Below are 72,089 nucleotides of genomic sequence, written 5' to 3' on the forward strand. Positions count from 1 at the left end.
ACTCTTGCATCATATCATCACCAACAACAGTAGCTAATAATCATCATAGTCATTACCACCAATACTATTTAATCATCATAGACATAGTGTAGCTATCTAATCACCACCAACACTAGCTAATAATAATCATCATAGTCATTACCACAAACACTAGCTATTTAATCATCATAGTCATTGTGTAGCCACTACAACAAAACATACTTTAAATATCACAATCATGTAACAGATAGAAAAATGTGTCATAAGGGAAATTACTGTAACACAACATTTTGTGTCGAACGACCGATAGTAACACATACTATACTAGGCCTCAAAATGTGTTACAACGATATTGTAATAGTAACATATAAATATATGTTGGTCGAGTGTGTTACATAGATTTTGACGCCGTAACATATAAATATTGTTACCGAAATGTGTTACGTAGTTCGACAGTAGTAACACATAATCATGGTCGATACATAGTATTACAGGCTCTATTATAGTGGGGACTAGAAAAACTAAAATCAACAACATACATAGAGCACAAATACCTTACACATAGGGCCCATGTGTCAACATGATAATACGTTCTTGTTTTGGTAAATAGTGTTTTCATTCTTTGGTAATATGTTATGAAAACTCAATACAGTTTGGTTGGTAAATACCAAACTATTTTCGGTATGGTTGTAGTGAATATCATATCAACCATATTTTTACATGAATTTTAGGATAACTCAACGGCCATAAATGTGAAATGCATACTTTGAAATGGTCTTATGAAATTAAGTATTTGACGTCAATACTCACAAAGGAGTGGAAGACCTACAACAAACATGAGCTTAAATTGGAAGATAGACCGCCGACCGGAGAAAAGGGAACCAACGCCTCGTTCGGGTTTGAAGGTGCATTGGTCTTTTAGCGAAAAACTAGTGCATTATGAAAACAAAATCGTGTGAAACTAGGAATCAGAGCATTAACCATAAGTTGTCGGATGCCGATGACCCAATAGCACCTGGGGTTGCAATCTGTGATCAGGCGTCTAGCTATATCTGCTGATCACCCAATCTGAGCGGCAAGATGGCTAGCTAATCACTCCTTATAGCTAGCTAATCACTCATGATGCTCTCTCTCAGGTAAAATAGCATAGAACATATGTAGCACTCCTGATTCATCATATTGTAGCATGCAAATGAACCTGTCTCCTAATTGTGGGCTACGCTTCTGATTGCTACCCCCTAGTACTTCTCTGCGATCCTTCACAATTTTGCTCCAGTCTTTGACTATTAAGACTTGCTCACTTTTAGAAATCCTGAATGCACTCATGTGCAATGTAGGATGTCTTGGTCGTAAGCTAACCATTTTCATGTGACCTTTAGCCTCGATCCAATGAGGCACAACTATCATCGGGAGTCCATGTAGAAGAACATCATAATAACATACTTATCAATGAAGTTTAGCTTAAAAAAATAATGTATGCAAAAGATGCATTGAGGACAAATAGTAAAAATGTTACCATCTTTCCTAAATAGATGTGACCGTAGTTCAATACCCACGCTAGTGGTCCCACGTTTTGAGTACTAAGATTTTGAAGTCCAGGAAAATAATTTGTCTTGATAGTATCAAGATCCTCAAGCCATGAAACATAATAACTTATCTCCTCATAGTTTAGTTTAGCCCCGGGATAGTAGTAGGTCATGTGTACCAAGCGTCGGACATGTTTGCTTGAATTGAAATAAGTTGTCAATAGAAATTAGTTGTCAAATATTTTGAATAAACAATATCCAAGACATAAATATGGTTGAGAAACTCACATATTGGTCGAACTGGATGCGTCTGCACATCGACCCAGATGTCGATATTACCTTCAATATCATATTCCGGATGAATATTAAAGGTGATAAGCATATCAGGCTCAAATGCATAAGCCTTGCATAGTTATCTCCAATTTTTGCATTCAAAATAGGTGTATGTGTCTGCATTGTATAATTTTGCGGCAAAAGTATAACCATGCTCGGTCCTCAAGTGAACTCTCTTAACCTCCATAGTTTCCATATGACTAAAACCAATCTTATCTAAGACATAAATTCTTGTATGGCAGGGGATACACTGGTAGAATAGTAAAAAAAGAAATTATGAGTTGAAGAAAAAGAAGCAGAAGTCATGCTTAATTATGAAAAATACTTGTCGTTGTGACTTACTGTATCCACTTCGAAGGTCTCATCCAGCTTGATGCTGAAGCGCCTACCACCAACTAAGAAATTTTTGTCGCACAGGCCGCGCTCGTCTTCGCAGTATTCGCACATACCGAAAATCTTTTTGTCTTAAGACATTTCCTATGTTCATAGTTGAAACGTTAATTAAAAATCGATCGAAGGCAACTACCAGGAAACTGAACACACAGATCACTATTACTCAATATGCAACAGGTTGACTTTAGGTCTGTCGAGTCTTCCTTCTTAAACTCTCATCTCACGTATATGGTGGGCACTCCCTCTCTGATATTGCGACCGTCGGTGATGGTCGCTACTCTTACTTTCCCTACTGCATTACAAATATTTAGCACACGGAAAAGGAAGAGAAGCGACCCCCACGACAATAGTCGGCATTCTTCTTCTCTCATATATGGTGGACACTCCATCACTGATTTTTCGACCATCGATGATGGTCGCTACTCCTTCTTCCCCTGGTGCATAACAAAGGTCTAGCACAAAGAGAAGAAGGATAAGTGATCCCCAAGACAACAGTCGGCATTCTTCTTCTCTCATATATGGTGGAGACTCTCCCTCACCGATATTTTGACTGTCATGTATGGAGCTCTGACAGACTTAAAGTCAACTCGAAATGTCGTTTAATTCTCTTTCTAGCAAATCCGGGGCACTCGATATTTCCTACATATTCTAGCACAAGTCATGCTTAAATTCATGGAAAAATTTGGCATGACCTTTGCTAAAATTGGACATATCGAGCACCTGAAATTTGCTGGAACGGAAATGAATCTACACTCCGGCAAAACATAGGCCACTCGGATTTTCCCTGCGATACAAAGATGTCCCTTCTCTCATATGTCTGAATCAATTATCATAAGCATTCACACCCAAACATTTCAATATATCTTATAACCTAAACATTTCATTTGGTTAAGAAGCATAACTAAATACCCTAGTTCTACTCTATTCAACACCGAGGAGTAGAGAAGGAGGAGGTGGACTTTTAGCTCACTGACTCGGGTGTAGAGGAAGTAGAGGTAGCTCGGATGACGACCACTTCAAGGAGACATGACTCTCCAAAGCCTGCATATTCCATCGAGTAAAATTTTAATTAGATCATCAAATCTCATATAGCATTCTTTGATGACAAAGTGATAATGACATAAATTCAACTAGTTCTATTAATTCAACTAGTTCAACTAAGCACTTACTAAAAATAAACTAGTTCTTTTAATTTTCTTACTAAAAATAAACTAGTTCTATAGTAAAATTTTAATTAGATCATCAAATGCCTATTCACTACTTTTCTAAATTTTAGTAATATTCTGTGTACAAAAAAAATTCTATTACTAAAAAAATATTTATATTACTAAAATTACAAACTATTTCTATACCTAATTATATTATTAAAATTCTCTATTACTAAAAACTTTCTATTACTAAAACTATTTCTATACATAATTACAAACTTGTAGAGGAAGGGAGGAGGGAGGAAGGGAGGAGAGAGGGAGGAGGCTGAGATGGCGGCAGATGGAGGGGAGGAAAGGAGGGAGGAGGGTGGCATATGGAGGTGGGGCAGTGACTGGAGGGGGTGGAGGAGGAAGGAGGAGGGAGAGAGGAGGGGGGAGAAGAGAGGAGGAGGGAGGGAGGAGGTGGTGGTGGGAGGAGGGAGGAGGGCTGCCGGAGGAAGGAAAGAGGGAGGAGGAGGTGGTGGGAGGAGGGCCGTCGAAGGGAGGAGAGAGAGAGAGAGAGGATACCTTGGGGGTGACGACAATGTGGCGGCGGGGGAGGGCCGAACATCGGCGGTGGCGGAACGCATGGGAGAGTGAGACTAAGTGGAGATGGGAGGGTGAGGGGCGGCCGGTTGGAGAAGATAGGATGGGCTTAGCAGCATCGCGCTTTGGGATTAAGTGCTACCGCTAAACGCCATAGCAGTAGCGCCTTTTACCAGAGAAGCGCTACTGCTATCCGAGTAGTAGCAGCGCCTTGTGGGAAAACACGCTACTGCTAAGGCTAAGCATACAAAAAAAATTTCAAAAATACATTGGTCATCAGTGATCTTTTTGTGTAGAATCTAAATTGTCAATAGGAATCTTCCCCGCTTTAAGAACCAGCGAAGATTCCTATTGCGACCACAAATTCTACACACAAAGTTCAATGAAGACCAAGTGGCTGTGATGGTTTGAGAAGTAACGTATTTAAGGTGATAAACACCCTGTTTGCGGAGCGAGGTGGGACTAAATTAGTTGCAAACGAGTGGAATAAACTTAGCAGCAGCGAGGGTGGGCGAAAAGCGCTGCTGCTGAGTTCAATAGCAGTAGAGTTGCTAGAGAACCAGTGCTACTACTAAACCTACTCCCGCGGCAACGTCGTGGAATTTGTAGTAGTAGTGCTGTTTTTTCTAACACGCTACTGCTACGTGGGTAGTAGCAGCGCGGTTTTTTACGCGCGCTACTGCTAAGTAGCAGCAACACCTTATTTTAAACCGTGCTGCTGGTAAGATTCTGTGTATAAGGTTTTCCCTAGTAGTGGACCCCCCTATCATAGTCACTCACTAGGTGATGGTTCAGAACGCCGTCGCGGAAAGGGGTTAAAACCCGCGTATAGCACCTCGCTGTACCAGTGATCGTTCCCAAACCTTCTTGTGCAAAATCTAGAGGTGAATTCGGTTCCTCTATCCGATATAACAGACCACGCAAACTTACTATCCGAGATATGTAAAGATCCGCTAGTTGACTTCCTTGGTTCGATCCACTAGGGTGGGTCTAACCTCGTAGCCAGTACTAACTATCTCTAAGCCAACCTCTTCAAGCTCTGCATATAGGGCTGGCTATGCTGCTTTGATTAAGGCATTCATGCTACATGGCTTTTGACTAAGTGCATCTGCTATGGAATTTGATTTTTTGGGGTGGAAATTAATGCCAAGATCATAATCCTTGATTAATGATGTCTGCTAGAACTATGTTTGTATTTCCCCAAAGAGGAAGGGATGATGCAACACAACAACGGTAGGTATTTCCCTCAGTGATGAGACCAAGGTTATCGAACCAGTAGGAGAACCACGCAACACTACGTGAACGACACCTGCACACAAATAACAAATTCTAGCAACCCGATGTGTTAAAGGGGTTGTCAATCCCTTTCGGGTAACGGCGCCAGAAATTGGCAAACGGACGTGATAAAAATATGATAGATGAGATAAATAGATCTAGAATAAAATAAATTGCAGTAAGGTATTTTTGTATTTTTTGTTTAATACATCTGAAAATAAAAGCAAAGGAAAATAGATCGCAACGGCAAATATGATAAAGAAGAGACCTGGGGGCCATAGGTTTCACTAGTGGCTTCTCTCGAGAAAAATAGCAAACGGTGGGTAAGCGAATTACTGTTGGGCAATTGATAGAACTTCAAATAATCACGACGATATCTAGGCAATGATCATTATATAGGCATCATGTCCAAGATTAGTAGACCGACTCCTGCCTGCATCTTCTACTATTACTCCACACATCAACCGCTATCCAGCATGCATCTAGTGTATTAAGTTCATGGAGAAACATAATGCAATAAGAACGATGACATGATGTAGACAAGATCTATTTATGTAGAAATAGACTCCATCTTGTTATCCTTAATGGCAACGATACATACATGTCGGTTCCCCTTTTGTCACTAGGATGAACCACCATAAGAATGAACCCATCACAAAGCACCTCTTCCCATTGCAAGATAAATAGATAAAGTTGGCCAAACAAAACCCAAATATCGGAGAAGAAATACGAGGCTATAAGCAAGCATGCATATAAGAGATCAAAAGACTCAAATAACTTTCATGGATAAAAAGAGATAGATCTGATCATAAACTCAAAGTTCATCGGATCCCAACAAACACACCGCAAAAAGAGTTACATCATATGGATCTTCAAGAGAACATTGTATTGAGAATTAAATGAGAGAGAGAAATCCATCTAACTACTAACTAAGGGCCCGAAGGTCTACAATGAACTACTCATGCATCATCGGAGAGGCACCAATGGACATGATGAACCCCTCCGAGATGGTGTCTAGATTGGATCTGGTGTTTCTGGAACTTGCGGCGGCTGGAATTGATTTTCGTCGACTCCCCTAGGGTTTCTGGAATATTGGGGTATTTATAGAGCAAAGAGGCGGTTCGGGAGGCCACTAAGGTGGGCACAACCCACCTGGGCGCACCTGGGGGCCCAGGCGTGCCCTGGTGGGTTGTTCCCCCCTCGGGGCACCCCCCAGGTGCTTCTCTGGCCCATTGGGTGTCTTCTGGTCCATCAAAAATCCACAAAAAGCTTCGTTGCGTTTGGACTCTGTTTGGTATTGATTTCTTGCGATGTAAAAACATGCAAAAAACAACAACTGGCACTTGGCACTATGTCAATGGGTTAGTATGAAAAATGATATAAAATGAATATAAAATGATTATAAAACATCCAAGAATGATAGTATAACAACATGGAACAATAAAAAATTATATATACATTGGAGGCGTATCAATTAACTTAAGCCATCGGCTTTCCCTCATGTTTATTTTCTTCTAAGTCAAGATGTACTTTAGGCTCTTATGGTCCGTGTAGATTTCACAACAATGACCAATTAGGAAGTGTCACCATGTCTTAAGGGCATGTACTATGGCTGCTAGTTCCATATCATGAGTAGGGTAGTTCTGCATATGAGGTCACATCTACCTTGCCAAGGAAGTCATGGCCCTTCCTTCCTGCATCAATACCAAACCTAGTCCTTGCTTAGATGCATCGCGATAGACTATGAACTCCTTGTGAATATCCGGGGTGGCTAACACTGGGGTGATGATTAACCTCTCTTCAACTCTGGGAAACTTTTCTTCACTCTTGGATGTGCAATCAAACTTTTCATCCTTCTACAGAAGTTAGATCATCGGCTTTGCGATGCTAGAGAATCCTTCGATGAACTTGTGATAATATCTAGCGAGTTCGAGAAGCTTCTGACTTCAGTGATGTTGGTTGGTGATTCCCATCTCGTTATGGCTTCTATCTTCTTGGGATCGACTGCTAATAGTTAGGGCATGTCCCAAAAATGCAACTTCCTTTAGACAAAATTCATACTTGTTGAACTTGGTTTAAAGGTGACGCGCTCGAAGTTTTCCCAAAACCATCATCAGATGATGCTCAGGCTCTTCTTCTGTCTTGGAGTAGATAAGTATATCATTGATGAAGATCATAACAAACTTATCTAGAGATTCCATGAAAACCTTGTTCATTAGATACATGAAGTAGGTTGGGTGTCGGTGTCAAAACCAGCGGATCTCGGGTAGGGGGTCCCGAATTGTGCGTCTAAGGTCGATGGTAACAGGAGATGGGGGACACAATGTTTTACCCAGGTTTGGGCCCTCTCTATGGAGGTAATACCCTACGTCCTGCTTGATTGATCTTGATGAATATGAGTATTACAAGAGTTGATCTGCCACGAGATCGTATTGGCTAAACCCTAAAGGCAGCTTGTATGGCTAAGATAATGTATATCCTCCTCTCCAGACTAAGTCCTCCGGTTTATATAGACACCGAGAGGATCTAGGGTTACACAGGGTCGGTTACAAAGAAAGGAATCTACATATTTGATCGCCAAGCTTGCCTTCCACGCCAAGGTGAGTCCTATCCGAACACAGGTGCAGTCTTCAGTCTTCGTATATCCACATCCCATCAGTCCGACCCATGGCTAACAGGCCGGACGCCCGAGGACCCCTTAGTCCAGGACTCCCTCAGTAGCCCCTAAACCTGGCTTCAATGACAAGGTATCCGACGCATAGATCTGTCTTCGGCATTGCAAGGCGGGTTCCTCCTTCCGAACTCCAAGAGAGTCTTCGGACGTATTGAATGTGTTCGGATGTGTAACACACGCACCACACACAACCGCAGAGGGAATATAATATTCCACGAGTCCCATCTGCTGACAACTTTCTTACAACATGACATCACATCTGCCCGGTCACTATATCAAACTGATTTGTTTGCCGTCCCGCGCTTCGATATGTGGTTTCCATTGGCACGTCTTGTCAAAGCAGAGATTGTGTCCCCTTATTGCGGGATCCTCATCAATACGGGCGTGGGTAACCCAACCGTGCCGTTTACACAGCCCTTGGGAGTAGGCGAATTTCAAGGTGAGTGGGGAGGCCTTCAATATTCACTGCCTTTATAAGGAGATAATAATTCCCCCTTCTTCTCCCAGGCCTTCTCTCTTCCTCTGCCTTCCAACTCTTGAGCTCCAGCTCCCAAGTTCTCATCTGTGTCCCACTCGAGCAAACACTCAACCATGTCCGGATCCGGCGGTCAAGGCAAGTGGATGACCTCCTCCGTCAAGGAGTAGGATATTGCTGAGCTTCGGGCGGCTGGGCACTTGGCGAAGGGAATCGCCCACCGCCTTCTAGCCCAGGGTCAAATCGTCCCCACACCGAAGCCCGGCGAGAGGGTAGTATTCCTCCCTCATTTCCTCCACGGGCTAGGGTTTCCACTCAACCCTTTTGTCCGCGGGCTGATGTTCTACTACGGGATAGACTTCCACGATCTATCCCCGAACTCCTTCCTCAATATCTCGGCGTTCATCATCATGTGTGAAGCCTTCCTCCGCATCCAAACCCACTTCGGGCTGTGGCTCAAAATATTCAATGTGAAGCCGAAGGTGGTGGATGGCCAGCACGCGGAGTGCGGAGGCGCCATGGTGAGCAAGCTGGCCAATGTCTCCTAGCCAAAAGGCACTTTCATGGAGTCTGTCAAGGAATGGCAGAAATAATGGTTCTATATCACAGAGCCCCGTGATGCCACCTGGACCACAATTGCCGAATTCAACTCCGGAGCTCCCATGCGACTCACCTACTGGGTTGAGAAGAGCCCGAACTGGTGCTCGTCAGACGAGCTGATAGCGCTGCAAACACGCATTCAAAGCACGGTGGAAAAAGATGTCAAACTTGTCGATGTAATTCAGGTGATGCTAGTTCGCTGAATTCTCTCCTACCAAAGCCGAAGTCACTATATGTGGGAGTTTAATCCGAAGAAGCACCAAACCATGGAGAGGCTCTTCGAAACAACCCACGAAGATGCCTAGAAGTTGCTCTTCAAGGGCAACGAGACACCGCCGGCCACAACCTCGGACCGCGGGTACATCATCAGTCGCCCCGCCAGCAAGGTAAATCTTTACCACATACTTTACTTGCTTGTTTCAAGGATGATATCTAAGCCTTTATTATCATGGCTTCTTCAGTAATGGATGGAAAAGGCGAAGCGGGTCCAATGTCCGGCTCCGCTGCCTAAAGAACTAGTCATCCCGCGTTTAGCGAAGATGCTCGTGTCGGTGCCCTAAAGGTGCCGGAGAAGAAGGCCACATGGAAGGCCAAGGGGGTCCAGAGTGGCCCCCGCCACAAGGGCACTCCTCTGCCACCGAAGAAGACGACGATGAGGAGAAGGAGGAGAACAACCCTCCCCCTGATGAGGGGTGGAAGAAAAGGGCGGCTTCCACGAATCTGGAGGCGGAGACGTCCAAGAAAGGGAAGGGCTCTCTTGCGGATAACTCCGCATGGGACGTCGACAGCAGTCCAAAGAGACGCCCCCGCACTAAGCCTCGGGCTGCATCGTAAGTGCTAGAACTCATACATGCCCATAAATCTGGCCTCTCCTATTTGTTGTATTGATGCGATTGGTTGTACTTATTGCAGTCCGGCCCACAACAGCTCCCAGCGATCCTCTTCAGGAGGTTCGTTGGATTCCAAGGCGATGGCCAGCGAGTCGCCGCCGGCCGCTCATTCTCCCAAGGCCAAGGACGACGCAGAGGTGCTGTCCCGAAGGACCTTCCTAGGCCGGGGAGAGGCTCAGGAGGTGCCAGAAGGCAATGCCTCCATCACGGGACACCAGGGGGAGCCAATCCTCATAGGGACTGGTGGTGAGGAGGGTCGTGTTCAGTTCGGCCCTCAGCCAGACTCGATTCCGGAGACTGATGCGGCTCCGGAATCCGGCACGCAACTTCCTTCGAAAGAAGGGGGTATGCCTATTCCGGCGGTGACCCCTGCCCAACCAGGGGCACCAGATAATCTGCTGGAAGCATTGCGAGGCGCTTCCATTGTGGATGAGCATCGTGTCCTTATGGGCACGGTAATTGAAAGGGTTTAGTCTGCCAAGAGCGGACTAACCGAAGTCTGCAATAGCCTGTTAACAGGTTTTGAGGTAAGCGACGCAAAAAGGAGAAAATCCCAATATAGACAGTAGCCCATGAGACGTTGTCCGGTGTTCGGAAAGAAAAAGCCGGACAGAGGATCAATCTCCTATTGCAGGAAACTAACTAAATTTGTCTAAAATCAATATGCAGGCGTCGCTGTTGGCCGCAGCCTCGCATACTGCCGAAGTCTCCGGACTGAAGCGGAAACTGGCGGAGGCCGAGCAGGAGCTGGGCCAGTTGAAGAGGCAGCTCCAAGAAAAACAAGGTAAGTAAGAACCTGTTATGTATTCGAAAAAAGGTAAAATGATATGCATTGATCGAAATGCCATGATTTGTACAGAAGCGATTACCGAGGTCGAGGCCCTGAGAAAGGCCCTGGCCGAAGGCGAGGGGAAGGTTGTCAAGGAGCAGTTTGCCCGTAAGAAGCTCAAGGCCCGAGTCAACGAGGTCCAACAGGAGCTCGAGGACATGGTGAAGAAGTGTGAGACCTTGGAGCGCAATGCGTTGATTCAAGAAACCGAACTCGCCAAGGCTCATCAGAGTGCGGAGACAGCCTGGATTGAGGCCCAGGGCACCCTCCAGGAGATCCAGGAGGCCAGGAAGATCGCGGCGGTTAAGGTATTCAGTATGTAAAGCAAAAATGTGAAGAGAAAATATCTTTTACTAACCCAGATTCGGAGTTCTCCAGGGGCTTTTGCTGATCTGCCACGCAGTGTCACCGACGCCGCGGAGTTCTTCCGAGCCGAAGAAGGGAGCTCCACGGAGAAGCTGTTCTGGTCGTAACATCTCGTGCCAGAACATCCGGTGCCCTTCGGCGATCATCTAAAACAGCTGGTCGAACTTCAAAGGGTGGCCGAACTGGCCATGAAAGATATGATAATACGGATGTGGCCAGCCGAAGCTATACCCAGCAGCTACTTCGGCCTCGTGAAGAAGCTGGTGGATGCCTATCCTCGGCTGGACATCATCAAGAGGTCTGTCTGCATCGAGGGCGCGCGTCTGGCCTTCTCCTATTGCACGGTCTGGTGGGCGAAGCTGGACGCTGTCAAGTTAGCGACCGAGGGGCCGCCGGAGGGCAAGGAGCACCGCACACCCGAGCGATACTTCGACGATGTCTTGGAGGGGTCCCACATTATTGCGGATCATTGTGCAAAAGACACTATCTTTGAATGAATGTATTCGAGTTCCCTCTACCTTGTATGATAAAACAAAGTGATTTTGCAATATAATGCTTGTTATGTTTTTAAATTTTACTTCCTGTGCGGCCGTGTTGTATGAAATCTGAGGGTTAACCAGTCGTCGGCTTCTGGCCCCATGTAGGTAGTACGAGGGTGTTCGGGATGGAATCTAAACAATTTTGATCCAATTAGATGGTCCTTGAAGGAGTTGTTTAGCGCAACGAACCACGCAACCAGACTATGCGGCTGTAACGCCCTCACTTAGCCATAGGAGTTCGACAATAAAAACATAGGTGCAACCCCTAGTATCCGAAATAGAGTGCTATAAGCGTCTGCTCGGGAAGTACCAATCCTTTGCGTAATGCGGAAGAAATCTCCAACGATTTGCAACCTTCGAACAGCTGACCGGCTCTCGCCGCATCATGACAGTCAATTTTCGGCTTTCTCTACTGAGGTGCTCCTTTGGATAAACCAAGGCACAATCGCAGTAGTTCTCCCTTTACTACCTTAGACAATATAGCGGAACGTAAGGTAGCAAGCACAGGGGCCGGGCAACCCAACTATTGACCAAAGACATGATTCAGAGCCAATGCATATAATGCTAAATTCAGGGTGCCGAACTATGCTATGAAAAGTGTTCGGACTTTTGTTGCCGTAGTGCAGGGTGCTATGAAGCCCCTGGCAAACATCAAACGTACCAAAGTGTACGGGTGCTACCTGATAGGGTTACCCATAGAAGGTAAAGAAAGAAAAGAGAAAAAAAGGAGAAGAAGGGAAAATAGACAAGGTGCAAAGATAATAAGCGAGGGACCTAAGGCTCCAACCGCAAACTGTTTTCATTATAATTTAATTAGTATGTCAAGGCGCATTGATACAAGTAGTGCGATGAGCGGCATGCTATTTGACATGCCAAAAACCAAGGGAAAGCCGCATGTGGGTCCTGAAAAACAGGTAGAGTGGTTGTTAGCGAAACCACCTTGAAAATTCCTCATACATCTGCGTTTCTCGCCGTCTTGGTATGTTTATCCTTCGAGAGGACCAAGGACCAGGCGACCAGATGGGGCCTGTGGGATTGAGACCTGAAAAGGAAACAAGTAAAAGTGAAAGTATGTGTGTATCCGGTGTCAGTTGAGCCGTACTGTGGATCGCAAGCTAGCTATGCCTCCGTCGATGCCCATGGAATTTTAAGTGCGTATTTATGTACGCATGGCACGAATGCCACCATTTGATCGGGACTGAGACGCATGTCGGATTGCTAGTCGAGCTCCTGACGAGCCAAGCCGTCCTGTTGCAGAGTAGTTCGGACCCTCTTAACGGTGTCCGTGGGCTCGGCAGCCGAATTAAGGTTCTACTTGAGAAGGCCGCTCTGTACTTCTGGTGCTAAGGCAGCTGTGTGCTCTTCTATACGGAGGGAGCGTTCCGTATTTCCATTGACCATTATGACGCCGCGTGGACTGGGCATCTTGAGCTTGAGATAAGCATAGTGTGGTACTGCGTTGAATCAAGCAAATGCAGTTCGTCCGAGCAGTGCATGATAGCCGCTGCGGAAGGGGATGATATCGAAGATTAACTCCTCGCTTCGAAAGTTGTCCGGAGATACGAAGACAACCTCTAGCGTGATTGAGCCCGTACAGCTGGCTTCTACACCTGGTATGACTCCTTTGAAGGTAGTCCTGGTGGGCTTGATCCGTGATGGGTTAATGCCCATTTTTCATGTTGTATCCTGATAGAGCAGATTGAGGCTGCTACCTCCGTCCATAAGGACGTGAGTCAGGTGGAACCCATCAACTATTGGGTCCAGGACTAGTGCGGCCAAACCACCGTGACGGATACTGGTCGAATGCTCCCGGCGATCAAAAGTGATCGGGCATGACGACCATGGATTAAATTTTGGGGCAACTGGCTCTATCACGTAGACGTCCCTAAGCGCGCACTTGTGCTCCTTCTTGGGGATGTGGGTAGCGTATATCATGTTCACCATTTTGACCTGAGAGGGAAACTTCTTCTGTCCCCCTGTGTTCAGTTGCCGGGGCTCCTCGTCATCGTCCTCGCTTTGCGATCCCTTCTCCCTGTTCTCGGTGTGTTAATTTGCCGCCCTATTTAAAAACTCAGCAATCTCTATTTGTATGATTGGGTGGTTTGTCTGGGGTGCCATGAATCTAGCACGGACGATCAAGTATGCTGTCCAAGCTGGATGGGCCTGAATTGTTCTTTTGGAACGGCTTCTTCCGCTGACCGGACTTAGAGCCACTGAATCCGGCATTGAACACCGTATCCTCGGTGTTGTCATTGTTGTTTCGATGCTTGTATCTGTTGCATCGAGACTTGTCTTTGTTATTTTTAACTTCTGGGGTGCCGGCGTCGCTTGCATTGTTTTTGCTACGGGCCAGCCAACTGTCCTCACCCACACAAAAGCGGGTCATGAGTGCCGTGAGGGCCGCCATGGATTTTAGCTTTTCTTGGCTGAGGTGGCGAGCAAGCCATTCGTCACAGATGCTATGTTTGAAGGCCGCTAGGGCTTTGGCATCCGGAGAGTCGACGAACTGGTTCTTTTTGGTTAGGAACCTAGTCCAAAATTTGCTGGCTCACTCTCCAGGTTGTTGAACTATGTGGCTTAAGTCATCAGCGTCTGGTGGATGGACATATGTACCCTGGAAGTTGTCAAGGAAGGCTTCTTCCAAGTCCTCCCAGCTGCCGATAGAACTTTCAGGCAGGCTGTGTAACCAGTGCCGAGCTGGTCCTTTAAGCTTCAGGGGAGGTATTTAATGGCATGAAGGTCGTCGCCGCGGGCCATATGTATATGGAGAATGAAGTCCTCAATCCACACCGCAGGGTCCGTGGTTCCATCCTATGATTCTATATTCACGGGTTTGAACCCTTCTGGGAATTCATGATCCATGACTTCATCGGTGAAGCAATGAGGGTGTGCGGCGCCTCTATATTGGGTCGTATTGCGACGTAGCTCTGATGGAGTCTGTCTGCGGCTTTCAGCCCGCGCATGACTAGGTTTGTCACGTCCGAAGATGTGGCCATTGTCGCGTGTCGAAGCACGTCCGTGCGATCCGTAGATCGATCTGGTATGTCCCGCTTTATTGTTCAGGTCCTGCCGCAGGTCATATGTATGGCCGTGGGCTGATTTACCTCTACCTTTGCGATGAGGTGGGGCGGGCTGGTGTTCAGCTTGAGTTGCCATTTTGTCCCGACCATGTGGTGGTCGGTCAGTAGCATTGTACGATGGTGGTATGTATTCCGGCGCCTCCTCATCGAACTGAGGTAGCAATTTGCGCTTTGGGTAGCTTTTGGTTGGGCGCTTGAGGCCGTATTCTTCGGCTGCTAGGACATCGGTCCATTTATCATTGAGCATATCTTGGTCAGCTTGAAGCTGGTGCTGCTTCCTTTTCAGGCTCCTTGCGGTGGCTATTAGCTGGCGCTTGAAGCACTCCTGCTCGAGAGGTTCCTAAGGCACGGTGAAATCGTCAGTGCCGAGGTTCACCTCATCGTCGGAGAGCGAAAGATAATTATCGTCCTCCGAGTCTTCGTGTGTGGCCTGTTTACCAGGGCTAACCTGCCCATCTTCTCGTTCATCCTGTTCCGTAGCTGCGTCAACATGGTCTTCGTTGTCTTCGGCACCTTCCGGAGTGTTATCTTCTCCCGTGCCGGTATTGCTGTCCTTACTGCGGCGTGATTTAGAGCGGCGCCGCTGATGCCGGCGCTTTGATTGTATTTCGAAAGGTTTATCCTCAGCTGGGTCTTCCTTGTCATCGCCGCTTTTCTCCCCTGGTGCATCCACCACGTATACATCATATGAGGAAGTGGCCGTCCAGCACCCGGTGAACGGCGGGTTCGGGGCCTCCTCTTCTCCGGTATCGTCGTCCATACCATCGATGTCTTCGGAGTCATAATCAAGCGCGTCGGTTAAATCCTCGACCGTGGCTATGAAGTGGGTGGCGGGTGGGAAGCAAAATTCTCCATCATCAGCCCCTAGTTCTAACCGGACATAGTTTGACTGTGAGTCCTCCGCCAAGGACGGGCTTTTTAATGAGTTTAACATGTCTCCTAAAGGGGAGTGCTGGAAGATGTTTGCGGCGCTGAATTCGAAGATCGATAAACGATCAAGTTCGACGTCTGCGAGCTCACATGGTTCGGAGCTTATGACCGGCGGCGAGTCCGAAGTTCCGGTGGCACCGGTATCGTGTGAGGTCAAGTCTATGTGCGGCTCCAACGCCGGGGAATCTGTGGCCTCCATGGCAGGGTCGAGCTTCCTGTCCTTGGATGGCGCAATCCGCTCCAGATCTAAGACCAGAGCAGTTACAGGAGTTGTCTCCTGGATGCAGTCCAATGCCGGATATAGGTCACGTCCCTCGGGGTGACCTGGAGTGGTAGCCGCGGTCTCGAATCCGGCAAAGACCAAGTCTCCACGGATGTCCGCAACGTAGTTCAAGCTCCCAAATCTGACCTGATGGCCAGTGACGTAGTTTTCGATCAGCTCCAGATGGCCAAGCGAGTTGGCCCGCAGAGCGAAGCCGCCGAACACGAAGATCTGTCCGGGGAGGAAAACTCCCCTTGGGCAGCATCGTTGTAGATGATTGAAGGAGCCATCGAGCCTCCTGACGACAGCACCGTGGAACTCTCAATGAAAGCACCAATGTCGGTGTCAAAACCGGCGGATCTCGGGTAGGGGGTCCCGAACTGTCCGTCTAAGGTCGATGGTAACAGGAGACAGGGGACACAATGTTTTACCCAGGTTCGGGCCCTCTCTATGGAGGTAATACCCTACGTCATGCTTGATTGATCTTGATGAATATGAGTATTACAAGAGTTGATCTACCACGAGATCGTATTGGCTAAACCCTAAAGGCCTAGCTCGTATGGCTATGATAATGTATATCCTCCTCTCCGGACTAAGTCCTCCGGTTTATATAGACACCGAGAGGATCTAGGGTTACACAGGGTCGGTTACAAAGAAAGGAATCTACATATTTGATCGCCAAGCTTGCCTTCCACTCCAAGGTGAGTCCTATCCGGACACAGGTGCAATCTTCAGTCTTCGTATCTTCAGAGCCCATCAGTCCGGCCCATGGCTAACAGACTGGACGCCCGAGGACCCCTTAGTCCAGGACTCCCTCATTGGGGGCATTGGTAAATCCAAATGACATGACCGTATAGTCATACATGAAGTAGGCCGAGGTCTGGGAGGATCCTGGCCAATGTCGCGTCTGACTTTGTGAACGTCACCCGGCACGCCGCATTGCGCCGATCTCTCCATGCTGCCTCTATGGTAATCTTCTCCTCCGCCGAAACGATGCTCTACAATGAGGATTCGCCGCTACCACCCCACCGAGGCAGTGGAGGAGGCGCCCACACACCTTCGAGATTGTGGGGGGGGGGACACCTCCTCCTTGACGGCCTTGTCGTGCCACACCTGGCGCTGCGGCGACGCTAGCTCATCCTTCACGCAATATCCAATTTGGAAGCCACGGTTATGCGAGGGGCACCGGCTTCGCCTGACGCGATAGCGACGCCGATTCTGTCTTGACGCGGTGGCGAGGTGGAGACGCCGAATCCTCCTTGACGCGGCTCGTGGTGGTGAAGGCGGCGCCGGATTGTGGTACTAGAGCGATCACTTGATCATGAACTCCATCTACGGAGGCACGTCTGATGCTGCTCCTCGTCGCCGGACAAGATGACGAACCCCCTCCTTCTCGGAGGAGCCGACCCTTAATCGTGGAGGTCGATGGCCCTGAGAGCGATGGCTATGACACCAAGGTCCAGAGCCGCCACCTGCCGGCGCGAAGAACTACGACTTCGGCATCGTCAACATCTATGAGCGAAGACCGAGAGGAGTAGCCATAATGTGAGCGGAGAGGAGAGGTGGTGTGGTGTAGACGGCATTGGAACCGTGCTTAAATAGACGCGACCGGACAAACGGACGGGAAGCTGGCTTCAATATGGCACACCAGCTGGAGTAGGCTTCTCGATTGCCCCGTCGACATTAAAGCGGCCTCGCCCGCCCGTCCGGTCTTCTCGCTCTGACCGACATCAATGTCGTGTAGGAATCACGTCCGCACTGGAACAGGCTGACCGGCATGAATGCACGACGATCACTTCGCGCGGAGAGGGTTTTAGGGTGGGACCTGGTGGTCAGGCGTGTACGTGTCGGTGGTCCCAACGCCATCAAAGCTCCGCCTAATTTGTGTCTTGCTTGCAGAATTTCGAAAAACCAAACACGTCCATAGACCGATGTGGTATCCTGTCGGATGACTTGCAGCGTCCGGACATGTTGGTCCGAACGATTCGCGGACATTTTGAGGGTACATGTTATAGAAGGGAGGCCGTTGAAAGATCGCACGGGTAGACACGTCAGGGAAGGTCCCCGTATAGATTTTCCCAAAAAATCAAACGCTTCCTCTACATGTTCAATACCGCAGCACACACACTCCTCACTCTTTATAAGCACCAACCCCCTCCCTTGAAAGAAAAGATCTCGCACTCGAAGTAGAGAGGAGCTAGGAGAGAGTTTGATTAGCTAGCGAGAAGATAGGCATCCCCTTCATGGCTGGCCTGAGCGTTCTCCTAGAGACCCACGAGAGCAACTCCATCAAGGCCAAGATCATCAGCAAGGCCACTCTCCATAGCCCCAAGATCTCCTCGTCCCCTTGGTCGCCGGCAGCGAGGCCCACCGCAAGCACGGGTTCCTTCTTGCAGCGCTGCTTGCTGTGCCACAAGGATCTAGCCGAGAACAATGACATCTACATGTACAGGTTAGCTAGCTAGATTGCGCGTGCAGCTGCATCAAGAAGCTACCTCCTATATAATCGATGCACAACCGATCTAGCTAGTTTGTTCGTTCATGTCTGATGTAGATCCATGGTACTACTGCAGAGGTGACAAGGCGTTCTGCAGCGTGGAGTGCCGGTGCAGGCAGATCTTCATGGACGAGGACGCCGGCAGCAGCTTCTGCGCCAAGGGCGCCTCCACCGCCGCCGTGCGGTCCGGCCGCCGCGCCAGTGCCACCGGCGGCGGCGTGAGCTTCGCGTTCTGATGTGCTGCCTCCAACACCAAGCAACCGGATGCACTTAGTGCTAGCACGTAACGTACGTGTGCAAAAGCAAGAAGAAAAGAAAAGAGAGCGGTTTAAAGAATGGAGTTAAGTACTACCGCCGTTATGTGACAGCTCGTCGGCAGGGGCCCACAGGCGACGGGGAGCGTACGTGTCTCATGGCCGTACCTAACGGATAAGATGGCCCGACAGCTGGCCCCACCTGACGCGGATCAGGATCCAGTAAACTGACGACACTTTTTTTATTCTTTTATTATCATATCACGTCTCTCCTCTCTTCGGTGGGGATTAGCTTCTGCGCGAAGATCAACTAGAACTTACTGTTAATCATGGTGAGAGGATGAGCTGACTGAGGCAGCTTGCAATCTTTTTGTTGGTAGCTTACCACGTCAGCCGCTTGGTGGCTGACTGAGGCGGCTGTGGATGTGGTTGTGTGATACGTACAAGGATGGAGTGATTGGGATAGAGAGTTTGACATGCCTGGCGCCTTGCGATTTTGTATTCTATTTCTGGGTGTAACAGTGCTAGCCGGCATTAATTGGTGTATGTGGTTTGAAGCTTTGGATAAGAATTTTGCGTTAATAATGGCAACTCCCTCTTTTTCATGCTTTCTATAGTTTGTTGGACCGTAAGCTTTTCTAATTGGAACGTTTTCCATTGAGCCTTCCCTCTTTCTATTGGGCAACAAAAATAGTATGTCTATTACTCCCTTCGTTCCTAAATATAAGTCTTTTAGAGATTTTAATATGGACTACATACGGAGTAAAATGAGTGAATCTACATTTTAAACTATGTCTATATGCATCCGTATCTAGTCCATATTGAAATATCTAAAAAGACTTATATTTAGAAACGAAGAAAGTAGAAGATAAATGTTATGTGAAAGAGAAACAACAAGTTCGAAACACTATCAGGAAATACGTTCTAAAGTGCTCGCACTCGGACATATACATCCGTATCTAGTCCATATTGAAATATCTAAAAAGACTTATATTTAGGAACGAAGGAAGTACAAGATAAAGGTTATGTGAAAGAGAAACAACAAGTTTGAAACACTATCAGGAAACACGTTCTAAAGTGCTCGCACTCGAAACACTTGCTACGCGACAAAACCCCGCTACCACTGCCATCATTACAGGCGGTATGGAAAGATAATAGGGACAAGCAAAATAGAAGTAGCAACCAAGCTCCATCAACATTATCACAAGCACCGCACCCAAGTGCACACGAGCCAGCTCTAAGACCTTCTATGACAACCACTTCAATGTGTCACAGTCCACTTTCTTGTGCAAATATGTCCAATACAAGGGCAACGAACAAGCATAGAACACCACTTTCAAAGGATGAGCACATGTCAGGGTGATAAAAAGTAACCTTGTTTGGCAAAATCCATAAAATCCAACAAACAACCACCAATGACAATGCCACATCCACGGGGCATAGCAACAGAGGGAAGACTCGGCCGAGAGGCCACAGGGTGGCCCACGACTATCCCAGAACGCATCATCGGTGTGGAGTACAAGACAAGGAGTTTGTGCATATTGGGCGCAACCACCTTAGATTAATTATATCATAATCGAAACGCAAAACGCCCCGTAGCCATTTTACAACAAAAAAACCCATGGGCTCCCACGATCGTGAAGGCGATCTGGCGGCGGTGGCAAGAGAGCGCGTGTGATGGCGGCGACAGCGCCGGCGAAGCCGGGAGGAGGGGCCGATCCTCCTACAGTGGGCCTCATCGGGGGCCTCTTCAGCGCGAGTGATTGGGAGGAGATTCGAGCAAGATCGCGGCGGATTCTACGGGGGCGGCGGATCGAAGAAACTGCCTGAAGATTTCGAGGAGAAGAGCGTCGGAGTTGTTTGGTAATTTGGAAGGTGATCCTCTCTAATCCTTTCGGGGGAGGATCGAGGCGATCTTCTGGATCTTTTGTTGATCCGGTTTCCGCGGATTTGGCTGGCTCTGGTTCCGGAATTTGTGTTGAATGTAATGGGGATTTGGATACTAAGCTTGTTAATTTGGAAGGGCAATCAAGTGCAGTAGGAATCAGCGAGAAATTTCAGCATGGAGTAGCCATGCCTTCGATTATTTCTTTGGAATCTGATGGTGTTTTCCTTATAATAGGGGGGAATAGAGTAATATACATTCATGATTCTAAGGCAGTATTTGTAGAAATGAACATTTTTTCATCCTGCCAGATGACAGTAGGAGTCATCAGCGTGAGCTGATTGATGCACCGATTGTAGTTTTTTGCTGTTGGCGTTTATGATCCGTATGAGGGAAAGGAAGCTATTTTTGCTGTAGTTATTAGGAAACTGAACATTTATGGCTTATTACTCATGGTTATTAGCATCGATTCTGTTTTTGATATGGGAGAGGTCGTTTGGAAGGGAACCTTGGCCTACTATATCTATGGGCACGGGAAAGATCGGGCCTCTTCACCTATCCTACCACTGCACACTCATCCGTTCTCTGATCCTTCCATCCCTTGCGGCGGCTTAGAGAGGTGGTCCATGGTGGGTCAGGGAGGGTTTGTGAGTAGTGCTTTGGGGAAGAAAGTTGTGAGTGGTGTGAGCTCCAGGGGGGTAACGGATGCAGCGACGGGAATGCGCTCTTCACCGGCCATCGACCAAGCTGGCTCCTCTCTTCGCCGACCTCTTGTCATTGACATGGAGGCTGCCCGCAAGGCTATCAGCGGGCTCCTGGTGGTAGGGCGCCTTCTATCCCCTTTCCAGGTCAACCCGAGGGTCATAGTCGATGACCTCCGGAGCACGGCTTGGAAGAACCAGGGTGTGGTCACCATCCAGGAGGTGGCCAGCGACGACGGGAGGTTCATCCTCAATTTTGCCGCTGAGAGTGACTGTCGGTTTGTGCTTAAGGCGTAGCCATGGCATTTCAAGCGGTACGGCCTCATTTTCACCGAGTCCGAGAGCAAGGGCGACCAGGCGGAGGTCGACCTTGGCGTCATGATCATTTGGGTCCAGGTATGCGATCTCCCGTTCGAGTTTAAGACGGAGAGTGTAGGGTGGTCTCTCGAGGATCAACTGGGAGAGGTGCTGGAGGTTTCGCACTGAAATCATGTAATTGTTGAGAAATATCTGCGTGTGCGTGTGAAGATATTATTGCACGAGCCTCTGAAATGCTCTGTAGAGATTACCCCTTTAGGTAGTTGAAAGATCTTTAAATATGATGTAAAGTATGAGAAACTACCTTTGTACTGTGAGTGTTGTGGGATAGTGGGTCATACATCAGAGAGGTTTTGTAAAATTCAAAGAGAGGAGAGAGTAGTTTGTTTTCCTAGAAACCTTAGTGTTGAGTCCTACCGGAAGAGCCAAGGTGCTAGCAGGAGGGGTCTCCTCTTCAGGAACTACGTTCGCGGCGGCAACAACTCGACTACAGGCATCGTCAACAACAACATCGCCAAGGCCACTGATGTCGTCAAGGTGGCCACTACCATGAGCAGGCTCACGGTCTCTGATAAGGGGGCCGCTACTTCCGTCAAGATGAACACTAGCCAGGAGGGCCGGACGCAGGGGATCATGGCGCCTACCCCGGCGGGTGCGCTGCTTGGTCAAGAGGACCAGGCGGGCACGCTAGCTGATTCGGCCAGGCGGGGCCAGGAGGTCCAGGGCCGCGTGACCATGCTGGAGTCACGCCAGAATGCAGAGGTTGACCAAAGTCAACTTTGTTATGACGCTGTACATGCCCAAAGTACACATGCAGGTCACTCGGCTGTGATTTCTCATGCACAGGTGAAGCCGAGGAAAACTCCACCGCATGGAGATGGTGCTGGCGAGCTTCTTTTTCAGCCGGGGATGCTGGAGGCGCTCTCTAGCGCTGTTGCAGCAAGAATCGCTATGGCCAGGGGTGATACAGAGAAGAATGCTCTACCATTTAAATTCAGTGCAGCAAAAAATCCTATGCGGGGCAATTCAAAAAGAAAGATAAAAAGAAAGGGGGGTCAAACAGAGCTGAAGATGCGTGCAAGCAAGTGCTAGGGAAAAAAGGGGGCATTATTTTGGGTCTCATCCAACGGGCAGTGACTTAGAGTTTTCTTTTGAGAAAGAGATGGATAGTTATGAGCGCATCTTATATGGTGATGTAAACACCACATCCAAACGGGTGTGCGCGGGTAGAGTTGTAGCAGTCCAGGATGAGGAGGGCGGGGTTACACATGTTGCAAAGGAGACTGATGAGAAGAAGGAAGAGTACGCGCCGCGAGGTGGGGAATCAGTAAGCGAAGACAAAGATGAGATTGGCACATCGGCGGCCTCTTAGGAGGAGGACCACCAGGCCAAATGAAAATCCTAGGCTGGAACTGCCGTGGTATGCTCTCCAACACGACAGTTCGGGAGCTTCTGGATCTACAGAAGCATACAAGGGCAGATTTAATTTTCCTTTCTGAATCCCATTTGAATAATTGTAAAGCCGATGAGCTTCGTCGCGTATTAGGTTTTGATTCTATGTTTGTAGTGAAAAGTGATGGTAAGGCCGGTGGCCTCGCTTTGTTTTATCATGAGTCCAATAAAATTGAGTTGACTATGTCTCGCCCCATTTTATTGATATTGTTTTTATGTATGAGAATGTGGTTCAGTGGCAGTTCATGGGCTTCTATGGTCATCCGAAATGGAGTGAACACAATCTATCTTGGGATGACATTCGCAATTTACATAGTAAGAACAACCATCCTTGGGTGGTTTTGGGGGGATTTTAATGAAATTTTATATCCCTCGGAAAAAGAGGGTGGTGTAGCTAGACCACTTGGTATGATGAGAGAGTTCCGGTAATGCCTAATGGATTGTGGGCTGGAAGATCTAGGCTATAAGGGGGACATGTTCACTTGGAGGAGAGGCGAAATACGTGAGCGCCTTGATCGGGCAGTCTGTAACTTAGCATGGGCAAACAAATTTCCACGAGCGGAAGTTATCAATGAAGAACATGTCCATTCTGACCATCGCCCAATTGTACTGGATATGGAGTACTGGGATGAAAAAAATCTTTAAATGCCCAAAGGGGCGTGTTAAACAATTTGAGGCGAGATGGTTGAAGGAAGAGACGGTCACTGAAATCGTTAAGGCATCTTGGGAGAAAGCAAAGCTAGCAGGTATTGGACCCTCACTTGCTAACCGTACGAGAGCAGTGCACGCTGATCTACATACTTGGGACCAGGAAACGCTAAAGGGACCAAAGGTGAGAATTAGAAAATTAAAAAAATAGTTGGAGAGACTAAGGCATGGCCCATTGAATACAGAATCTCGATGTTGTCTGAAGGATATTATTGTGGTAATTGAAAATATTTTGGAGAAAGAAGAAATATTTTGGTTACAGAGAGGATGGGCAAATTGGTTGATGCACGGGGATCGTAATACGTCATTCTTTCATAATGCTGCCACAACCAGGAAAAAAGAAATAATATAAAGAAACTATTAGACAAGTCTGGAAACTGGTTAACGGATAAGGATTTGACGAATCATATTACTGGATATTTTACAAAGCTTTTTACATCGGAAGTTCAACACCTGAATCAAGATGTGTTATCACTTGTTCAAAGGAGAGTGTCAAACAAAATGAATGTTGCTCTACTCGCCCCTTATACAGCGGAAGATGTTCGCAAGGCTTTATTCGATATTGGGGACTTGAAAGCTCCAGGGCCGGATGGACTCCATGCTATCTTCTATAAAAGGTTTTGTCCCATGCTGGGGGAAGACTTAATTGAGGAGGTTCTGATAGCAATCAACACATGCACTATACCAAAGGGTTGGAATGATATGGCGATCGTGATGATTCCTAAAATTAATACACCAGAGAAGGTAACCCAATTTAGGTCGATCAGCTTATGTAATGTGCTATATAAAATAATTGCAAAAATGGTGGCTTCTCGATTGAAGGCTTTTTTTACCAGAAATTATTAGCCCAACACAGAGTGCATTTGTACCGGGTAGATTGATAACGGATAATATTTTAGTGGCCTACAAATGTTTTCACACAATCAAGAACAAAAGAGAGGGTAGAGAGGGCTTGTGTGCTATAAAACTTGATATGCACAAAGCCTATGATAGAGTTGAGTGGACTTTTTTTTGAAGGAGATTATGTTGAAATTGGGTTTTCGTCGTGAGTGGGTTAACTTGATTATGCAATGCGTCTCAACCGTAGAATACAAAGTAAGGATCAATGAAGAGGAAAGTGAGAGATTTAAGCCTACGAGAGGGTTGAGACAGGGGGACCCGCTATCACCATACCTTTTTTTGCTGTGCACAGAAGGATTGAATGCCTTGCTTGCGCATGCTGAGGAGAATGGAAACATATCAGGAGTTAAAGTCTGTAGAGACGCCCCGCCAGTCACAAATCTTCTCTTTGCGGATGACTCATTGATCTTAATGAAAGCCAACCAACATAATGTGGAAAACCTGAAATCAGCACTAGATTTATATTGTGCGGCGTCGGGACAGCTGGTAAGCGTTGAAAAATCCAGTATTTTCTTCAGCCCTAATACAAAGGTAGAGATCAGAGAACAATTGTGTACAACGCTAAATATAATGACGGAGGCTCTCACTGATAAATATTTGGGCTTACCAGCAAATGTGGGTGTTGATAAAACAGACTGCTTTAGTTTTCTGATTGAACGTATTGTTAAGAGAATTAGTGGTTGGAAGGAAAAATTACTATCTGCCGGGGGGAAGGAGATCCTATTAAAGGCGGTGATCCAAGCCATACCTACCTATGAAATGTCGGTCTTTAAAATTCCTAAAAAAAATGTAAAGGAATCATTGACGCGATGTCGCATTACTGGTGGGGAGACAAGGAGAACCAGAAGAGGATGCATTGGATGGCCTGGTGGAAAATGTGTGTACCAAAAAACCAAGGAGGAATGGGATTCCGTGACATCCACTGTTTCAACCTGGCTCTGCTTGCAAAACAGGCATGGCGTCTCCTTGATAATCCTGACTCTTTGTGTGCTACTATTCTAAGGGCCAAGTACTATCCTAATGGTGATTTGCTGAACTCCAAGCCAAAGCATGGTGCTTCCTTCACATGGCAAAGTATTATGGAAGACATCACTACTCTCAAGCGAGGTTATATTTGGTGAGTGGGGGGTGGACATAACATCAACATTTGGGAAGATGCTTGGATCCCAAATTGTGCCACTAGGAAGATTGTGACCCCTAGGGGGGGGGGCACTTGTTACCAAAAGTCGTAGATTTGATTGACCCGGTCTCCAATAATTGGGATGAGGACCTGATTAGACAAACTATGTGGACCATTGACGCACAACGGATTCTTTCAATCCCAATTTCGCAACATAATATGACAGATTTTATTGCCTGGAGTTATATGAAAAATGGTATGTTTTCGGTACGGTCTGCTTACTCTGTGGAGTGGAACTATTAGTATGGGAGCAAACTAAAATATTCCAATGGGATGGGATGGAGCACACCTAACCCTATATGGTGTCAGATATGGAAGTTATCTTGTCCGGCTAAGGTCAATTTTTTTATGGCGGACACTACATGGCACTATCCCATGTCAGGCAACACTCACTAATAGACACATGAAGGTCTCGCCCTCTTGCCCTACCTGCTCTCAGGGTGTAGAAGATACGAAACACTTGCTTTTCCTCTGTAGAAAAGCGAAGGAGGTTTGGAAAAGGCTAGGGTTGGATATGATTATTGAGAGAGCTTGTGAGATTGATCGTGCTGGAGAGGTAACATTGGAATACCTATTACTCCTTCCAGATCAACATCTGTGCATTATGGGGTATGAAAATGTTCGAGAAATGATACCTATCTCAGCTTGGTATCTATGGTGGGAAAAACGGAGATTAGTGCACAAGGAATTAACTCAAAATGCGACTCAGATCTCAATGGGGATCATAGCTCTTACATATAATTTTGTAAATGCATCATCTTCAAAGGTGTCCATGAAAAATGGGGGTTGGCAATGTCCTTCTAGGGGCTTTGTGAAACTCAATGTTGACGCCTCTTTTGACCATGACTTGTTGGAGGGTACGATGGGGCAGTACTGAGAGACGACAAAGGTAGGTTTATTGCAGGAGGGAATGGAGAGATAGACTACTGCGCGGATGTTCTCATGGCAGAGGCCTTAGCTCTCAAATTTTGCCTAAATTTAGCGCAAAGGGCGGGATGTAATCGCCTAATCATCAACTCTGACAATCTGGAGGTGATTGAGTCCATGCAGGACGGAGGACAGTCAGCGGGAGCGGCGGCGACAATCTTTGATGACTGCTATCACTATGCTTGTGATTTTATCATGACTAAATTCGAACATTGTAATAGAGAGGCAAATAAAGTAGCACATGAACTTGCTAGATTAGCTAGATTTTTTTCAACTTCGAATTGGTTTGAGGAGCCTATTAGTGAAATTGTAACGTTTCTCACAAACGATGTATTGGTTATTTCTAATGAATAAAATCTTGTTTTAATTCAAAAAAAATTATATCATAATCGATTCAGACTAATGTAACTCAACCTCGTGCCCCAACATAAGGAGAGGCAACTCCCCCCTCCCCGTCTCCTATTGGTACGACATCATTGCTATTCCAATTTGTCCCATTGAAATTTTGTAGGTAGTTATTGAAGGATACATCCAAGGAATTGGTTCGATGGGCTTCCGCATAACCAGTTGGAAGTATAGATTTATGCATAAATTATCTCCTTTCTCCAAATGGCTCAACTCGACAAGAGATGGCAACTTTCGCTCAACAGCCCGGATAATGCTTATCTAAAGTTGAGAGGAGATTTACTAAACCTATCAATCTTTTCCTAAATCACGTAATACTTCATATATTTATAATGGATTGAACGATGAATTTAAATCTGTTACTAATATTAGCGCATGAAGGAAAGATGCCCTAGAGGCAATAATAAAGTTGTTATTTATATTTCCTTATATCATGATAAATGCTTATTATTCAAGCTAGAATTGTATTAACAGGAAACTTGATACATGTGTGGATACATAGACAAAACACAGTGTCCCTAGTATGCCTCTACTAGACTAGCTCGTTAATCAAAGATGGTTAAGTTTCCTAACCATAGACACGTGTTGTCATTTGATGAACGAGATCACATCATTAGGAGAATGATGTGATGGACAAGACCCATCCGTTAGCTTAGCATAATGATCGTTAAGTTTTATTGATATTGCTTTCTTCATGACTTATACATATTCCTTTTACTATGAGATTATGCAACTCCCGGATACCAGAGGAATGCCTTGTGTGCTATCAAACGTCACAACATAACTAGGTGTAAAGATGCTCTACAGGTATCTCCGAAGGTGTTTGCGTTGGGGAACGTAGTAATTTCAAAAATTTCCTACGCACACGCAAGATCATTGTGATGCATAGCAACGAGAGGGGGAGTATGATCTACATACCTAGTAGATCGACAACGGAAGTGTTTGGTTGATGTAGTCGTACGTCTCCACGATCCGACCGATCAAGCACCGAAACTACGGCACCTCCGAGTTCTAGCACACGTTCAGCTCGATGACGATCCCCGGACTCCGATCCAGCAAAGTGTTGGGGAAGAGTCCCGTGAGCACGACGGCGTGGTGACGATCTTGACGTACTACTGCTGCAGGGCTTCGCCTAAGCACCGCTGCAATATTATCGAGGACTATGGTGGCTGGGGGCGCCGCACACGGCTAAGGAATAGATCATGTGGATCAACTTGTGTTCATGGGGTGCCCCTTGCCTCAGTATATAAAGGATGGAGGAGGAGGAGTCCGGCCAAGGCTAGGTGCGGCCAGGATGTGGAGTCCTACTAGGACTCCAAGTCCTAGTAGGAGTCCACCAAGAGGGGAGGAAGGGAGAAGGAAGTGGAGGAGAAGGAGAGGTGGCCGGCCCCCTTTTCCCTAGTCCAATTCAGACTAGAGGGGAGGGGGGGCGCAGCAGCCCCTTGGCCCTTTCTCCTCTTCCCACTAAAGCCCATCAAGGCCCATTGAATCTCCCGTAACTACCCGGTACTCCGAAAAATACCCGAATCACTCGGAACCTTTCCGATGTCCGAATATAGTCGTCCAATATATCGATCTTTATGTCTCGACCATTTCGAGACTCCTCGTCATGTCCCCGATCTCATCCGGGACTCCAAACTCCTTCGGTACATCAAAACTCATAAACTCATAATATAACTGTCATCGAAACCTTAAGCGTGCGGACCCTACGGGTTCGAGAACAATGTAGACATGACCAAGACACGTCTCCGGTCAATAACCAATAGCGGGACCTGGATGCCCATATTGGCTCCTACATATTCTACGAAGATCTTTATCGGTCAGACCGCATAACAACATACGTTGTTCCCTTTGTCATCGGTATGTTACTTGCCCGAGATTCGATCGTCGGTATCTCAATACCTAGTTCAATCTCGTTATCGGCAAGTCTCTTTACTCGTTCCGTAATACATCATCTCACAACTAACTTATTAGTTGTAATGCTTGCAAGGCTTATGTGATGTGCATTACCGAGAGGGCCAAGAGATACCTCTCCAAAAATCGGAGTGACAAAACCTAATCTCGAAATACGCCAACCCAACATGTACCTTTGGAGACACCTGTAGTACTCCTTTATAATCACCCAGTTATGTTGTAACGTTTGGTAGCACCCAAAGTGTCCCTCCGGTAAACGGGAGTTGCATAATCTCATAGTTATAGGAACATGTATAAGTCATGAAGAAAGCAATAGCAACATACTAAACGATCGGGTGCTAAGCTAATGGAATGGGTCATGTCAATCAGATCATTCACTTAATGATGTGATCCCGTTAATCAAATAACAACTCCTTGTTTATGGTTAGGAAACATAACCATCTTTGATTAACGAGCTAGTCAAGTAGAGGCATACTAGTGACACTCCTTTTGTCTATGTATTCACACATGTATTATGTTTCCGGTTAATACAATTCTAGCATGAATAATACACATTTATCATGATATAAGGAAATAAATAATAACTTTATTATTGCCTCTAGGGCATATTTCCTTCAGTCTCTCACTTGCACTAGAGTCAATAATCTAGTTCACATCGCCATGTGATTTAACAACAATAGTTCACATCACCATGTGATTTGCACCCATAGTCCACATCGATATGTGACCAACACCCAAAGGGTTTACTAGAGTCAATAATCTAGTTCACATCGTTTATGTGATTAACACCCAAAGAGTACTAAGGTGTGATCATGTTTTGCTTGTGAGATAATATTAGTCAACGGGTCTGTCACATACAGATCCGTAAGTATTTTGCGAATTCTATGTCTACAATGCCCTGCATGGAGCTACTCTAGCTAATTGCTCCCACTTTCAATATGTATCTAGATCGAGACTTAGAGTCATCCAGATCTGTGTCAAAACTTGCATCGACGTAACCTTTTACGACGAACCTTTTTGTCATGTCCATAATCGAGAAACATATCCTTATTTCAGTAAGGATAATTCTGACCGCTGTCCAGTGATCTACTCCTAGATCACTATCGTACTCCCTTGCTTAATCAGTGCAGGGTATACAATAGATCCGGTATACAGCATGACATACTTTATAGAACCTATGGCCAAGGCATAGGGAATGCCTTTCATTCTCTTTCTATCTTCTGCCGTGGTCGGGCTTTGAGTCTTACTCAACTTTACACCTTGTAATACAAGCAAGAACTCTTTCTTTGACTGCTCCATTTTGAACTACTTCAAAATCTTGTCAAGGTATGTACTCATTGAAAAAACTTATCAAGCGTCTTGATCTATCTCTATAGATCTTGGAGCTCAATATGTAAGCAGCTTCACCGAAGTCTTTCTTTGAAAAACTCCTTTCAAACACTCCTTTATGCTTTACAGAATAATTCTACATTATTTCCGATCAACAATATGTCATTCACATATACTTATCAGAAATGTTGTAGTGCTCCCACTCACTTTCTTGCAAATACGGGCTTCACCGTAAGTCTGTATAAAACTATATGCTTTGATCAACTCATCAAAGCGTATATTCCAACTCCGAGATGCTTGCACCAGTCCACAGATGGATCGCTGGAGCTTGCACATTTTGTTAGCACCTTTCGGATTGACAAAACCTTTTGGTTGCATCATATACAACTCTTCTTTAATAAATCCATTAAGGAATGCAGTTTTGTTTATCCATTTGCCAGATTTCATAAAATGCGGCAATTACTAACATGATTTGGACAAACTCAAGCATAGATACGAGGGTCTTGAGTGCTTGCTGGTGAAGATGTGCCGTACTGGGGTGCTGGTGGGGCCATGCCATGGGCCGCAGGCAGGTGAGTCTGGGGACGCCCATTCCCAGGATGTCGATAGTAGCCCCCGGGCCCAAGGTGCGCTCGGACTTGGCTTCTAGGTGAAGCCGAGGGGAAAGTGCGGAGCGCCGTGGGCCCCAACAACCTGTGGCTCGTTTGACGCATGGCGATTGATTGGACGTGGGCGTCTCCGCTTCCCCATGCTGCCTCGGTAACTGCCTGACTTGAGAAGTCCCTGATACATGCAGAGAAAGATCATCATTACCAGTGATCGTGGGGGTCGCCGGTTGGCCCTTCTCCTGCTATAAATGGGGGCGTGGGCGGAGTCCACGTTGCCATCTCTTCCTTCTTTGCTCGCTTCTTCTCCCTTGCTTCATCGCTAGCGGCGGCACTCATGGCACCTGCAAAGAGGTTTTTGGCCGCAGAAAAGGGGAAGGCCCGTCAGGAGGAACCCGGCTCACCGCCACCCAAGAGGGGGCGCGGGCGGCCGCGTAAGCACGCCGCAACCCCCGGCGTGGCCCCTTGTGGCCGCGGCGGAGCCTCCTCGCGCGGTGGGGGTCGCCCAGGTCGCGGCAGCCCTGTGGATGAAGTGAGGCGCACCATGGTTGTACAGCCTCCCCGGTCACGCTTCCATTTGGTGGAGGTGCTGCCGGAGTTCGTTGTGTGGTTGGAGAACCCGGCCGGCACCTGGCTTCAGCTCCCGCGCTTCTTCGCCGGCGAACTGCTAGCCGCGGGTCCAGGCGGTCTCTGGCTGCAGGCAGATGGCTGCTGTAGCAAGGCTTCGTGGGTCGCGGTGAAGGTCTCCATAGTGGGCAACGCTGCCTTAGCCCGCGGCTGGCAGACGTTTGCCCGCGCGCGCGGCCTGGGCAGACGGTGTACCCTCCACTTCAAGTATGGCGGCGATGCGACCCTCTACGTGAGGGTGTTCAGGGAAGATGGTCGTTGCGTAGGGTGCTGCCCTGAGGACAACGACGGCGATGAGGTGCTCGGCCTTGGCGATGGTCGTGACGAGGGTGAAGGTGGACTTGTCTCCGGCGCCGGCCACGGCTTATCCAGCTAGAGCGACTCTTCCTTCAGTGACAGCTCCAGCAGTGGCGGTTATGACCGTCCACCACGCCGCCGCGCCCACTTCGAGGGTGGCAGCGGGTCGTCTCGTCGCCGCGCCCTAGTGAAGCGCGAGGAGAGGTCTGGCTGAACCCCACGAGCCTATCCTCGCGAACGGCTACAGGGGCACGCGCCAATTTTGTTTCGTTCTTCCTTTTCTTCCTGCATTAAGAGAGAGACAAGTATGGGGCCCCATGGGGGCGTGCAATGAACCATGATTTCCATGTTGCTATGCTATGTTTATCATTCCCGCGTCATGTTGCAGTATCAGCGTTTTATGTTGGCGTGTAGAGATAACTTAGCTTGATGTGTCTGAAGTAGTTTCCACCTCGTGAGGCGCGCTTCTCCCTATACCTGGTGAGATCTACTGGCCGTTGGCTTGGGAGGCGTTGGGGAACTGCACAAATACACTAGGAAACTCTTATTCTTCTGAGCCCTGGTCGCAAGTGCAGCCGACCATGACCCAGCGTCCGCATCGCGGTACCCGAGGGGCACGGATTGAGAGAGGTGTGCTAGCTTGCGAGCTCGATCAAAGGTGCCTTGCGAAGAACATGAAAAACGCTCACGAGTGCACCCGTCCAGCCCCCTCGCAAGGCGTGTGAGGGAGAGGACAAGCCAAAACAAAGAAACGAGGGAAGAACAGAGGAAGAGGCGATCAAACCAAGGCGACAAGAAACACTAGAATGCAAACTTTCATTAAGAAAAGGGGCAAGCCAACTACGGAAAGCAAATGAAAAGCCGCGTCCGGCACCTAGTCCAGTCTTCTTGTCTTCGAGTCTTCTCACTAGCGTGGAGCTAAGTGCTACCACTAGGACGTGGGAGGAAGCCCTCGAGGCCCGAGGGCTCCTGAGACTCTAGGGCGTGTACAGCCCCATACATTATTATGTGGGAGTGTCACGAGCGGAGACCTTCACAGGCACGGGGCCTTGCTTCACAGGCGCTGGGCCTTGCTTCATGGGTAGAACCTCCGGAGGTGCTGGATATTCCAGGCGTTCTGGATGGGGACCCCGTCCTATGTCTCCAGGCGCACGACGCCAGGCCTAGAGATGCGGGCAACCCTAAACGGACCCTCCCACATGGGCAAAAGCTTATGCAACCCTTCCCTGGAGAGCACCCGCCTTAGGACGAGGTCGCCCACCTCGACCGTCCTGGAGCGGACGCTGCGGCAGTGGTACCACCACAACGCCTGCTGGTATCTTGCCTTTCGGAGCGTGGCTTCGCAGCGGTGTTCCTCCCCTAGCACAAGGTCCATCCCCCGCATGGTGTCCCGCTGCATCTCATCGAACGCTAGGACCCACGTGGAGCGATGCTTGACCTCGTGAGGGAGAACCACTTCTGCTCCGTAGACGAGGAAGAACGGGGTCTCACCTGTTGGCTTGGTGGTGGTGGTGCGGATGGACCACAACACCGACTGGAGCTCATCGTGCCAACCCCTGCCGCAGGCTTCAAGCTTCTTCTTGAAGGTCCTGGTCTTGAGGCCCCTGAGGACCTCCGCGTTGGTGCGTTCGGCTTGACCATTGCTCCTAGGGCGTTCCACCGAGGCATAGCAGATTTGCGTTCCAAGGTTAGCACAATATGTCTTGAAGAGATTGCTAGTGAACTACGAGCCGTTGTTGGTGATGATGCAATCAGGGACCCTGAACCGGCTCACGAGACCCTTGATGAACTTGACCGCGGATCCAGCCAGGATGGTGTGGACAGCTTCCACCTCCGCCCATTTGGTGAACTTGTCGATGGCGACATAGAGGTAGCGATAGCCCCCATGCGCTCGAGGGAATGGGCCTAAGATATCCAGCCCCCAGACTGCGAATGGCCACGAGAGCAGGATAGTCTGGAGGCCTTGAGCTGGCTGATGGATTTGCTTGGTGTGGAATTGGCAGGCCTCGCAGGACTTCACCAGCTCAGTTGCATCGTTGAGCGCCGTGGGCCAGTAGAACCCGCTGCAGAATGCCTTGCCGACGAGGGTTCGTGACGGCGAGTGGTGCCCACAGTCTCCGCCATGTATGTCAGCCAACAACTCGTTCCCCTGTTCCCTAGAGATGCATCACAAGGAAACATCATTTGGTCGCTTCCTGTATAACTCACCGTCCTGGATGCAGTATGCCGTAGCCTATTGGGCCACGCGCTCCGCGTCCTCCTCTTTCTCCGGCAGCATCCCTTGCGTAAGGTATTCCTTGAACTCCTTGGTCCAACATCCCTCCTGAGGCTCGAGCGCCAGGAGTACGCGTGCTCCTGAGGTTGGGCCGCAGGCTAGGGCTCCCGAGGCAGGTGGCTGGGGGAGCTCCTCCCAAGGCGGCGTCGGCCCCGAAAGTGGAGGTACTGCCGACGGCTTGAAAAGCTGCTCCTCAAAGACGCCAGGCTCTTGAGGTTGTCGCTTGGGCGCCCTTTTGGCGATGTCGTCAGCCTCCTTGTTGGTGCCATGGGGCACGTGCTACAACTCTAGACCCAGGAAATGCCTTTTCCAGCAGCATTGAGGGCGGCTACCTTGATGACACTAGTTGTGCTGAACTCCAGTTGGAATGCTTGCAGCTCGATGTTCCATGCAGGGACTCTTCCAGCAGCATTGAGGCTTCTGAGTACCCTCTCCAGCGGGTAGGCCGAGACGACCTTGATTGGGTGACCTTGGAAGTAGTGGCGCAGTTTACGCGAGGCCACCAAAAGCGCGAGCAAGAGCTTCTGAGGCATGGGGTACCGTGCCCTTGCATCCCGCAGTACCGCGCTGACGAAATACACTGGGTGCTCGACGAGGGTGGGAATGTCGGCAGAGCCTGCACCTGCCAGAAGTTGGGGCATCTCCTGAGGCGACGGGACTCCAAAAGCTTGGTCGCCCACTGGGCCCTCTGCCGGCCCGTGAACACCGCCTTGTTGGGCCTGATCACTCACTGGTGTCACTACAACTTTTGCGGTGCCCTTTGGGTCCTGTATCGCATCGGCTGGGGGCATGGCACGGTGCAGCAGCCCCTTGGCCTGGCGCTCCTCCCGAACCGACACAAGAGCTGCGCTAGCGGAGTAGGGAGTGGTGGCAAGGTAAAGCACCAGGGGCTCGAGAGGGCGAGGCGCCACCATCACCGGGGGCTGGTCAGGTATCTCTTGAGGTCTTGAAACGCTTGGTCAGCCTCCGGGGTCCACTCGAACGGGCCCTTCTTCTTCATCAGCTTGAAGAATCGTAGGGCTCGCTCTCACAGCTTGGAGATGAAGCGCCCTAGTGAAGTCACGTAGCCGGCAAGCTTCTGCATCTCCTTGAGGGTTTGCGGGGGACTCATGTCTTCGATCGCCTTGACTTTCTCCGGGTTGGCCTCGATCCCCCAGTGGGACACGAGGAAGCTAAGGGAGTCCTGGACTAAGGGGTCCTCGGGCGTCTGGCCTGTTAGCCATGGGCCGGACTGATGGGTTGTGAAGATACGAAGACCGAAGACTGCACCCGTGTCCGGATGGGGACTCTCCTTGGCGTGGAAGGCAAGCTTGGCGTCGAATATGTAGATTGCTTTCTTTGTAACCGACATGTGTAACTCTAGATCCTCCGGGTGTCTATATAAACCGGAGGACTTAGTCCGGATAGGAGACTCATTATCATAGCCATACAAGCTAGGCCTCTAGGGTTTAGCCATTATGATCTCGAGGTAGATCAACTCTTGTAATACTCGTATTCATCAATATCAATCAAGTAGGACGTAGGGTATTACCTCCATAGAGAGGGCCCGAACCTGGGTAAACATCATGTCCCTTGTATCGTGTTACCATCGACCTTAGACGCACAGTTCGGGACCCCCTACCTGAGATCCACCGGTTTTGACACCGACAGAAGCCCAGCAGCTTGTCGGAAGGGACAACAAACACGCACTTCTCCGGGTTGAGCCGCAGGTCCACCTGGTGCAGGCTCACGAAGGTCTCCTCCAAGTCCCGAATCAAAGTTCTTGCCTCCCGAGACTTTACCACAATGTCGTCAACATAGGATTCGGCGTTCCTCCCGAGCTGGTGACCCAGGGCGATGTGCATCAACCGTTGGAAGGTCGTGCCTGCATTGCGCAACCCGAACGACATGCAAGTGTATAAGTACACCCCGCATGGATTAGGAAGGCCGTCTTCTCCACATCCTCTACCGCCATCTTGATCTGATGATAGCCCGAGAACGCATCCACGAAGCATAGCAGGTCGCACTCGGTGGTGGAGTCAACGGTCTGGTCGATGCGTGGAAGTGGGAACGGATCTTGGGGTCATGCCTTGTTGAGGTTGGTGAAGTCGACACACATGCGCTCCTTCCCACCTTTCTTTGGCACGATGACGTGGTTCGCCAGCCACTCGGGGTACCGAACCTCCCGAACGACACCTGCCGCCTCCAGCTTGCGGGTTTCCTGGACGATGAAGGACTGCTTCTCCGTGGATTGTTGCCGCGCCTTCTGCCTCACAGGGCGCACATTGGGGCACACCCTCAAGTGATGCTCGATCACTCCTCTTGGGACCCCTACCAGCTGTTTGGGTTCCCATGCGAATACTTCCTTGTTTGCGTGCAAGAACTTCACCAATGCCTCCTCTTGGTCTGGGTCGAGGCTGGCACCTAAGGTGAAGGTGGCTCCGGAGGACCCATCTTCCTCGACCGGCACCTGCTTGGTTTCTGCCCATCTTGAGTGAACAACTGCTTCTTCTTAGCTGGCGCATCCTCCTTGACCCCGGAGATGACCTCGTCGGCCGGTCGTGTTGGCGCGGCGGTCTTGAGGGAAAGCCTGAGTGCTACCAGAGCTTCCTTGGTATTACCAACTATGGTGAGGACATCCTTGCTCCTAGGCATCTTCATGAGGTTGTAGGCTGGATCGGTCGCCGCCATGAACTGAGCCAGAGTCGGGTACCCGGGGATGGTGTTGTATAGGAGGCCAATGCGGGCGATGTCGAAGTCGATCAGCTCGGTGCGGTAGTTGTCGCGGGTGCCGAAGGTCACAGGGAGGCGGATTTGCCCCAGGGGGTTAGTGGAGCCTCCGCCGACCCCGGACAAGGGCTTGCTGGGGCGGAGCCATTCGGGCGGTACATGAAGGAGGCTAAAAGCCTCCATGGAGAGCACGTTGAGGCCGGTGCCGCCGTCGATGAGGGTCTTGGTGATGGCTACGTTGCAAATGGTGGGCGTGCAAAGCATTGGGAGCACCCTCGAGCCTACGGTGGTGATGGGGTGATCTCCTGAGTCGAAGGTGAGGTCGGCCTTGGGCGCCGCCCAACCCGGGGGGGGGGGGGGGGGGGGGGGGGCTGCTGCACAGGTGTGGTGCCGACCCGGCGAAAGAACTGCTTGGTGTGACGGTCCGAGGGGGGCGCTCGCGAGCCGCCTAGGAGGGCCGCGACGGCGAGGGGCGCCGGTGCCGCGAAGCGCGTGATGAAGAGCCCTCACAGCTCCTCCCAAGACTCCAGCGAGGATCCCGGGAGGGTGAGTAGCCAGGTGCACGGTGCACCAACGAGGGCGCCAGTCGGCCATGACCCTATCGTCGCCCCGACCTTCATGATGGCCTCTTCGTATGCCAGCACGAAGGCTGACGGGTCCACCGCGCCATCGTAACACGGTGGCATCTCCGACTTGAACTTGAGCAGCCACCGTACTCGTCGCAGGGCGGGGGCAAAGGCTCGGAGCCCCCTGGCTCCGCCGTGGGCGCTCGCCATCCTAGCATGGGGAGCAACACCGGCCATGAGGACAAGGTGCGGAGGTGGCGGAGCGCGGATCGACGAAAGGAGGGCTTCGGCGCACCCCTACCTGGCACGCCAAATGTCGGATTTCGGGTTCCGGCAAAACCCTTGAGGTTCGAACACTGGGGTGCACACGAAGATCTCTCCTCCCCCAAGCACTCACCCTCACCGTGATCTCAAGGCTCAGCGCGTCGAACTCACAGAACAAAGGGACACAAGATTTATACTGGTTCGGGCCACCGACGTGGTGTAATACCCTACTCCAGTGTGGTGTGGTGGATTGCCTCTTGGGCTGAGGATGGACAGTTACAACAGAAGAACAACCTCCTGAGGAGAGGTGTTCTTGTGCTTGGTGAGCTTGTGTGGTTCTGGAATCCCCCCTCCTACTTTGGTGGCTAGTCCTATATCTAGAGGCCCGGGTCCTCTTCCCAAGTGTTTAGGCGGGAAGGGATGCGACAACGGCAAAATTCAAAGGGGGAGAACGAGTACAAGTTATCCTGACTAAAGGTGGTCTTTGCCTGCCAAAGGCTCTGGTGGTGACGCCGTCTTGGGCTCCACGGTGACCTCTGTCATGTCTACCTGCTGGTCTTGGTCATGTTGCACCGATATGGAAACCTTTGCTTGACGTCTCGGGACTCCGTGCCTGCGCCTGCCTCTTTAGCGCCAAAGAGGAAACAAGGACACTATACGCTCTGGCGCCCACTTGGCGCTCGCCTGGCCTTGGTCGTCATGGCTTGTGTCACAGGAACCTCGCGAGGTGCCCCTTGCATTGATCTCTTCATCCCTCATGAGCCAGTCTGGTGAGGCCGCCCCCGAGGAGGTCTTGCGTCATCCGCCTCGCAAGGCTTGGCCCCTCGCGAAGGTCTTGAGTCCTTACTGGTGAAGATGGGCCGTACAAGGCCACTGGTGGGCCATGTCGTGGGCTACAGGCAGGCAAGTTTGGGGACTCCCGTTCCCAGGATGCCGACACCGGTAACGATATTGAACTAGGTATAAAGATACTGATGATCGAATCCCGGGCAAGTAACATACTGATGACAAAGGGAATGACGTATGTTATCATTACAGTTTGACCGATAAACATCTTCGTAGAATATGTAGGAACCAATATGAGCAGCCAGGTTCCGCTATTGGTTATTGGCCAGAGAGGTGTCTCGGTCATGTCTACATAGTTCTCGAACCCGTAGGGTCCGCACGCTTAATGTTCGATGATGATTTGTATTATATGAGTTATGTGATTTGGTGACTGAATGTTGTTCGGAGCCCCGGATGAGATCATGGACATGACGAGGAGTCTCGAAATGGTCAAGAGGTAAAGATTTATATATTGGATGATAGTACTCGGACACCGGAAGTGTTTCGGAATGTTTTGGGTACATATCGGAGTACCAGGGGGTTTACCGGTACCCCCCCGGGGGAATATATGGGCCATAGGAGGGAAGCACACCAGCCCACATAGGGTTGGCGCGCCCCTCACAGAGAAGGAGGCCGAGTAGGACTATGAGAGGGGGTGGCGCCCCCTTTCCTTCTTCCCCTCTCTCTCCTTCCCCCTCCCCCCCTCCGGTAAAAGTAAAGGGGGGGGGGGGGACGAATCCTACTAGGAGCCCAAGTAGGACTCCTTCTACTTGGGGCTCGCCTAGGGCCGGTCTCCTCCCCCTCCCTCCTTTATATACGTGGGGCGGGGGCGCCTAGTACACACATCAATTGTTCCAAGCCGTGTGCGGCGCCCCCCTCCATAGTTTATGCCTCCGGTTATATTCACGTAGCTTAGGTGAAGCCCTACGCGGATCACTTCACCATCACCGTCACTACAAAAAAAGACACATCCGTGACATTTTAGGACGAACGAATTTTTTTTCTATCATACTTATGACACTTCTATGACGATAATTGTGAAAAAAGCTAGTATCATCATAGATGTGGTGGGCTCCTACTTCTATGACAAAAAAACATGACAGAAAATGGGCTTTTCGTCCTGGGCTGCCTAGAGACGCAGCTGCATGACATTCTTAGGGCCGTCCATGACGGAAAAAATCATGGTAGAAGCAAGGGCGAGGAAAATATCGGGGTGTTCCCAGTTACGGTGGGTGGTCGGGGCCGAGCGATGCAAGGAGGTTTGCGCATTTCTCTCATACACGCACGCGCGAGGCGTTCGCCTACTAAACCCGAGCAATTGCACTGCAGACTACGCGTTACTGAACCCTTCGATGGCTCTTAACTGAACCCGACCGAGTGATTCCTTCGCTACTGCTGCTAACTGAAGCCGATCGATGCTGCCTCTGGATGAACAGTGAGCATTGCTAGGGGGGTTTGGATGAAAAGTTCCTGGTGGGGGTGGATGAACAGGATCCCGTGGTGTTGCCTCTGGATGAACAGGACCCCGATCGATCGAGCCGGTTGGGGCTGGATGAAAAGGACCCCGTGGAGGGCTGGATGAACTGGACCACCCCGTGGAGGGCTGGATGAACAGTAGTCGGTGGAGGGCTGGATGAACAGTAGCCCGTGGAGGGGTGGTTGGACAGGAGCCCGTAGAGAGGGCTGGTTGAACAGTAGTCGGTGGAGTAGCGCGCGGTGGAGGCTGGATGAACAGGAGCCCGTGGATGAACAGTCGCATGTGGAGGCTGGAGGAGGTCGACGGTGGATGAGTAGTAGCCCGTGGAGGCTGGAGGGGGTCGACGGTGGAGATGAACAATATCCCGTGGAGTCCCGTTTTGCGGTACGCCACACCCCTCCTGATGAACAGGACCCCCGTTTCGACCGTAGCGCTCCAACACAAGTCCGTTCCCTCCATTTTGCGGTACGCCACACCCCTCCCGATCAACAGGACCCCATTTCGATCGTAGGAGGTCCGTTTCCTTTGTTTTGCGGTACGCCAGACCCCTCCCAATGAACATGATCCCATTTCGAACGTGGCCGGTCGAACACAAGGCTGTTTCCTATGTTCTGCGGTACACCAGGCCTCGTTTCCATCGGCTATTCCGTCCAAGCCCTCCCGATGAACACGACGACACATTCCGTTCCGACCCAACCGGTTGGCTCCCCATGAACATGACGATGACACAGTTTCTCCGTTCCGACCCAGCCATGTACACGAGTCCTGGCTATACGTATGCGTGAGTAGGCGTTCGAGACCCCACCCATATGTATGTACGTGGCCGTATTTTCTTTCTTGCACACTGGCCGTTGTACGTACGTGTACATGCTACGTGCACGCCTCTACTACGACACATGTGCGCCAGTGCATCGACCAGTATGTATGTACAGGTTCGTGACCAGAATGACAACGCTACGTACGCTTCGACCAGGTGGGTCCCAACTGTCAGGCACTTCCTTGCGTGCGAAGATGTAGCTGGTGGGTCCTAGCAGTCAGGGTGCGAATCGTTTTTTTTTTGCCCGGACGCACTTCCTTGCATGCGAAGATGTTGCTAGTGTGTCCCAGTAGTCAGGGGGAAACGTTTTTTCGCAAAAAACGGTGGTCCGTCCGGTGGGTCCCCACTGTCAGGTAGAGGAATAATTATTTTGCACGTAATAAGGAGGCACTTCCTTGCTGCGGTCGTGGACCCAGCTGTCAGCCTCTCCACGTACAATCCACATCTGATGGAAGCCGTTCCTTGACCATGTTGACCACGCTGCGCCGAGAGCACCGGGGCAGTGGAAGACGGCGAGGCCTAGGAAGGGGACGATGCGGAGCCGGGGGAGATGCGGCAGTGGATGCCCACGCGTAGAGGAGTATGAGGGTTCACTGGTTCACTGCGGTGTGAGGCTGCCGTCGCCACAGAGTAACAGGGGGTGTGGGTGAGTAGAGGGAGGGCCTGACCAGCAGTGGGAGTAGTAGGGGGCGGTGAGGCCTCCGCCGCATCGCAGCCGGCCATGGGAGGCAGGAGCACGAGGCACGACCGGCGCTGGTTTGGGCGGCTGGAACAAGAAGACCAGAGGTTGAAGAAGCACTACGACTGTTGGATGGACATCGTATGGTCACCGGATCTAGAATCGTGCATATTGACTAAGTTGACAAAGCCCTCCGTCCCTGTCAACTTAGTAGGCCCACAAGTTAGCCTGCCACTATACTGGGTCCCAGCTAGCAGGGGGAGTATTCATTTTGTTGTGCGTAATAAGGAGGCACTTCTTTGCGTGCGAAGATATAGCTGGTGGGTCCGAGCTGTCAACACAGGTAACGTTTTTTCGCGAAATACAGAGGCCCTTTCGGTGGGTCCCAGATGTCAGGTGAAGGAATCATTATTTTGCGGGTAATAAGCAGACATTTCCTTGCGTGCAGTCGTGGACCCAGCTGACAGCCTTTGCATGCACAGTCCACTTCAGATGCATGTCGGTAGTTGACCACATTGACCAGGCTGCGCCGAGAGCACCAGGGCGGTGGACGACAACGAGGCCTAGGAAGGGAACGACACGGAGCCAGGGAAGATTCGACAGTTGTTTCCCACGCGGAGGGGAGTACGACTGTACGAGGGTTTACTGGTTCGTCTGCCCTTGCCGGAGAATAACAGCAGGTGTGGGTGAGTAGTGGGATGGCTAGGCCACCGATGGGAGTACGGTGGGGCGGTGAGGCCTGCGCGGCAGCACAGCTGGCCGTGGGGAGGAGGGAGCAGGCAGTCCCGCTGGCACTTGTTAATTTGAGCGGCTGGAGCAGGAAGAGCAGAGATTGAAGAAGCACGACGGCCGTTGGATGGATATCCAACAGTCACTGCTTGTGCGTCAACCTTTTTTTAGGAAAGCCTCAAATCTTTGGAAAATAGCATACAACCCATCTTCCATTATTTCTAATAATTTACAACCCATTTGCTAATTCTTAAGGTTTTTTTGGAGCCCATATTCTTTTTGTTAGCATTACAGCCCATATTGTGGCTATGGTTAAAAAATTATATGAAATTTTGCATATTTCGGTGCAGAGCAAACTGTTTTTAATCCCGAAATTTCGTGTCACATTAAAACTGATTTTAAAATAAATGTATATCAATATAAAATCCAACAAATTGTGCACACATAAAAATCAATGCAATTTAAAATCTTGAAATGAAAAAAAGAAATTTTAAACTAATTAAAATGTACAACCCATTTCTCATTACTGATAGGCCATTTTGTCGGCCAGCCGAATGAAGCTCTCCTCGTCTTGAAAGATTTGCAACCCAACATGCTTGACAAGGCGACTTACTTGTCAAATAGAAAAAAACTGGGCTGTGGCCGTGGACCCAGCTACGGCCGTGGACCCTGCTCTCAGCCTCTCCACGTACAGTACTCTTTCGATGGAAGTCGGTCGTTGACCACATTGACCACACCGCGCCGAGAGCACCAAGGCGGTGGATGGCGGTGAGGCCTAGGAAGGGGACGACGTGGAGCAGGGGAATACGCGGCAGTGGGTGCCCACATGGAGAGGAGTATGAGGGTTCACTGGTTCGGCTGCCGTCGCTGCAGAATAATAGGGGGTGTGGGTGAGTGGAGGGATGGCCTGGCCAGTGGTGGGAGTAGTATGGGGGCGGTGAGGCCTCCGCGGTAGCACAGCCGGCAACAGGAGGGAGGAGCAGGCGGCACGACCGGCGCTGCTTTGGGCGGCTGGAGCAAGAAGACCAGAGGTTGAAGAAGCACTATGGCCGTTGGATGGACAATGTATGGTCACTAGAGCTAGAATCGTTCATATTGACTAAGTTGATAAAGCCCTCCATCCCCTTCAACTTAGTAGGCCCACAAATTCGCCACCCACTATGGTGGGTCGTAGCTAGCAGGGGGTATTCATTTTTTTGTGCGTAATAAGGAGGCACTTCCTTGCGTGCGAAGATATAGCTGGTGGGTCCGACCTGTTAGCGGGGGAAATGTTTTTTTCATGAAATACAGAAGCCCTTCCCATGGGTCCTAGCTGTTAGGTGGAGGAATCATTATTTTGCACGTAATAAGGAGACATTTCCTTGCGTGCAGCCATGGACCCAGCTGTCAGCCTCTCCACGTACAGTCCACTTTCGATGGATGTCATTCATTGACCACGTTGACCAGGCCGCGGTGAGAGCACCAGGGCGGTGGATGACGGCGAGGCCTAGGAAGGGAACGGCACAGAGCTAGGGAAGACTCGACAGTTGTTTCCCACGCGGAGGAGTACGAGGGTTTACTGGTTCGTCTGCTGTCCCCGGAGAATAACAACATGTGTGGGTGAGTAGAGGGATGGCTAGGCCAGCGATGGGAGTAGGATGGGGCGGTGAGGCCTGCGCGGCAGCATAGCCTACCGCGGGAGGAGGGAGCAGGCAGTCCCACCGGCGCTTGTGTGAGCAGCTGGAGCAGGAAGAGCAGAGATTGAAGAAGCGCGACAGCCGTTGGATGGACATCCAATAGTCACTGCTCTCGTGTGCATTATTTCTAATAATGTACAACCCATTTGCTAATTCTTAAGATTCTTTTGGATCCCATCTTATTTTTTAGCATTACACCCCATATTGTGGCCACGGTTAAAAAGTATACGAAACTTTGCATATTTCGGTGCGGTCAACTGTTTTTAATCCCGAAATATCGATTCACATTCAAACTATTTTGAAAAATAATTTATATGAGTATAAAATATCAATAATTGTCCACGCATAAAAATCAATGGAATTTAAAATCTTGTAATGAGAAAAAATTGAAACTAATTCCCGGTTTGATGTGTTTTAAAAATGTACAACCCATTTCTGGGAAAACCGAATGAAACTCTCCTCGTCTTGAAAGATTTGCAGCCTAGTAGGGCTGATAAAGCAAGTAGGCCTCATTTGGGTATTTCTTTTAAAAAATAGAACTGGGCTAGCCATTTTCAGCAAGAAAAAAACACAACTGGGCTCATGATGTGGTAAACATAAATAAAACCCTGGCTAGACGGGCCATAGCCCCCGCATAACCCCGTTGTTACCCTGATCCGTCGCTAAAACGAGTATAAATAACAACTGCTTGTTCCTAAAAAAACTGCGCGACTTGCTGGGTCCCTGGTGTCAGCCGCTCGTAGTGTAATTCTCTCATTTATTGACTATGTTGACAATGGCGTGAGCCCCAGATGTCCAACCATTAGGAGGAACCATATTTTTGGGCTTGTAATATAGAGGCACTTGCTTGCGTACTGCCATGACGCTGGTGGGTCCCTACTGTCATCCTCTCGACGTACAGTCATCTCCTTGTCCCTCTTGGTTGTTGACGACGTTGACAACGCAAGAGGGCGGCGCACTGCGCATGGCGAGCGAACCAAGGCCGCAAGGCGGAGGACGACGGCGAGGCCTCGATGGAATGAACAGGAGCCGTGGAAGATGCGCCGGTCCAGTCACAAGCGAAGGGGAGTACGAGGGTTGACTGGTTCGGGTGCGGGTGCGTGTTGGGGCTGACGTCGCCGAAGAATAACATTTCGTGTGGGGGAATAGAGGGAGCGGCTGGCCAACATTGGAGGGTACGTATGATGGGGCGGTAGAGGCGCAGGTAGCCATGGGAGGAGGGTGCAGGCGGAGCCAACAGAGTGGTTTGGTTTGGGTGGCTAGAGGAAGAAGAAGACAAGAGATAGAAGATACACGACAGATGTTGGATGTTAATCCAACGGCTGGTAGGCAGAATTGTTTGTTGACTGGCTAGTAAGTCGACACCACCTTGGATAGGCTATTTCCTTGCGGGTCCCAAATCTCAGAACCCAAATCTGTCATGGTCATGCAACCTTTCCTATGAAAATTTACAACCCATTTGATGTGCTAGTTCGAAATAAGTTTGTGGGTGTTGGTGGGGGCTAGTCACTTGGCTTCTGTAATGCACAATGAGCTCAAGCAGCCGACGAGAGTGATGTTATTTCCCTTGGTTGGGATTTGTTAGTTGTTACAATATTTCACTCTAAAATAAACGACTGGCAAGCCATTTGCCTAGCTTCAAAGAAAATATGACAGTCACAGCCGAGTTGAAAAGGGAAAGAACATCTAACTCCAACTTACAAACTGTACAAAAGCACGAGGTTAATTTTTCATAAGGTTTACAAAAAAACCCAGGTTGAAAAGGGCAACAACATCTAACTCCAGCACTGTTTTCGGCAGTCACAGTCAAATGGATCGGTCAGGTCCATAGAATGAACATCCTAGGTCGTAAAATTTACTGGATTATGACCACAATATGTTGTAAATAGAAGCCTGGCACGTTCAGAAGCTCTTTTGCCCACCTGAAAATCCTTTTTTGCTCTTCCACATACCCATCTGTCAAAACCATGCTACTGATAAACTTAAGCCTGATGGACAATAGTAACCTCGCATTCAGCAGGAAGAATGTGACAAATCTAGTGTTTGCATGATTGGCTACATATCGTTCTAGTGTTATTGTCTTCAATCGAATCTCATGAGAAGTGAGAAAATCCCGATGCTTACGAATCCACCGATTGGTTATAACTTTCTTACCCTGTCCTGTTGCCTAAATAGAAATGAAGATTGAAAATAGTTAAGGTCTAAAAAAAGAGTGTCGAAAGAGCAACAGCTGAACAGTTAATTCTATTACACTATATGCGGGCTTCCAATGTGCGTGAAATTACCACCTTTATATACAACTTCTCCAGACATGGAAAGCATTACAACAAGCCAATAATCTGAAGGAAATATGCCCTAGAGGCAATAATAAAGTTATTATTTATTTCCTTATATCATGATAAAAGTTTATTATTCATGCTAGAATTGTATTAACCGGAAACATGATACATGTGTGAATACATAGACAAACAGAGTGTCACTAGTATGCCTCTACTTGACTAGCTCCTTGATCAAAGATGGTTATGTTTCCTAGCCATAGACAAAGAGTTGTCATTTGATTAACGGGATCACATCATTAGCAGAATGATGTGATTGACTCGACCAATTCTGTTAGCTTAGCACTTGATCGTTTATTATGTTGCTATTGCCTTCTTCATGACTTATACATGTTCCTATGACTATGACATTACACAAGTCCCGTTTACCGGAGGAACACTTTGTGTGCTACCAAATGTCACAACGTAACTGGGTGATTATAAAGGTGCTCTACATGTGTCTCTGAAGGTACTTGTCGGGTTGGTGTATTTCGATATTAGGATTTGTCACTCCGATTGTCGGAGAGATATCTCTGGGCCCACTCGGTAATACACATCACTTAAGCCTTGCAAGCGCTGCAACTAATGAGTTAGTTGCGGGATGATGTATTACGGAACGAGTAAAGAGACTTGCCGGTAACGAGATTGAACTAGGTATTGACATACCGACGATCGAATCTCGGGCAAGTAACATATCGATGACAAAGGGAACAACGTATGTTGTTATGCTGTTTGACCGGTAAAGATCTTCGTAGAAAATGTAGGAGCCAATATGAGCATCCAGGTTCCGCTATTGGTTGTTGACCAGAGACGTGTCTCGGTCATGTCTACATAGTTCTCGAACCCGTAGGGTCCGCACGCTTAAAGTTTGATGACGGTTATATTATGAGTTTATGTGTTTTGATGTACCGAAGGTAGTTCGGAGTCCCGGATGTGATCACGGACATGACGAGGAGTCTTGAAATGGTCGAGATGTAAATATCAATATATAGGTGTAGCGACCAGACCTCAAACAGTTTGATCTCTGTGCATCAGTGTCATCCCTGGATCGGTAATGCTGACGCGCACAGTACTTGAGGATTTATAACATAGTAGAAATCACACACTTATTACATCGAATGTCTCAAAAGAGAACTTATTACAATAAATATGGCTTAAGGCCATCCAATACGATAACAGCGGAAGGCTTGGAAGATAAAGTTAGTCCATCAACTCCAACGGCATCACTGAGTGAAAGACCACGACCTAAGGCTCCTTACTCGTCGTCTGAAAAGTCTGCAACATGATACCTTGCATCCCGAAAACGGGCCAGCACATGGAATATGCTGGCAATGTAACACAAGAGAGTAATGAACAGAATAATGCTATCACTACATGCATATTTTGCTGGTGGAGGCTGTAGGGTTAATATGTTTTTACGAAAAGCAAAATTTTCCCTACAACAAAGGAATAAACTTTATTTAACTATCATGGTGGTTGTTAAACATTGAGAATTGTAAACCCCATCTCAATCCCAATTAAAAGTAATTAATAACCCAATCAAATTTTATAATTAAGAGTGATGAGATCCACATGATAATCCAAACACCAGATACTGATGTCCATAACTGGGGACACGTCTAACCATGATTAGTTTGTACACTCTGCAGAGGTTTGCGCACTTTTCCGCACAAGACTTGATCTCCTCCATTGGATTTCTCATACTACATGATGTTTGAGAAACGGACGACCGAGACACAGTCTTTCAGAAGCGTTAGCACCTTACGATGGGTAGACAGTACCACCTACACCCCCTACATCTGCTAGTCTACCATTGTAAGAGTTCACACTACTTAATCAACTATGCTAGAGCCCATAATAGCTTGTGGCTGCACACTAAAGTTTCTAGCATGAATAATCTCATGATCCCTTTGAGCCTGGGTGGCAGTCCATAGGAGAATCACACGGTACCCCGAGATTTCCAAAAAAATATAGGCAATCACTGGATTCCCCAGGTGCCTCAATCCACCCAGATGTGTATTGAAGTTGCCACCTTAAGTTAACCATTAATTAAGAATACTCACATATGTCATGAATACACTCAAACCCAATCCACGTCAACGTGCATAACATAGCAAAATAAGCAACGTAGAAGTAACTCCTAGGGTTTGATTATAAACAGGTGAATAGGTACTACCTAATCTACTTCCCAAACCCACAATTTAAATCAGATCCTAACCATGCAATTGTGTGAGGATTGATCTAATGCAATAAAACAGGGTAGTAAAGAGGTATGATCAAAGTGTCACTTGCCTTGCTGATGATCCGCGAAAGCTAGAGACTCGTAGTAACACGCTTCGCACTACGGGTACTCTATCACAAACAAACAAGCATACAATAAGCAATCAAGCAAGGGCACGGGTAAAACTCGAATAAGAGATCTAACTAGAAAGTTCAACTTAAGAACTCCGGTTTGCAAAAAGAATCAAATCAAACGAAGCAACAAAACTCAAACAATGAAAGAAACAAGCTTCGTTTACTAACTTGGACTAAAGTCAAATTTTACAGTAGCAAAAACTTGTTTAAGTTGGTTAAGCAGAAAGAGGGCTTCGAGACGAAACTCTAGGCGCTTGAATCGCCTGATTCCGATAAACGAGCGAAAAGATAAACTAAAATGAAAATCGGATCAGAAATCGCGATAAAAAATAATCGCGGAAAAATCCGAGAAAAAGAAAATCTGACGAACAGGCTAACGAACGAACGTTCGCTGTCTGCGACTAAATGGTGAAAACCGTTTGTCAAAACAAACGTATGGACGAACGTCCGCTAAATAACTAAATCGGAAAAATAAAACCGATCTAAAGAAATAAACCAGAAAATAATAAAAAACCGGGGTTTACCGAAGAAAACCAACTGGTCAAACGACGGTCAACGGCGACTAGATCCGGCGTCGCGGCGGCGGCGGGTCCGGCGACGGTGGGCGGCGGTCGCCGGCGGCGGCTGCAGGCGTCGGGTAGGGTTTGGCGCGGGGTGGGCTGGGGCGGCGGTGGGCTGTGGGGCTGGGGGCGTCGGCTTATAAGGGGGGGGGGGCTGGGAGGAGTCTGGGCCGGATACGGCCCGTAGGTCGGTCCCCTTTTTAAAAAAAATAATTCCGCTTCGGCAAAATGAATAAAAGAAATACTAAACGGACTCCAAAAATCCCGAAATATATTTACCCCATCCTCTAAAAACAGGCTGGACAAGGTGAACATTTATTTGGGCCTAAAATGCAATTTTGAGAAATTCATATTTTTCCTAATCAAATAAAATAGCGATAAACTCCGAATAAAAATCTTATTTGATTTTAACATTAAATCTCCGATATTTCCTTATTTTGAGGATGTCATTTTATCCTCTCTCTCTTTTATTTTTATAAAAGAAATATTCACATAGAAAAATAATTAAAATCAAACGATACTCTTTTCAAAATTCGAGACAAACTCGAATATGAAAATAATGAAATCCCCAACTCTCTCCGTGGGTCCTTGAGTTGCGTAGAATCTCTAGGATCAAACCAAAATGCAAATAAAATATGATATGCAATGATGATCTAATGTATAACATTCCAAATTGAAAATTTGGGATGTTACAAACCTACCCCCCTTAAGATGAATCTCGCCCTCGAGATTCGAGTTGGCTAGAAAATAGGTGAGAGTGATCCTTCCGTAGGTCTTCCTCTCGTTCCCAGGTGGCTTCCTCTTCAGTATGGTGACTCCACGGAACTTTGCAGAACTTGATTACTTTGCTACGTGTGACTCGGCTAGCAAACTCGAGAATTCTGACTGGCTTCTCCTCGTAGGTCAAATCGCTATCCAACTGTATAGCTTCCAGCAGCACTGTATCTCTCAGAGGAATATCGGCCATCTCTGCGTGGCACTTCTTCAACTGAGAAACATGGAACACATCGTGAACTCCTGACAATCCTTCGGGTAATTCCAACTTGTAAGCAACTTCTCCCATACGTTCCAAAACTTTGTATGGTTCCACAAAACGTGGTGCTAATTTTCCCTTAACTCCAAAGCGCTTCACTCCTCAAAGTGGGCATACACGAAGAAACACTCTGTCTTCGACTTTGTAAACTGTCTCCTTGCGTTTAGAATCTGCATAGCTCTTCTGCCTAGACTGGGCTACCTTGATTCTATCACGAATCAGCTTAACCTTCTCCTCAGACTCTTTAATCAAATCTGGTCCAAACAACTGTCGGTCTCCAACCTCGTCCCACAACAACGGTGTTCTGCACCTCCTTCCGTACAGTGCTTCGAAAGGGGCCATCTTCAAACTGGCTTGATAGCTGTTGTTGTATGAGAACTCTGTGTAAGGCAAAATTTTGTCCCAACTAGATCCATAGTCTAGTGCACAAGCTCTCAACATGTCCTCCAGAATCTGATTGACTCTCTCAGTCTGTCCATCTGTCTGCGGGTGAAAAGCTGTACTAAACTCTAGCCTGGTTCCCAAAGTTTCATGCAACTGATTCCAAAACTTTGAGGTAAACTGGGTTCCTCTATCTGATACAATGGTCCTCGGAACTCCATGCAGACATACGATCCTGGTCATGTATATCTTTGCCAACTTAGCACTGGTGTAAGTGGTCTTCACTGGGATGAAATGAGCTACTTTCGTCAAACGATCGACTACAACCCATATCAAGTCATAGCCTGAACGAGTCCTAGGTAATCTCGTGATAAAGTCCATGCCTAGTTTATCCCACTTCCATTCGGGTATCGGCAATGGTTGTAGCAATACTGCTGGCTTCTGATGCTCTGCCTTCACTCTCTGACATACATCACAAACTGCTACATACTCTGCAATATCCTTCTTCATTCTGGTCCACCAGAAACTATCCTTCAAATCCAGATACATCTTGGTATTTCCTGGGTGAATCGAATATGGCGAATCATGGGCCTCTTGTAGAATCAACTTCCTGATCTCCTGATCATTTGGCACATATACGCGGTCCACAAACCATAAGGTATCGTGCTCATCCTCACGAAATCCTTTAGTTTTTACTTTGCTCATTCTTTCCTTTATCTCGGCAATCTCCTTGTCTGTCTTCTGAGCTTCTCTGATCTTATCCATCAAAGTAGACTGAATCTCCAAAGCTGCTACATAACCTCTCAGAACTATCTCCAAACATAGCTCGCGAAGGTCATCTGCCAACTCCCTGGGTAATTCTCCGGTCATGATTGTATTGACATGACTTTTGCGGGATGATAATGCAATCTCATATCATAATCCTTAATGAGCTCCAACCATCTCCTCTGCCTGAGATTCAACTCCTTCGGCGTGAAGATATACTTCAAATTCTTGTGATCCGTGTATACCTCATAATGGTTTCCTATGAGAAAATGTCTCCAAGTCTTCAATGCATGCACTACGGCTGCTAACTCCAAATCATGTGTGGCATAATTTAACTCATGGGGTTTAAGCTGTCGTGAGGCATATGAAACAACTCTTCCCTCCTACATAAGTACGACTCCAAGTCCTCGACGAGAAGCGTCGCAATACACTTCGTAATCCTTGCGTTGATCTGGCAGAATCAACACTGGTGATGTAACCAAGCATCTCTTCAACTCCTGAAAACTGGCCTCACATTCCTCAGTCCGTTTGAACTTAGTGTCCTTCTTTAACAACTCCGTCATAGGCTTTGAAATCTTTGAGAAATTCTCAATGAACCTCCGGTAGTATCCTGGGAGTCCAAGAAAACTCCGGATCTCTCCAACTGTCGTGGGTGACTCCCAATTTGTCACAATGACAACTTTGGTGGGGTATACCACTATTCCTTTTCCGAATATAACATGTCCAAGAAATCCAACTTCCTTCAACCAAAACTCACACTTGTTGAACTTGGCGTATAGCTGATGTTCTCTGAGTTTCCCAAGTACCAAATGCAAATGCTCTTTATGTTCTTCTTCATTCTTCGAGTAGACCAGAATATCATCAATGAACACCACGACAAACTTATCCAAAAACTCCATAAACACCTTGTTCATCATGTTCATAAAATAGGCAGGTGCATTAGTCAGGCCAAATGACATAACGGTATACTCATATAGTCCTTACCTCGTGGTAAAAGCTGTCTTGGGTATATCCTGCTCTCGAATCTTCAGCTAGTAATACCCTGATCGCAGATCGATCTTGGAAAACACCTTAGCTCCTTGCAGCAGGTCAAACAAATCATTGATCATCGGCAGTGGGTACTTGTTCTTGATCGTCACTTCATTCAATCCTCGATAATCAACAACCATCCTTAATGATCCATCCTTCTTCTCCACTAGAAGTACTGGGGATCCCCAAGGTGACGAACTTGGGCGGATATAACCTTTATCCAGTAACTCCTTAATCTGCTTCATAATTTCCTCCAAATCCTTTGCGGTCATTCTGTACGGTCTCTTAGATATGGGCCCTATGCCTGACAAAAGCTCAATTTAGAAACTCAATGTCTCTATCCGGTGGCATGCCTGGCAACTCTTTTAGAAATACATCTGGAAAATCCTTCACCACTGGTACTTCCTCCTGTACAACTCCTGATAAGGAATTTACTTGAGTCCTATTCGGCACATGCCAAGATACATACTTGATCCTTCTTCCTTCTAGGGTGGTGAGCAAAATCGACTTACTGGCGCAGTCAATGTTGCCTCCATACTTCGATAACCAATCCATGCCTAATATCACATCCAATCCTTGTGACTCCAATACTATTAGGTCTGAGGGGAACAGGTAGTTACCAATCCTTAATGGTAACCGATCACACCATAGGCTAGCCATATACTCTGCTCCTGGCGAGGTTACTAACATGGGTGACCTAAGGGCTTGGGTTGGTAGTTTAAACTTATCCACAAATCCCCTTGATATGTATGAATGCGATGCACCAGTATCAAAAAGTACGACTGCAGTAAATGACTTAACCAAAAACTTACCTATTACTGCATCTGGCTGGGCTTCAACCTCATGTTAACGTGGTTCACTTGTCCCCTGGTGAAAGGGTTGGGCTTCTTCCCAGAGCTTCCATTGCCGTTTCCATTCTTAGCTTCAGGACACTCATTGGCGTAATTTCCGGTCTTCTGGCACTTGTAGCAAGTAACGTGGCTTAGATCTTTCTTTGCGGGTGTTGCCGGGATGGAACGGTTTTGTCCGCTGCTTCCTCCATTCCCGTTCCCGTTCTTGGAGCCACTATGGTTGTGCGAACTTCCTCCATTATGAGTGTGGCCTCCATGGTTATGGACAAGTCCTCCCGAGTTCAGGGTAAAACGAGGTCTCTGCTGAGCTCCAGAATTATACTTCCCTTGTCCATACTTCCTCTTGCGGCTGTCAATCTGTTGCTGCTTCCCTTCAAGCATGAGAGCTCTATCCACCAATTCCTGGTAGTTATTGAAATTTTCCACCATCAACTGCGTGCTCAACTCATCATTCAGTCCTTCCAGAAACTTCTCCTTCGTAGCTGCATTTGTAGCGACATCATCTGGGACATAACGTGCTAGCTTACTAAAGTCAACCACATACTGGCCAACGGTGCGCCCTCCTTGGCGTAAGTTATGAAACTCACACTTCTTCATGGCCATAGCTCTTGCTGATACATGGGCAGTGCAAAAAGCTTGCTGGAACTGTTCCCATGTCAAAGTGTCAATGGGGTAAGTGACTATGAAATTCTCCCACCATGATGTTGCGGGTCCATCAAGCTCATGTGCGGCAAAATGCACTCTCTCCGCATCTGTGCATCCTACAGTAGTCAACTCCCTTTCAGTCTTGCGGAGCCAATCATCTGCAACAATCGGCACGGTGCTACTGGAGAACACCGGCGGATTCAGCCTAAGAAAACGGGCTAAGTGATGAGCTAGTGGTGGTGGTGGTGGGTTGTTGTTGTTGTTCCCCTGGTTCTGATTCTGGACTAGTATCTGCATCAATGCATTCTAATGTTGGATCAATTGAGTGAGCTCTGGTGGGAAAGCAAATCCATTGTCGCGTCTTGGAGGCATCTACTGAGTTTAGAAAAGATGAGAAAACATAGTAGAATGAGGTCTAGGGGGGAAACACTACCCATATGCACATGAGACAAACACAAAGATATCACTCAATCAAATCAAACAAAGGCATACAATCGGTCTAGAACTATCGTTACAAAAGTGCTCGGACTATACTATATACATGGTGGAATACTACTACTGATATGGTGATCGACTAGAAAAATTGATCGGCCGAAGACTCCATGATATCTTCTCCAGCTTCATCAACATAGTCATCATCGTTATCATCAGGGTCCGAGTCAGTGTCGTCGATGATGATGTAGTTCTCTGGGCAAGTGGAACCGTCATCTTCTCCTCCTGGCGCGGGGTCTCCCATGAATACTCCAAGCTTCCTTGTCAGATCATCATTCATATCCACTAGTATCGTCATTTCCTCCTCGTATCCATCGCGTGTAGACTTGATTTCTTCCTCCATCTCCGTGATCCTGGTCATCGCCTTCTTCAGATCTATCATGCCTGCGCACATCTGGTTCTTCTGGCGACGAATGTGCTGGTTTAACTCCTGGATGAAAGCTGCAATGGATCTATCCTTCCTGGTACTGATCATCTCCCATTGCTCATCTCGGCGCCCATAAATATGGTAGATAGTATCCTTGAGATCCTTGTGGTAAACTTCTCCAATGCGTCCCATGGTGATGTGGGCTGCCATACTCTTTCCTAGACTCCAAGTTGGTGCATCAAAGGAAAACTCTATGGGCTTAGTGACTGGCGTGAATGTCCTTCCTGGAACTTGAACTTGAATCATCCAGCACTCCTCTTCTGGTAAAGTGGCATTGTAAGTCCCTGTGAAGCTTGGTATTCCAATGTTCAGGTACCTAGTAACTTCCTTCAAGTGGCGTCCAGAAGGGGTGTCTTCATCCGGTTGCGTGAACTTGATCCTTGCATCCGCCATCCTAAAGAGTAGAAGAATGGAGAGGAGTTAGAAAGGAGAAGAGAGTAGTGATATAGGGCTTTATCTTTGTGGTCATGTCCAATAGTTAGTGTGTGCTCTGATACCATCTTGTAGCCACCAGACCTCAGACAGTCTGATCTCTGTGCATCAGTGTCATCCCTGGATCGACAATGCTGACATGCACAACACTTGAGGATTTATAACATAGTAGCAATCACACACTTATTACATCGAATGTCTCAAAAGAGAAATTATTACAATAAATATGTCTTAAGGCCATCTAATATGATAACAGCGGAAGGCTTGGAAGATAAAGTGAGTCGATCAACTCCAACGGCATCACTGAGTGAAAGACCACGACCTAAGGCTCCTTACTCGTCATCTGAAAAGTCTGCAACATGATACCTTGCATCCTGAAAACGGGCCAGCACATGGAATATGCTGGCAATGTAACACAAGAGAGTAATGAACAGAATAATGCTATCACTACATATATATTTGGCTGGTGGAGGCTGCAGGGTTAATATGTTTTTGCGAAAAGCCATCTTTTCCCTACAACAAAGGAATAAACTTTATTTAACTATCATGGTGGTTGTTAAACAATGAGAATGGTAAACCCCATCTTAATCCCAATTAAAAGTAATTAATAACCCAATCAAATTTCATAATTAAGAGTGATGAGATCCACATGATAATCCAAACACCAGATACTCAAGATGTCCATAACCGGGGACACGGCAAACCATGATTAGTTTGTACACTCCGCAGAGGTTTGCACACTTTTCCCCACAAGACTCGATCTCCTCCGTTGGATTTCTCACACTACATGGTGTTTGAGAAATGAACGACCGAGACACAGTCTTTCAGAAGCGTTAGCACCTTACGATGGGTAGACAGTACCACCTACACCCCCTACATCTGCTAGTCTACCACTGTAAGAGTTCACACTACTTAATCAACTATGCTAGAGCCCATAATAGCTTGTGGCTGCACACTAAAGGTTCTAGCATGAATAATCTCATGATCCCTTTGAGCCTGGGTGGCAGTCCATAGGAGAATCACACGGTACCCCAGGATTTCCAAAAAAATATAGGCAATCACTGGTTTCCCCAGGTGCCTCAATCCACCCAGATGTGTATTTAAGTTGCCACCTTAAGTTAACCATTAATTAAGAATACTCACATATGTCATGAATACACTCAAACCCAATCCACATCTACGTGCATAACATAGCAAAATAAGCAACGTAGAAGTAACTCCTAGGGTTTGATTATAAACAGGTGAATAGGTACTACCTAATCTACTTCCCAAACCCACAATTTAAATCAGATCCTAACCATGCAATTGTGTGAGGATTGATCTAATGCAATAAAACAGGGTAGTAAAGAGGTATGATCAAAGTGTCACTTGCCTTGCTGATGATCCGCGAAAGCTAGAGACTCGTAGTAACACGCTTCGCACTCCGGGTACTCTATCACAAACAAACAAGCATACAATAAGCAATCAAGCAAGGGCACGGGTAAAACTCAAATAAGAGATCTAACCAGAAAGTTCAACTTAATAACTCCGGTTTGCAAAAAGAATCAAATCAAACAAAGCAACAAAACTCAAACGATGAAAGAAACAAGCTTCGTTTACTAACTTGGACTAAAGTCAAATTTTACAGTAGCAAAAACTTGTTTAAGTTGGTTAAACAGAAAGAGGGCTTCGAGACGAAACTCTCATGTGATGTTTATCTTTTATGCATCTTATTCTACTTTGATTGATGGTAGCATTATAAGATGATCTCTCACTAAATTTCAAGATAAAAGTGTTCTCCCTGAGTATGCACCGTTGCCAAAGTTCGTCGTGCCCAGAGACCACATGATGATCGGGTGTGATAAGCTCTACGTCCATCTACAACGGGTGCAAGCCAGTTTTGCACACGCAGAATACTCAGGTTAAACTTGACGAGCCTAGCGTATGCATATATGGCCTCGGAACACTGAGACCGAAATGTCGAGCATGAATCATATAGTAGATATGATCAACATAGTGATGTTCACCATTGAAAACTACTCCATTTCACGTGATGATCGGTTATGGTTTAGTTGATTTGGATCACATGATCACTTAGATGATTAGAGGGATGTCTATCTAAGTGGGAGTTCTTAAGTAATATGATTAATTGAACTTAAATTTATCATGAACTTAGTACCTGATAGTATTTTGCTTGTCCATGTTTGTTGCAGATAGATGGCTCGTGTTGTTGTTCCATTGAATTTTAATGCGTTCCTTGAGAAAGCAAAGTTGAAAGATGATGGTAGCACTTACACGGACAGGGTCCGTAACTTGAGGATTATCCTCATTGCTGCATAGAAGAATTACGTCCTAGAAGCACCGCTAGGTGCCAAACCTACTGTAGGAGCAACACCAGATGTTATGAACGTTTGGCAGAGCAAAGCTGATGACTACTTGATAGTTCAGTGTGCCATGCTTTACGGCTTAGAACCGGGACTTCAACGACGTTTTGAACGTCATGGAGCATATGAGATGTTCCAAGAGTTGAAGTTAATATTTCAAGCAAATGCCTGGATTGAGAGGATGAAGTCTCCAATAAGTTCTACGTCTGCAAGATGGAGGAGAATAGTTCTGTCAGTGAGCATATACTCAGAATGTCTGGGTATAACAATCACTTGATTCAACTGGGAGTTAATCTTCCAGATGATAGCTTCATTGACATAATTCTTCAATCACTGCCACCAAGCTACAAGAGCTTCGTCATGAACTATAACATGCAAGGGATGGATAAGACGATTCCAGAGCTCTTCGCAATGCTAAAGGCTGCGGAGGTAGAAATCAAGAAGGAGCATCTAGTGTTGATGGTCAATAAGACCACCAGTTTAAAGAAAAAGGGCAAAGGGAAGAAGAAAGGGAACTTGAACTTTAAGAAGAATAGAAAACAAGTTGCTTCTCAAGAGAAGAAACCCAAGTCTAGACCTAAGCCTAAGACTGAGTGCTTCTACTGCAAGCAGACTGGTCACTTGAAGCGGAACTGCCCCAAGTATTTGGCGGATAAGAAGGATGGCAAGGTGAACAAAGGTATATGTGATATACATGTTATTGATGTGTACCTTACCAGAGCTCGCAGTAGGACCTGGGAATTTGATACTGGTTCTGTTGCTAATATTTGCAACTCAAAACAGGGACTATGGATTAAGCAAGCACTGGCTAAGGACGAGGTGACGATGCGCGTGGGAAATGGTTCCAAAGTCGATGTGATCGTCGTCAGCACGCTACCTCTACATATACCTTCGGGATCAATTTTAGACCTAAATAATTGTTATTTGGTGCCAGCGTTGAGCATGAACATTATATCTGGATCTTGTTTGATGCGAGACGGTTATTCATTTAAATCTGAGAATAATGGTTGTTCTATTTATATGAGTAATATCTTTTATGGTCATGCACCCTTGAAGAGTGGTCTATTTTTGATGAATCTCGATAGTAGTGATGCACATATTCATAATGTTGAAGCCAAAAGATGCAGAATTGGTAATGATAGTGCAACTTATTTGTGGCACTGCCGTTTGGGTCATATTGGTGTAAAGCGCATGAAGAAACTCCATACTGATGGACTTTTGGAATCACTTGATTATGAATCACTTGGTACTTGTGAACCATGCCTCATGGGCAAGATGACTAAAACGCCGTTCTCCGGAACTATGGAGCGAGCAACTGATTTGTTGGAGATCATACATACTGATGTAAGTGGTCCAATGAATGTTGAGGCTCACGGCGGGTATCGTTATTTTCTCACCTTCATAGATGATTTAAGCAGATATGGGTATATCTACTTAATGAAACATAAGTCTTAAACATTTGAAAAGTTCAAAGAATTTCAGAGTGAAGTTGAAAATCATCCTAACAAGAAAATAAAGTTTCTACGATCTGATCGTGGAGGAGAATATTTGAGTTCCAAGTTCGGTCTACATTTGAAACAATGCGGAATAGTTTCTCAACTCACGCCACCAGGAACACCACAGCGTAATGGTGTGTCCGAACATCGTAATCGTACTTTACTAGATATGGTGTGATCTATGATGTCTCTTACTTATTTACCGCTATCGTTTTGGGGTTATGCTTTAGAGACGGCCGCATTCATGTTAAATAGGGCACCATCAAAATCCATTGAGACGACACCTTATGAACTGTGGTTTGGCAAGAAACCAAAGTTGTCGTTTCTTAAAGTTTGGGGCTGCGATGCTTATGTGAAAAGCTTCAACCTGATAAGCTCAAACCCAAATCGGAGAAATATGTCTTCATAGGATACCCAAAGGAAATTGTTGGGTACACCTTCTATCACAGAACCGAAGGCAAGACATTCATTGCTAAGAATGGATCCTTTCTAGAGAAGGAGTTTCTCTCAAAAGAAGTGTGTGGGAGGAAAGTAGAAATTGATGAGGTAACAGTACCTGCTCCCTTATTAGAAAGTAGTTCATCACATAAACCGGTTCCTGTGACGTCTACACCAATTAGTGAGAAATTTAATGATGATGATCATGAAACTTCAGATCAAGTTGTTTCTGAACCTCGTAGGTCAACCAGAGTAAGATCCGCACCAGAGTGGTACGGTAATCCTGTTCTGGAGGTTATGTTACTAGACCATGACGAACCTACGAACTATGAAGAAGCGATGGTGAGCCTAGATTCCGCAAAATGGCTTGAGGCCATGAAATCTTAAATGGGATCCATGTATGAGAACAACGTGTGGACTTTGGTTGACTTTCCCAATGATCGGCAAGCCATCGAGAATAAATGGATCTTCAAGAAGAAGACTAACACTGACGGCAATGTTACTGTCTATAAAGCTCGACTTGTTGCAAAAGGTTTTTGACAAGTTCAAGGGATTGACTACGATGAGACCTTCTCACCCGTAGCGATGCATAATCTATTCGAATCATTTTAGCAATTGCCGCATTTTATGATTATGAAATTTGGCAAATGGATGTCAAAACTGCATTCCTGAATGGATTTGTGGAAGAAGAGTTGTATATGATGCAACCGGAAGGTTTTGTCGATCCAAAGGGAGCTAACAAAGTGTGCAAGCTCCAGCGACCCATTTTTGGACTGGTGCAAGCCTCTCGGAGTTGGAATAAACATTTTGATAGTGTGATCAAAGAATATGGTTTTATACAGACTTTTGGAGAAGCCTGTATTTACAAGAAAGGGAGTAGGAGCTCTGTAGCATTTCTGATATTATATGTGGATGACATATTGTTGATCGGAAATGATATAGAATTTCTGGATAGCATAAAAGGATATTTGAATAAGAGTTTTTCAATGAAGGACCTCGGTGAAGCTGCTAATATATTGGGCATCAAGATCTATAGAGATAGATTGAGACACTTAATTGGACTTTCACAAAGCACATACCTTGACAAACTTTTGAAGAAGTTAAAAATGGATCAAGCAAAGAAAGGGTTCTTGCCTGTGTTACAAGGTGTGAAGTTGAGTAAGACTCAATGCCCGACCACTGCAGAAGATAGAGAGAAAATGAAAGATGTTCCCTATGCTTGAGCCATAGGCTCTATCATGTATGCAATGTTGTGTACCAGACCTGATGTGTGCCTTGCTATTAGTTTAGCAGGGAGGTACCAAAGTAATCCAGGAGTGGATCACTTGACAGCGGTCAAGAACATCCTGAAATACCTGAAAAGTACGAAGGATATGTTTCTCTTTTATGGAGGTGACAAAGAGCTCGTCGCAAATGGTTACGTTGATGCAAGCTTGGACACTGATCCGGACGATTCTAAATCGCAAACCGGATACGTGTTTTTATTGAACGGAGGAGCTGTCAGTTGGTGCAATTCTAAACAAAGCATCGTAGCAGGATCTACATGTGAAGCGGAGTACATAGTTGCTTCAGAAGCAGCAAATGAAGGAGTCTGGATGAAGGAGTTCATATCCGATCTAGGTGTCATACCTAGTGCATCGGGTCCAATGAAAATCTTTTGTGTCAATACTGGTGCAATTGCTTTGGCAAACGAATCCAGATTTCACAAGAGAACCAAGCACATCAAGAGATGCTTCAACTCCATCCGGGATCAAGTCCAGCTAGGAGACATAGAGATTTGCAAAATACATACGGATCTGAATGTTGCAGACCCGTTGACTAAGCCTCTTCCACGAGCAAAACATGATCAGCACCAAGGCTCCATGGGTGTTAGAATCATTACTGTGTAATCTAGATTATTGACTCTAGTGCAACTGGGAGGCTGAAGGAAATATGCCCTAGAGGCAATAATAAAGTTATTATTTATTTCCTTATATCATGATAAAAGTTTATTATTCATGCTAGAATTGTATTTGCCGGAAACATGATACATGTGTGAATACATAGACAAACATTATGTCACTAGTATGCCTCTACTTGACTAGCTCGTTGATCAAAGATGGTTATGTTTCCTAGCCAGAGACAAAGAGTTGTCATTTGATTAACGGGATCACATCATTAGGAGAATGATGTGATTGGCTTGACCCATTTCGTTAGCTTAGCACTTGATCGTTTGGTATGTTGCCATTGCTTTGTTCATGACTTATACATGTTCCTATGACTATGAGATTATGCAACTCCCGTTTACCGGAGGAACACTTTGTGTGCTACCAAATGTCACAATGTAACTGGGTGATTATAAAGGTGCTCTATAGGTGTCTTCTAAGGTACTTGTTGGGTTGGCGTATTTCGAGATTAGGATTTGTCACTCCGATTGTCAGAGAGGTATCTCTGGGCCCACTCGGTAATACACATCACTTAAGCCTTGTGATAACCCACAAGTATAGGGGATCGCTACAGTTTTCGATAAGTAAGAGTGTCGAACCCAACGAGGAGCTAAAGGTAGAACAAATATTCCCTCAAGTTCTATCGACCACCGATACAACTCTACGCACGCTTGATGTTCGCTTTACCTAGAACAAGTATGGAACTAGAAGTACTTTGTAGGTGTTTTTGGATAGGTTTGCAAGATAATAAAGAGCAAGTAAATAAAAATTAGGGGCTGTTTAGGTAAGTACACAACTAAGTTAGTTTTAGTAAAGAGCTTTTTGTTACGAGAAAGTTATTTGTCCCTAGGCAATCGATAACTAGACCGGTAATCATTATTGCAATTTTATATGAGGGAGAGGCATAAGCTAACATACTTTCTCTACTTGGATCATATGCTCTTATGATTGGAACTCTAGCAAGCATCCGCAACTACTAAAGATCATTAAGATAAAACCCAACCATAGCATTAAAGCATCAAGTCCTCTTTATCCCATATGCAACAACCCCCTAACTCGGGTTTGTGTTTCAGTCACTCACGCAACCCACTATAAGCGAATCATGAATGTATTGCAACACCCTACAGTGGGGATCCTTCACACTTGCGCGACACGGAGAGCACCATAGGACAGCACCAATAATAAAACATGCAACTCAAACCAATCACGATCATCAAATAACCCATAGGACAAAACGGATCTACTCAAACATCATAGGATAGCCATACATCATTGGGAAATAATATATAGTGTTGAGCACCATGTTTAAGTAGAGATTACAATGGATAAGAGAGAGCTTACACCGCTGCATAGAGGGAGGAAGAGTTGGTGATGATGGCGGTGAAGTTGTTGGTGAAGATTGCAGTGATGATGGCCCCCGGTGGCACTCCGGTGCCACCGGAAGCGAGGGGGTGAGAGCCCCCTTCTTCTTCTTATTCCTTGACCTCCTCCCTAGATGGGAGAAGGGTTTCCCCTCTGGTCCTTGGTCTCCATGGCATGGGAGGGGCGATAGCCCCTCCGAGATTGGATCTGTCTCTCTGTCTCTCTCTGTTTCTGCGTTCCCAGATTCTTCCCTTTCACCATTTCTTATATTCCCCGAGATCCATAACTCCGATTGGGCTGAAATTTTAACACGATCTCTATCTGGATATTAGATTTCTTGTGGCGAAATAAGGGCATCAACTGCCTTATGGGGAGGCCACGAGGGTCAGGGGCGCGCCCCCTGCCTCGTGGGCCCCTCGAGCATCGTCTCGCGTGGATTTTCTTCCCAAAAATCATATATATTCCAAAAAAATCTCTGTCAGTTTTTATTCCGTTTGGACTCCGTTTGATATGGATATTCTGCGAAACAAAAAACATGCAACAAACAGGAACTGGCACTAGGCACTGGATCAATATGTTAGTCCAAAAATAGTATAAAAAGTTGCCAAAAGTATATGAACTTGTAGAATATTGGCATGGAACAATAAAAAATTATAGATACGACGGAGACGTATCACCTTACAAGCATTGCAACTAATGAGTTAGTTGCAGGATGATGTATTACAGAATGAGTAAAGAGACTTGCCGGTAATGAGATTGAACTAGGTATTGAGATACCGACGATCGAATCTCGGGCAAGTAACATACCGATGACAAGGGGAACAACGTATGTTGTTATGCGATTTGACTGATAAAAATCTTCGTAGAAAATGTAGGAGCCAATATGAGCATCCAGCTTCCGCTATTGGTTATTGACCGGAGACGTGTGTTGGTCATGTTTACATAGTTCTCGAACCCGTCGGGTCCGCACGCTTAAAGTTCGATGACGTTATATTATGAGTTTATGTGTTTTGATGTATCAAAGGTAGTTCGGAGTCCCGGATGTGATGACGGACATGACGAGGAGTCTCGAAATGGTCGAGATGTAAAGATCAATATATTGGACGACTATATTTGGATACCGGAATGGTTCCCGGTGAGATCGGGATAATACCGGAGCACCGGGAGGTTATCGAAACCCCTCGGGAGGTATATGGGCCTTAATGGGCTTTAGTGGAAAGGAGGGGAAAGGAGCAAGGGAGGGCCCCCCAAGCCCAATCCGAATTGGGAGGGGGGCCGGCCCCCCTTTCCTTCCTCCCTCCTTCCTCTTCCTTCGCTGCCCCTCTCCAAATAGGAAAAGGAAGAGTCCTACTCCCGGTGGGAGTAGGACTCCCCCCTTGGGCGTGCCTCCTCCCCTTGGCCGGCCCTCTCCTCCCCCCTTTATATACAGAGGAGAGGGGCACCCCATAGACACCATAGTCCACCTCGATAATATTGTAGCGGTGCTTAGGCGAAGCCCTGCGAGGGTAGAACATCAACATCGTCACCACGCCATCGTGCTGACGGGACTCTCCCTCAAAGCTCGGCCGGATTGGAGTTCGAGGGAAGTCATCGAGTTGAACGTGTGCAGAACTCAGAGGTGCCATGCGTTCGGTACTTGATTGGTCGGATCGTGAAGACGTACGACTACATCAACTGCATTGTGCTAACGCTTCCGCTTTCGGTCTACGAGGGTACGTGGACACACTCTCCCCTCTCGTTCCTATGCATCACCATGATCTTGCGTGTGCGTAGGAATTTTTTTGAAATTACTACGTTCCCCAACATAATCTTGTTTAGATCAAAACTATTCATTTGGATATATAAGATCTTGACAGAATCCAACACCATTGATAGGCCATCCATGGATAAACTCTTCATTGAGCATAGAACATAATATTAGTACAAAATATGTACTCCAAGATGACATATAACTTATAAGCAGAAATTTAAAATTCAGCTTATGGTTACATGTGTAGATGATAATATAAAGTACTTGAAGAACTGTGGAGCCAAACACCATATTGAAATGAGCACAGAGATCATGTATTACACCCAAGGTCTCCAATTTTGGCGCAGAGAGGACGGTTATTTGCAACGGTGAATAACTAGAATCAAGGATCAACCTTTAAAGTGAAGGGGCATCTTGAATGATGAGCTTCCTTCCGTCAAAAGAAATGCCAATTCTTACAAGGTTAGGCAACTTTATTTGGAGACAACCGATTCTAACTATGAAAACAAGCACCAAGCACTCTAGGGCAAGGCAACTGGAGTGGATGATGCTGTGCAATGAGGCCTCCGATATACGAACCCACACAAGTGAAAGTTTCTTGAGAAATGGGAGTCAAAGGTTTAGTATCAGATTGTCTGGTAGGTCGCACAACGCAAAGGTGGCGGTGTGGAGAGAGGAGGAAAACCATGAGATGGACATCGGTGCTGAGGGCACAGGTAGATGGCGTTTGGTATCTGGTAGGTGATTTCTAGGGGAAGAGTAGAACTCAAGCAGCTGTAGTTTTGTGAATTTAGGGGATTTTCGCCAGGCGTCCATCGTGTAGGGCATGGTATGCTTGCTCAGGTAGCATGACGGGATGTAGAGGCTTTGAATGGAGCCCTGGTGGGAGGAGATGATGGCTCTGGGGATTTCAAAATCATTGAAGAGAGATAGCTGACGACAGTCGAGATTAAGGGGCACAGCGCGCCATAGAGGGCGCCACCAAATTGAGAGGAGTTGGGTGCGGTAGCAATCCTTGGTGGGGAGAAGCGAGATGATTTCCCCAAGGACGGCGTCCGGGAGATTGCTGATGCGGTCCACCCAAGATTCTACGGGTTCCTGGGATCCGGTGGGGGCGGGGTCGCTGCTTCTCCCTGCACTGCCGGGTGCAGGATCTACAATAGGCGTAGCCGCTGGCAGGAGCCTCATCTTCTTGGCACTGGGGTCAGCCGACTCCATTTTCCTCGAGGGCATCGCGTCGCGCTCACAGATTTGAGAAGAGTAACGAATGACGAGCCTAGTTGTAGTGCGAGTGAAGAAGAAGGGGAGCTGGGGGTTTTCTGTAGTAGTGAGGAAGAAGGGGAGCTGGGGTTTTTTGTAGGAGTGAGGTGAGGAATTTGGGGGTACGAGTGGAGTGAGCTAACGTGAGGTGGGTGGGAGTGAGGAGGAAGAAGAACACCCAGGTTTTTTGGGGGGCGGTGTGCTGGGTGTGGGTAGCGCCTCTCATTCAGTAAATATATGGACTTTTGAATTGATTTTACTATTTACTTGGGTGGATGGGCTGTTTTGTCTTGGGCCCAGAGAAACAATTACTACTAGTACAGTGGAGACACTCTACAACTACACAGAAAAACAATTACTACTAGTACAGTGGATACAATACCGCTTCTGGCTCCTCCTAGGTCATCGAAACGTCTCCCTCTACTGAATGTCGTTATACTTTTGTTCACCAACATGCGGGCCGTGCAGCACGCGGGCCCAAATGCCATCCACCAAATTAGAAGGCAGTATGTAGACGGAGAGTCACCCTGGTCATAGCGCGGCACTAACGAGCCGTCGTATCACAAAACCCCACCTCCCCGCAGTTTATGTTTGACGGACGAAGCAACCATCATTTCACTCTTCGCTAAATCCCCTTATCCCTCACTGTCTTCAAGAAAGGAAACACTCACATCTGCCACTGTTCTTCTCTCCCAAAGAAGGGAAGGTAAGCGGATCCATGATGTTGGTATATTTTCATTCAGAGAAAAAATATGAACTTTTGCAAAGCAGTAACCAATCCTCACTCTACTTTTTGTTTCATTGTCATTGCGATTGTGTTTTCCTTTCAGTTGTCTCCTTGTATTCGTCAGTTTCATGATGGACCAAGGAGAATCAGGCAAAGATCTTCCGATATTGGAGCAGACTCGGGAGGCTGATCCCCACGAGACAGAGAGCTCCAAGAAGATGGAGGCAGCCACCGAGCCGACCCCAGATACGCTCACGACCAGTACTGAGATGCTCAACACCCCGTTTGAGGTTACAGCCCCCGTGGCACTGCAGGAGCAATTTTCCCCCTTCGAGGATGTGTCCCCCCCCCCCCCCCACTGAGCTGCCCAAGGTGATTTTCTTCTTTGCCGATCTCGATTGTGGTTTTTCATCTAAGTATGTGGTGATGAATAATGCAAAATTTTATTAGCTTCGATGTCATGCTATACATAGTGGTTTAAAGAACTTGTGTTTCTTATACTGGAAAGTAATTTGGAATTTGTTTCTATTTCAGTTAGAGCCCTGATGCAGACAAGGATTGTGTGGTTGTACATGTCACTCGCTATGAGGTGGATGACCTGAATATACACACTAGGAAAACAGAGTTTTTAGACTGTTGGATCCTGGAAGCCATTTGCGCTTATACCAATGAAGAGTTGTATTCCAGCCTCACTGTTGTCAGGCGTGTTGTCCAGGGTGTAATGAAGCACAAGAAGTTCAAAGCTACTCCTTTGTTTGTGAGGCATACTGTTCTTGTCAAGCTTACGCAGGAAGATGACGTGGCATGTCTCCACAAACAAGTTTATGAGTGCCAAGGCCACAAGGTTGTCTTCATGAAGGTTCGCATGATTGAGTTGTTGCCGGACGTCCTCGATGATGTTCATGGCAAGGTCCATCTTGTGTCCAGCCCAAATTAGATCGAGGCATGAAATAGTTGCCCCAGCTAGTGTTTAATAGTAGTTTGGATTGTGTCTAATTATCCGAACCTTGACTGTTATTGAGCCCTCTGGGCTAGTACTCTGTTTGAATTCGTCTATGGGAAGTGCCGCTACTTTTGTGTGCCCGTGAATCATGTGAGAACCATCGTAATTATTGCTAAAACAGATGCATCCTCACTATTTTTTTTCATGAATATGGCATGGTAAGACATAAGTTATCACGGTTTATCATACGAGCAGTGTGAGTTTTGATGAAATTGAGTACTCGTTCGAGAACTGTGCGCCGACGTATACATAAGTACTTGTAAACACTGTTGGTGCTACCCCACTTGTAAGTAGTTGTGCAAAACATGGCACATTGGCTCAGCTCGCTTCAACACTAGGCTATTGACCAGCTAACAATCAACAATCTGCTGTCTGACATATAAGCAACTATGTATCTTGTTACAGTGGTTCATGCAGTTAACTGAGGCCACAATGTAAATTCCAAACGTTCACACGCCAGTCCAGCGTTCATGTGGAACACTCACATTAAACTCGGCTTCATAAAAAACTTGAAAAGCATAAGTTAAGGAATTTTATACATCTCAATGATTCATAGAACATAACAAACATATACGAGTTCACAACAAAAGACAAAGTTGTGAGAAGGTTTACAAATCAGGAAAAAACAAGCAAGGCTTCTCTAAGCAAAGGGCCTCCCGGTAGGCTTAAATTTCCTGGAGTTCACTCTGGCTTTTCTTGTTGCCACCGTCCAGGGTTAGGTTCTCTCATTCCAGAATAACCAATTATAATTGTGTTCTCAACTGGAATGCTGAACTGAACCATGTAGTGTACTGACCAGCTGAAAGTCTTGTGCATTCCACTAAATTTAAGCACCACTATTTGCAGAAATAAGCAGACCACAATGCCTCTTGTCCGCGCACCTATCCAAAAAACTGCCGTGCAGCTGTGCCAGCTAGTCCTCGGTCCATGGAAGACCTGGTAGAAAGTGCATTCCGGACTAGGATGCAGTTGTTTTCGCTTGTCCCTACACTGCAATTAGGAAGTAAAACGTATGAATCAACTTCTTTTATATTGCGTTGGTCATTCTACCTAGTAACTACCAATGTAGGAATACATGGAAGACGGGTGGTTAGACAACAACAACGAGGGATAGCCATCTCATTTTGCGTAGTTCTACTAAAACTGAGGTGTGTTCTTTTGATTGGGCGGATAGAAACGATACGAAGACAGACATCCCGAAACGATATGGAGAAAGACATCCCTATTTGCGCAAATACGAAATACAATTATTTAAACAGTGACAGATATTTGCAGTGGCGTATGATTAACAACATCATCTATTGTGTTATAATTTGCACTAGATTGACAGTATGAAAGTGTCCTTAAGTAAGTAGCATCACATCACATCAACACTGCCACTAGATTAACATGCAGGACAATAGCATTAGTATTACTGTCATGAGAGTAGCACATGGTCAGTAAATGTGCAATCAAATTTGTGTAGTTCCACTGGGATGAAGCAATGTTAGCGGTGTGAGATTTAAGTGTAACTGCAAAAACACAATTCATGGGAAATAAAGCAAGACAGAAGCACTTCATAAAATGGTGGTGGCATTGCTTCAATTTATCGACGGCACTAGACCATTACTTATAGTGACATTAGGTGGCATTGCTTAATGCTTCATGTGATTTTACATTAACGGTAGCGATATGGGCGTAGGGACAACAGGGGCATAAAGTGGTGAAGCAGATGTGGTTGCTGAGAGCAGCAAACACTCAGGCAACATGTCTGCATTTGTCCCTTTTTTATCTCCTCGGCGACATTTTCCTATGTGAGTACAGGAAATCTAGACCTGCTTATTCTCATTTGCGTTGTCCCCCAACACCAGTCACTTTATTTCCTTTTTCAACCAAGAGATAGGTCCACTTCCCCCCACCCTTCGCCATCCACCATGCTTTCTTTGTCTTTTCAACCAAGTGACCGGTTGGGTAGCCAGTATCTACTACTTTCCCCCGTTTCCTCTTAGAACCAAGTCCTAGATTCATGCTACATCTTTCCCACTTCCTTCCCTGTGTGAACCAACTCTTAGAGTCGACTGTATGAACTAGCTTTACCTCTAATAATAGTAAAAGTCTAGGTGGCTTTGGAACAGTGGACGGAAGTAGAAAAAGATCCACACGAAGCAAAGTGGGGAGTTGGGGCAGTAGAGCAAGGAAGGTTTCGAAGGAATACATACCTGAGGTTGTCGGCATGTGGCAAAGACGGCGTTGGGAGGCCGCATCTTGGCCACAATACCGCAAGGAGGAAGAAGGGGTCGGAGGCCTGTAGGGGAACATAGTAATTTCAAAAAAATTCCTACGCACACGCAAGATCATGGTGATGCATAGCAACGAGAGGGGAGAGTGTTGTCTACGTACCCTCGTAGACCGGCAACGGAAGCGTTGACACAACATAGAGGAAGTAGTCGTACGTCTTCCCTATCCGACCGATCCAAGTACCGAACGTACGGTACCTCCGAGTTCTGCACACATTCAACTCGGTGACGTCCCTCGAGCTCCGATCCAGCCGAGTGTTGAGGGAGAGTTTCGTCAGCATGACGGTGTGATGACAGTGATGATGTTCTACCGATGCAGGGCTTCGCCTAAGCACTGCTACGATATGACCGAGGTGGAATATGGTGGAAGGGGCCACCGCACACGGCTAAGGAACGATCGGGAAGATCAACTTGTGTGTCATGGGGTGCCCCCTTTCCCCCATATATAAAGGAGGGAGGGGGGAGGTGCGGCCGGCCCCTAGGGGTGCGCCTGGAGGAGTCCTACTTCCACCGGTAGTAGGACTCCCCCCTCTTGCCTTTTGGAGAAGGAAAGGGGAAGGGGGAAGGAGGAAAGGGGGGCGCCGCCCCCCTTCCTTGTCCTATTTGGACTAGGTGGGGGGGGGGGAGGGGGCGCGTGGCCTGCCCTGGCCGGCCCTCCTCTTCTCCCTTAGGGCCCATGTAGGCCCATTAACCCCCGGGGGAGTTCTGGTAACCCCCCGGTACTCCGGTAAAATCCCGATTTCACCCGGAACGATTCCGATATCCAAATATAGGCTTCCAATATATCAATCTTTATGTCTCGACCATTTCGAGACTCCTCGTCATGTCCATGATCACATCCGGGACTCCGAACAACCTTCGGTACATCAAAACACAAAAACCCTAATTACGATCGTCACCAAACTTTAAGCGTGCGGACCCTACGGGTTCGAGAACTATGTAGACTTGACTGAGACACGTCTCTGGTCAATAACCAATAGCGGAACCTAGATGCTCATATTGGCTCCTACATATTCTACGAAGATCTTTATCGGTCAAACCGCATAACAACATACGTTGTTCCCTTTGTCATCGGTATGTTACTTGCCCGAGATTCGACCGTCGGTATTCCAATACCTAGTTCAATATCGTTACCGGCAAGTCTCTTTACTCGTTCCGTAATACATCATCTCACAACGAACTCATTAGTTGCAATGCTTGCAAGGCTTATGTGATGTGCATTACCAAGAGGGCCCAGAGATACCGCTCCGACAATCAGAGTGACAAATCCTAATCTCGAAATACGCCAACCCAACATGTACCTTCAGAGACACCTGTAGAGCACCTTTATAATCACCCAGTTACGTTGTGATGTTTGGTAGCACAGAAAGTGTTCCTCTGGTAAACAGGAGTTGCATAATCTCATAGTCATAGGAACATGTATAAGTCATGAAGAAAGCAATGGCAACATACCAAACGATCAAGTGCTAAGCTAACGAAATGGGTCAAGCCAATCACATCATTCTCCTAATGATGTGATCCCGTTAATCAAATGACAACTCATGTCTATGGTTAGGAAACATAACCATCTTTGATCAACGAGCTAGTCAAGTAGAGGCATACTAGTGACACTCTTTGTCTATGTATTCACACAAGTATTATGTTTCCGGTTAATACAATTCTAGCATGAATAATAAACATGTATCATGATATAAGGAAATAAATAATAACTTTATTATTGCCTCTAGGGCATATTTCCTTTAGTCTCCCACTTGCACTAGAGTCAATAATCTAGATTACACAGTAATGATTCTAACACCCATGGAGTCTTGGTGCTGATCATGTTTTGCTCATGGAAGAAGCTTAGTCAACGGGTCTGCTACATTCAGATCCGTATGTATCTTGCAAATCTCTATGTCCCCCACCTGGACTAAATCCCGGATGGAGTTGAAGCGTCTCTTGATGTGTTTGGTTCTCTTGTGAAATCTAGATTCCTTTGCCAAGGCAATTGCACCAGTATTGTCACAAAAGATTTTCATTGGACCCAATGCACTAGGTATGACACCTAGATCAGATATGAACTCCTTCATTTGCTGCTTCCGAAGCAGCTATGTACTCCGCTTCACACGTAGATCCTGCCACGACACTTTGTTTAGAACTGCACCAACTGACAGCTCCACCATTCAATGTAAACACGTATCCGGTTTGCGATTTAGAATCGTCCGGATCTGTGTCAAAGCTTGCATCGACATAACCGTTTACGACGAGCTCTTTGTCACCTCCATAAACGAGAAACATTTCCTTCGTCCTTTTCTGGTACTTCAG

The 72,089-nt window shown here is 47.2% G+C and overlaps 1 protein-coding gene across 1 annotated transcript; it reads left to right on the forward strand.

The window, feature by feature from the left end:
* Nucleotides 1-18,027: 18,027 nt before the first annotated feature.
* On the forward strand, nucleotides 18,028-19,243 carry LOC123130640 (FCS-Like Zinc finger 3). Its single transcript, XM_044550476.1, has 2 exons — nucleotides 18,028-18,336; nucleotides 18,458-19,243. The coding sequence occupies exons 1-2, from the start codon at nucleotides 18,128-18,130 to the stop codon at nucleotides 18,615-18,617; spliced, it is 369 nt and encodes a 122-aa protein (XP_044406411.1). The 5' UTR covers nucleotides 18,028-18,127; the 3' UTR covers nucleotides 18,618-19,243.
* Nucleotides 19,244-72,089: the final 52,846 nt, after the last annotated feature.

Source organism: Triticum aestivum, chromosome 6A (assembly GCF_018294505.1).
Source record: "Triticum aestivum cultivar Chinese Spring chromosome 6A, IWGSC CS RefSeq v2.1, whole genome shotgun sequence".
Classification (NCBI taxonomy): Eukaryota; Viridiplantae; Streptophyta; class Magnoliopsida; order Poales; family Poaceae; genus Triticum; species Triticum aestivum.

Excerpts from the sequence above, each read along its gene's own strand:
- LOC123130640 (XM_044550476.1), top strand. The coding sequence starts at position 18,128 with ATGGCTGGCCTGAGCGTTCTCCTAGAGACCCACGAGAGCAACTCCATC. Across the intron at positions 18,337-18,457 it reads AATGACATCTACATGTACAG|AGGTGACAAGGCGTTCTGCA; the intron begins GTTAGCTAGCTA and ends GTACTACTGCAG.